Source organism: Hemitrygon akajei, chromosome 2 (assembly GCF_048418815.1).
Source record: "Hemitrygon akajei chromosome 2, sHemAka1.3, whole genome shotgun sequence".
Lineage (NCBI taxonomy): Eukaryota > Metazoa > Chordata > Chondrichthyes > Myliobatiformes > Dasyatidae > Hemitrygon > Hemitrygon akajei.
In genome coordinates, this window is record NC_133125.1 from 149,419,771 (window position 1) to 149,480,718 (window position 60,948).

General features: G+C 40.5%; 1 protein-coding gene across 1 annotated transcript; it reads left to right on the forward strand.

Annotated features, from left to right (window-relative positions):
- The first annotated feature begins 4,228 nt into the window (after positions 1-4,228).
- Positions 4,229-55,535, forward strand: LOC140721035 (E3 ubiquitin-protein ligase TRIM39-like). Its single transcript, XM_073035918.1, is given in 8 exon segments — positions 4,229-4,408; positions 9,508-9,678; positions 31,929-32,024; positions 42,254-42,484; positions 51,415-51,437; positions 52,123-52,241; positions 54,762-55,190; positions 55,193-55,535. Coding segments are annotated over 8 exon segments (1,341 nt in total). The 3' UTR covers positions 55,285-55,535.
- Positions 55,536-60,948: the final 5,413 nt, after the last annotated feature.

Consider the following 60,948-nt stretch of genomic DNA (forward strand, 5'->3'; position numbering starts at 1 on the left):
GGAGGATGCTAAGAGGATGCAGGGTGACTTGGATAGGTTAGGTGAGTGGGCAAATTCATGGCAGATGCAATTTAATGTGGATAAATTTGAGGTTATCCACTTTGGTTGCAAGAACAGGAAAACAGTTGAAAAAAAGTTGAATTTCCCCATGGGGATGAATAAAGTATCTATCTATCTATCTATCTATCTATCTATCTATCTATCTATCTATCTATCTATCTATCTATCTATCTATCTATCTGAACGGTGGCCGATTAGGAAAAAGGGAGGTGCAACGAGACCTGGGTATCATTGTACACCAGTCATTGAAGGTGGGCATGCAGGTACAGAAGGTGGTGAAAAAGGCAAATGGTATGTTGGCATTCATAGCAAAAGCATTCGAGTACAGGAGCAGGGAGGTTCTACTGCAGTTGTACAAGGCCTTGGTGAAACCCCACCTAGAGTATTGTGTGCAGTTTTGATCCCATAATCTGAGGAAAGACATTCTTGCCAGAGAGGGAGTACAAAGAAGGTTCACCAGATTGATTCCTGGGATGGCAGGACTTTCATATGAAGAAAGACTGGATCGACTAGGCTTATACTCACTGGAATTTAGAAGACTGAGTGAGGATCTTATTGAAACGTATAAAATTCTAAAGGGATTGGACAGGCTAGATGCAGGAAGATTGTTTCCGATGTTGGGGAAGTCCAGAACGAGGGGTCACAGTTTAAGGATAAAGGGGAAGCCTTTTAGGACCGAGATGAGGAAAAACTTCTTCACACGGACAGTGGTGAATCTTTGGAATTCTCTGCCACAGGAAACAGTTGAGGCCGGTTCATTGGCTATACTTGTGGAAGTTAGATATGGCCCTTGTGGCTAAAGGGATCAGGGGTTATGGAGAGAAAGCAGGTACGGGGTTCTGAGTTGGATGATCAGCCATGATCATACTGAATGGCGGTGCAGGATCGAAGGGCCGTATGGCCTACTCCCGCACCTATTTTTATGTTGCTATGTTGTATTCGTCCCTGGACCCTAGGCCCACTGCGAAGAATGATTCTGGCATTTACAAATAAACTGCGCTATATGTTTAAGTGTATTCTTCACTTCCTCTCTAAATCTGCCCTGGATCAATGCATAGATACACGTATTAACGCAGGAGTTGAGGAGCATGAGTAACACCCCCACCTCATTAGCGATGTAAGAGGGGCTTGTGAGATCCCCGCCTACGAAATTGACTGTGATCCGAGTGCAGATGAAAGCCACCGTTTCCGTTGTCCACAGTAGTATGTAAGTGCCCGACACAGTGAATAGTAAGACAATAGATTTGCGCCGATTCTCCCCCTCAATGTCTTTGACTTCAAGTCCCTTTAAGTGTCGCCGGACCCGGTTGGCTGCTACAATGTTTTTAACGGTTAGTCCGTTCAACACCAGGATAAGAACGAACGGCAGGAAGGAAACTGATATGGTACACATCCAAGAGAATATCACCCACCAGTCAGAGGTGAAGTAGGCGGCTTTTGGCTGACAACCCCAGTTCACGTTATCCAGGATGTAGCGAGGCTCGTACATGAAAAGAAAAGGAATGTACTTTAAGCAGCTCAGGGCGCACAAGGAAACAATAAGCACAACAGCCATCCTATCCGTACAACATCTGAGGCTCAGCCTCGGATAGCAAATGCTAAAAAAACGGTCAAATGTGAATGACACTGTTAACCAGACGGAATAATCCAAGGTGACGATCCGCAGGTAAATATTAAAAGGGCACACTGTGCTGAGGGACAGGAAGGAGGTAGGGTGATAGTAAATGTATATTTCTCGAAGCAACACATGCCAGAATATCACGAGCAGGGCGGAGATCGCCATCGCCATCATATAGCGAGTAATTCCTCTGGAAAGTCCGCACTTCTCCTGGTACAAGATCGCAGCCGTCAGAATGTTCGCTGGATGTATCGGAAAACACAGCAAGATTATATTTTAAACAGACACACCAACTGAGTAAAGTTCAAAGTTACTTCTCGAAAACTCTGCGACCAGGCCGAAACCCGTCTTCAGGACGAGGAAGAACGTGGGAAGATGCTTAAATTAAGAGATTGATTAATTTAATCTGGGGGAGGGAAACGGCGCTAGCTGGAAGGCTAGTCAGGTGAAGCCACATGAAAAGATTAAGGACTGGAGAAGAAATAATCATGCAGGAGATAAGAGTAGACAATAGGAGAAAAGGAACGAGGAAGGGACTCGGGGAAGTATTAGGCAGATCGGAAGTATTAGCTCAGAGTGGGGAATAGAGTAAAGAGGTGGGGGTGATTGTTTACAGAAAGGATAAATCTATATTCATACCACCAAATTTGAGGGTGCACAAGACGGAATATAATGTGTTGCTCCTCCACCCGAGGGTGGCCTCATCTTGGCACAAGAGGAGGCCTTAGATCGATACGTCAGAACGAGAATGGGAATCGTAATTAAAGTGTTTAGCCACCGGGAAATCCCACTCGTGGCGAATGCTGTGGCGGGGCTCAATGAAACGGTCACGAATTGACGACGGGTTTCACTGATGAAGAAAAGGTCACAACGGGATCCAAAGACACGATAGTTGACCGCAGCACTCCAAAATTTTGTGTAGCATCACCTGGAAGAACTCTTTGGGGACCAGAATGAAGGTGAGGGAGCTGAATAAGCAAGTGTAGCCTTTAGGTCGCTTACACGGATGCGAGCCTAGGGGAGATTAGTGGAGAAGGACGAATGGGCAAGGGCATCGCGTAGTGAGCAATCACTATAGAAAGTGCAGAGGGGTGAGGTGAAATATGTTTCGTGGTGGGGTCTCTTTGGTGATGGCCGATTTTGGGGAGGATAATGTGATGGATGCGGAGGCTGGTGTGGGGTGGTAGCGTGTAAATGGGGTGAGTAGATGTACAGGAAATGGAGGTTATGCCAGCGAAGGAAGCATCAATAGTAGAGGAAGGGAAAACATGAATTGTAAAGACGGATGACATCTCCGATGCCCTGGAATCGAAAGCCGCATCCTGGGAACAGATGTGGCATCATCGAAGAAACTGAGAAGAGGGAACAGCAGTTTTACAGGAGTTGGGGTAGAAAGAAGTATAACCATAGGAGCATGCAGGTTTATCAAAGAGTCGGCAGACAGTTTGTCTCCAGAAATGGAGACAGAGAGATCAAGAAAACGAAGGGAAGTATCAGAGTTAGCCGGAATTTAAGGGCAGGGTGGAAGTTAAAGTAATATTAATTAAATTGATTAGCATAGGTCCATGAAACAACACCAATGCAGTCGTTAATGTAGCAGAAGACGAGTTGGTAATATAACCGGCGAAGATTTCGAACAGACACTGTACTACATAACCACAAAGAGGCAGGGGTAGCCTGGACTCCTGCGATTGCTAACAGCTACCCCTCAGGTCTAGAAAAAGTGGAAGTATCCGAAGGAAAAATTATTCTGGGTGAGGATCAGTTCTGCCAGACGGAAGAGAGCTGTGGTGGAGAGGTATTAGTTGAATCTTTTGTCAAGAAAGGAGAATTTTGATGCTTTCCTGATGATGCAATTAGGGTATAGGGATTGAAGTTCCATGGTGAAGATGAGGTGGTCAGGGCCAAGGAATTGAAAGTTAGTGAGAAGTTCCAGACCATAAGATGTGTCGCCGATATATGTGGAAAGGACTGAACCAGGGGGATAAAATGGATTCGAGATATGAGGACATGAGTTCAGTAGGGCAGGAGCAGGCAGAAAGAATATACCTACCCGGACAGTCTAGTTTCCGGATCTGGGGTAGAAGTTAGAAGTGACCATGCGAGGTAAGGGAACTATGAGTTTGGTGGCAGTGATTAAGAGTTCTCTAGAGTGGTTGAGGTCAGTGATCATGTCGGAGGTGGTTTTCTGATGGTGCGGAGTGGGGTCCTCCTGGAGGAGTGGGCAGAAGGATGTGAATGAAAGTTGTTGCCTGGCCTCGGCAAGGGAGAATTCAGTGTTCCTCATTATAACAACACCCTTTTTGTCTCCGGGTTTGTTGGTAAGGCTGGGGTTGGTGCGGAGAGATTGGAGAACAGTGCATTCAGAAGGGGTCAAGTTGGAGGAACAGAGAGGTGTGCTGAAATGGAGACAGTTCATATCTCGTTGGCAATTCGAGATGAAAAGATCTAGATCAGGCACAGATCCAGTGCAGAGTATTGAAGAAGAGGAGGGCACTCTGACAGTTCAACGACCATCTGAACAGCATACATCCAAACATTCAATTTACGATGGAGATGGAGAAGAATGGTTGCCTCCTGTTCCTGGACATTCCAATACGACGGAAACCGGGCGACAGCTTCGGACATGGCATCTATCGGAAACCCACTCACACGGATTTATACTTCCATATTAACAACCACTATTACAGCTCCCAACGTAGAGTGGTTCATCTTACTTTGATTAACCGTGTAATAACTATTTTGGACCCGGAGAGTCTATACGAGGAAAAAAGACGAATACGCACGACGTTCCTATAGAATGGCTGCAAAGTGAAGGAAGTCAATTGCACTCTAAAAATAAACTGGAAATCTTGCAACTAGGGGGAACACGCCGCTATCGCCTGTCTTCCCTATATGTAGGTTAATACCGATATTTGCACCTCCGCTAGAAGCTCGAGCAGAGTTTATTCGTTATATATGCCAGGAAAGCACGAGATCCGTATTGTAATCCTTTGTAGATTAAGAGCAGTTATAGAATATTTTTCATATTGTTCGCCTTGGTGATTTACTTTTCGTTTGACAACAAATCAAAATGAGAAATAATAGGAAAGTACAAAATCGAGAAATATGGAATCTGAGCAATTAATGCTGGGAGACTCGATATCTGGGGCGCCAATAACCTAACGCTGGAGAGACGGATGAAATTAGAGAGAATAAAACTACATCTCATAGGGCAGGTAGCAAAAGACACTGAAACATTAAAGGTGATTGTGCCGGCTGACAGAGGATATGGTTTGTTATTGGCGAGTGATGGTGAGGGTGGAGATACATAGAAGGCGATGATGGCACTTTCTCTACAGGTCGGCTCAGATCGAGATTTTTATTCAACCAACACCACCACCACACCCCCGCCCCAAACGGCATCACACTTCTTATGTCTTGTATCACTCTTGGTCCGCAACTGCTCCCTGTAAACCTGCTCTGCAACGTACATCATTCCCGATTCCAAGGTAACGTTTTCGCTGTTGTTAATCATCCCTAATTAACCCTGTTTTTTGCTATTTTAATCTCATCTGCAGATCAACTCTCCGCTACATAGCCATTCACTTTCAATACTGATCTCTTCAGAAATTCACCAGCTTATTTATTCCATCATGCAATGATTTGGAACTTCAAATTCACACGCATCACCATTCTTCCCTCGTTTCAAGTCTGTTTTCAAACACTCTGTTGTCCACGCTCCGTAAATCACTTCGAATAAATTCTATGTTCCTTGTTCATTTGTTCACGTCCAGCGACGCTCCGTTCCCGGGTCTTCAGATAACATTTCATTGTTCAGTTCAGTACATATTGAAGTTCGCCGAAGTAACTGTCAGAACATTGAACATAGAAAAGCAAACCACAGTAATGTCTCTTCCACCAACTCTGTTGTGCCTACATCAAGATCAATCTTACCCTTCCCTCCCACATTTCCCTCCCTTTTTCTTTCATCAATATGCCTATGTCAGTCTCTTCAATGACCCCCATGTATCTGCTTCTATCACAAAGCCCGCCACTGTGTATCATGCAATTACTCTCGCGTGTCAATATAATCTACCTCGGATATCTCCCTATACTTTCCGTGAATCATCTTGAAAGCATGTTCTCTGGTATTAGCCATTGTCGCTAATAACAGAGGACATACAAAACATTCCATAGCGTCGTGACAGAGCAAAGCACATAGAAAGACAGTATCATGACATACCAGGGATGCCAAACGCCGCCATGATTGGATACATCACCTCATTGACGTAAAGGATTGGAGGACGTATCATTCTGGAAAATCCACAGCGCTGTCAGCAACCCAGAGTTCACAATGGAGTAAGTAACGTGACTCTCATCCTTATTAATACCAGCGTCAATCCTCCAGTGGGTTCGCGAGTAAAGGTTTAATGATGTTAGTCACAGCTTCTTTAACAAACACATTTCTTTCTGTACATGTTAAGTAATTTCACTGTTGTATCAGTGGGGGATGGCGCAAAGAAACATTAGATGTTGCAGTATGTTACCGACCGTTTCTCGATACACCGCTCAATGTCTGGTCTTATTCAAGGCCAGAAGTCATTTTATTCACACCCCAGCATATATGGTGGATGTTGGAGCATTTAAATTCAGAGGTCTGAAATACACTAAAGACGATTCTATGCTATCTATATACACATCGAATAGAAAGGGTGAGAAAGAACAGGTGGCTTCAATAGTGTTTCCATAAGACCATAGATCAGAATTATGCGTGTCCGCCCCTCCATTCCCTCTCAGCTAATTTATTTCCTCTTTTATCCCCATTTTCCTGCCTTCTCCTCTTACCATTTGTTGCTCTGACGAATGATAACCTGACTAATCAATAACCTATAAAGCCCTTTTTAACTATAACCAATAAATTGGCCTCTACCGGAACCGTGGGCAATGGTCTGTGACAATGAATTCCATAGAATCACCACATTTTTGGATTTTAAAAAAAGAAACCCAATGAAATAACGTCTCCACATCCACTCTATCTAGGCCTTTCGGTATTCAATAGGTTTTAGTGAGATACACCCTTATTCTTCTAATCTCCAGTGAGTAAATCCCCAAAGCCATCAAACGTGCTTCATGCTTATCTCTTTCATTCTTGGAATCATTCTCGGGAACCTCCTCTGGACTCTCCAATGACAGCACATCCTTTCTTAGATACATTGTCCAAAACTCATCTGAATACTCTAATACGATCTGACCAATGCTTTTCAAAACCCTAGCTTTAGCACCTTCCTTTGATATTCTAGTCTTCTCGAAATAACTGCTAGCATTGCATTTGCCTTCCTTGCCACTGACTCAACATGCAAGGAATCTGCAGTGAATTCTGCACAAGGACTCACCTGCTTCTCTGATTTTTGAAATTTCTCCCCATTTAGAAAATAGACTATGCCTTAATTCCAAAGTGCATGACCGTACAATTCCCTACACTATATTGCATCCTGTCCTCCTTTGTCCATTCTCCTAATCTATCTAAGTCGTCCTGTATCCCGGCCGGGTTCCTCAAGACATGTCCTTCAACTGTTTTGTGTATTGTCTGTAAACCTGGTCGCTAAGCTATCGATTTCATTATCCAAGATATTTGCATATAACGTAAAATGAAGTGATCCCAACACTTACCCAGCAGAACACCAATAGTCATTGACAGACAATCAGAAGAGGCCTCTCTTTATTTCACTCCTCATCTTCTGCAAGACAGCCTATCTTCTATCTGTGCATGTATGATAACCTACAAAGAACCTAAGGGTTCTTTGACCTTTAGCTCCCTAATGAATTGCAATTCATTGCACAACACCCAATCCGGAATAACTGATCCTCTAGTAGGCTCAACCACGAGCTGATCTCAACAAGCCATCTTGTAGGCATACTGTACCAACCTGATTTACCCATTCTACCTAAATATTGAAAATCCCCATGACTATTGTAACAATGTCCTTTTGGCATAAATTTTCTACCTCCCATTGTAACTTGTAGACCACATCCTTACTACTGTTTGCGGGTCTGTATATAACTCCCATCAGAGTTGGGTTTTTTTACTCTTACATTTCCTTAGCTCTATCCACAACGATTCAGCACCTTGCAAGCCTCTATCACCTCTTTCTAATGATTTAAGTTCATTTTTTTTTGCCAACAGAACCACTCCACGTCATCTGCCTTTCTGCCTATTCTTTCAATATTATATGCATCCTTGGACATTAAGCTCCCAGCTATGATCTTCTTTCAGCCATCATTCAGTGATGCCTACAACATCAAGACTGCCAAACTGTAACTGTGTTACATCCATCGACCTATTCCGTATACTGCACATTCAGATATAATACCTCCACTCCTGTATTCACCCTTTTTGATTTTTCCACCTCTTACATTTCAGTTCATCATGTTGACTGTATTTTTACCCTTTGATCAGCCTCTCCTTGCTGGGACTCCAACTACACATCGCCTCTGTGACTAAACCAGCTACCTCATCTTCGGCACTATCACCCGTTTTCCCATCTCCCTGTAAATCTCCTTTGTCTTCAAATGTTACCGAACATTAGAAATCACTTCTAGTTTTATATATTTCTGTGCACTCTTCTATTTCTGATATGCTGTCTATTTCTAATCTCCTGCACTCCACCATGCGCTGTCACGGTCCCGACCCTTAATTCCTCTTATACTCCTCTGCCCTTTTCACCATGTTCTCCTGGGCTTCTTGATTGCGGCACCTGATTCTCATCTAAACCTGCAGCATAAAAATCCCTGGATTTGCATCCAGTCGTGACTGGACCGTTGCTTCAGTCAGTGCGGTAATGCATATGCCTAGCAGCTTAGAATGGTGTATTCGAAGATATACCTGTGAAAGCATCACACACAAAATGCCGGTAGAACGCAGCAGGCCAGGCAGCATCTATAGGAAGGAGCACTGTCGACAATTGTCTCGGCCCGAAACCTCGACAGTGCTTCTTCCTATAGATACTGCCTGGCCTGCTGTGTTCAACCAGCATTTCGTGTGTGTTGCTTGAATTTCCAGCATCTACAGATTTCCTCGTGTTTACCTGTGAAACTCTGACTCTCCGCGTCAAGATAAGTATTCTAAGTTCTACTTCAATACCGAGGATTACCTGTGCCAGGAATAGTATTGTCAACCGCTTGTCTTTCTACGCTCTGTGTCAAGATAAGTTTTGCCTGTTTGCCATTATGCACCAGCCGCGCCCTGTGTCACGAAGAGTACTGTTTGCCCTCCCATTTAACGCTTCGTGTTAAAGTAAGTGTTTACTTTAAGACGGAGATTAGATAGCCTGCCGCCTATCTCCTGTTTGATGCTCAGCTCTTGGAACACCTTGTGTCAACAAAAAGTTTGCCTGCTCCTTCTTTCGCCCGCGCTGTTTGCCTGTATTAATACTGTCTCTCGATTGCTTAGGATTGTGCTTTCTAAGTTTTGCTTCAGTACGGACAAGAACCTATGAAACTCAGTCTCCCCGTGACAAGGAAGTATTGTAAGCTTTGTTTCAGCACCGAGATTTACCTGTGTAACTCCGACTCTCCGTGTTAAGACAAGTTTTGACTGCAGTTTGCCTTTCTATGCTCCACGTGAAGATAAATTCTGCTTGTCTTCTGCTTTTCTGTACACATTCCTGTTTGCCGTTCAACGCTCACCCCTTCGTCTGCATCCTAACTAAATCTCCGTGCCAGTGTCCTGCATTTGGGTTCGCCCCGTTCCTTGCAACATGAGCACTTATTACATCAGACGCTCCTGGCATTCAAATACTGAACAGTTTGTCTTTCAATGGATAAATGAGTGTTGTTTATTCCATCAGAAACAATCTGAGAAACTGCAGCAGAACATTACATCGAAGTTCGAGCAACTGCACGAGTTTCTGCATCAGGAAGAAAAGAGCTTAAAAGACAAAATTGGAGCAAACGACAAACACCAGATTGTAACAAAAAAAAACTTGAAGACAATCTGCGAACAGTGCAGTTTTGGACATGTAACGTAAACTGAGCCTGGAAGATGAAGAAATTTTGCTGTTAAATACTACTGTTAGATAGTAAACTGGCTGCTATTTCTGAAGTCCTTTATACAGTAAAACTATATTAGTCGAGCATGTTCAGAGCTTTTGCAGAGCCAGACTAGGAGATTTTCCAGACAGTTGGATATTACTCTGACACATTTTTAAAACCTAAGAACCATAGACCATAAGTCATAGGAGCAGAATTAGGCCATTTGGACCATCAAATCTGCTCTGCCATTACATCATGGCTGATCCATTTCCCTCTCAGATCCATCCTCCTGCTGCCTTCAACTTTTCACACCCTGACTAAGCAAGAACTCAACTTCAACCCTAAGTGCATCCGGTGACCAGGCCTCCACAGCCACCCATAGGAACAAATTCCACAGATTCACCACCCAGTGGCTAAATAAATTTCTCTTCTCTGATCTAAATGGACATCCCTCTATTCTGCTGCTGTGTCCTCTAACCACCATCAAGGAAACATCCTCTTCACATTCAATCTATTTAGGGCTTACAACATTCAATAAGTTTCAATGTAGTTCAACCCCATTCTTCTAAGTTCCAGAGAGTGCAGGCTGCAAGCCATCGATTGCTGCTCATATGATAACCCTTTCATTTCTGGGATTATTCTTATGAACCACTTCTGAATCCTCTCCAATAACAGTACATTCTTTCTTGGGTAAGGAGCCCAAAACTACTCACAATACACCAAGTGAGACCTCTCAAGTGCCTTATACAGCCTCAGTGTTACATCCTTGCTTTTATATTCTAATCCTCTTGAAATGAATACTAACATTACACTCATCTTCCTCACAAGTCATTCAAGTTGTGAATTAACCTGCATTATGACTCTGAAGTCCATTTGCACCTCTGAATTTTGAGTTTTTTCCACATCTAGAAAATAGTCAACCATTCTGCTTCCATTTTTCTTTTTTTGAAAATCTTTTTATTAAAACCATTCCACTTCCTAACCCACTATTCCATCTGCCACACTTTGCCTATTCTCCTAACTTGTCTAATTCCTTCTGCAGCCTCTCTGCTTTCTCAACACTACTTGGCCCTCTACCTATCTTTGAATCATCTGCTCTGGCCACAAAACCAATAATCCATCAACCAAATCATTGGCAAACAATGTAAAAAGAAGGGGGTCACAATACAGGTCCTTGGGGAACAACACTAGTAACAAGCAACCAATTTGAAAGGGATGCCTTTAGTCCCACTCTTTGCCTCCTGCCGATCAACCAAGGTTCTATCCATGCTAGTAACTTTCATGTAATACAGTGTACTGTGCTGTTATGAGTAATGAACAGACCTGATGGACAATGGGGTGAAGGGTTAACCATTCTCAACCCCCCCCCCCCCCCCGAGAACCATGAACTATTACTGTTGTTATGCTGCTTGTGAGAGAGAGATAAAGCCCAGGCAAGAACATTTGCTACAGATAAGAGAGAGGGGGAAATAGCTGATTAACTGTCTTGTGACTCCTTTTTGAAATTATTTACTATTTCGCTGCAAGGACAATAGTTTGCTCAATAACATTCCAGCAGGAGTGGCCTAATTTGATAGAAACAGTCATTCAGAATTGATGGATAGCTGACTCCCCATTGGTAGGGATAAAAGACAGCTCTGGAGAGACACCCTACAGACATGCCAGAGGACACTGATCGAGTTTTGGAACCCACAAGAAAGGTGGGGGCTTCGAGGACCGAAACAGGAGATAGGTCAGTAAACCTCAGTGTAAAAGCAGGGCCGGTGGGGACTTTTGTGTATGTCCACTCATGCCAGAATAACGAGTCCACCACAGAAGAACAGTCTAGCTGAAGGACGGAGGGGTCATAACTGAATGACCACAAAAATATGATGGATTAAGAAAACAAAGGGTTTGGCTGCTGTAGCTATTACAGCTCACTTGCTCTCTCTCTCTCTTCAATGATTACAATACAACAACCATAACTACATCAGCACGCATGAACCGAAGTGAACCTTATACTTCTCTATGACAATTCAATTACCCCGGACATCGATAGAGCTTGTTAATTATTGATTATTATTATTCCTACTCTTTTAGGTTTATTACTACTAACTTGTTTTATATGTATATTTGCATTATTGATATGGTTTTGCTTATTTTTATTAATAAACACCTTTAGTTTGGTACCACCAGACTCCAATGGATTCTTCTTTCTATGCTGGTTAGAAACCCAGTTATTGGGTACGTAACAGTGCTCTTATTTTGTTTAGCTGCCTCATGTGCAACACCTTCTGAAAATTCAAGTAAACAAAATCTGCAATTCTCTTATCTATCCTGCTTGTTTTTCCTGCAGAAATTGTAACAGGTTTGTCTGACAAAATTATCCTTCAAGGAAACCATGTAACTTCGATCTATTTTGTCATCTAGCTCGTCCTTAACATCTGATGCCAGCAGATTCCGATCATTGAAGTTACGTAAACTGACGTATAATTTCCTTTTTCCTGCCTCTTTTCCTCCGTGATGAGTGGAGTGACAGTTACAGTTTTCCAGTCCTCTGGAACCATGTTTGAATTAATTTACTCTTGCAAGTCATTACTAATGCGTCCACAATCTTTTCAGCATTAATTCATCGGGTCCAGATGATTTATCTACCCTCAGACCTTTCATTTTCCCAAGCACCAAATTGCTAAAAAATTGCTACTGCATTCACTTCTGTCCCTCAATAGACTCAAACGTACAGCATACATTAAGTGTCTTCACAATGAAGACAGATGCTAAGTAATAAGTGAATCCACCATTTCCTTGTCCCCCATAAGACATAGCAGAATTAAGCCATTCAGTCCATCCAATCTGCTCTGCCATTCCATTCATGGTTGATGCTGGATCCCACTCAACCTCATATACCTGCCTTCTCACCATATCTTTGGTGCCTGACATTTCAGGAAATGATCAACTTCCACCTTAAATATACCTACAGATTTGGCCTCCACCACAGTCTGTGCAGAGCAGTCCACAGGTTAACTATTTTTGGGCTAAAAAAAATCCTGTTATTAAAAGTTTCTAAAAGGTCACCTCTCAATTTTGAGGCTGTGCCCTCTAGTTCTGGATACTCCTGTCTCAGGAAATATCCTCTTGACATCTACCTTCTCTAGTTCTTTCAACATCTAGTAGCTTTCAAAGAAATTCCCTGCATTCTTCTAAATTCCAGTGCATACATGACTAAACCTTCCCAAAACTCTCATATGTTAACCCCTTATTCCCACAATCCTCCTTATGAGCTTCCTCTGGACTTTCTCCAATAACAACACATACTTTAAGATATGTGGCCCCAAACTATTGACAATACTCCAAGTGCGGCCTGACTACTGTCTTATATAGACTCAGCTTTATCTCTTTGCTTTTATATTCTATTTCCCTTGAAATAAATGCCAACATTGCACTTGCCTTCTTTACCACAGACTCAAACTGTAAATGAATCTTCTGGGAGTCTTGCATGAGAACTCTCAAGTCCCTCTGCACCTCTGGTGTTTGAAGCTTCTCACTATTTAGATAATCATCCACACTATTGTTCCTTTTACCAAAGTGCATTATTATACATTTCGCAACAGTATATACCAACTACCACTTTTTTGTCAGTTATTCCAATTTGTCCGAGTCCTGCCGCAATCACATTGCTTCCTCAGTACTATCTACCTCTCTGCCTATCTTCGTATTAGCCACAAACTTTACCATAAACCCATCAGTTCCATTATCCAAATCATTGACTAACAATGTGAAAAACAGCAGTCCTAATACTGAACCCTGAGGAACACCACTGGTCACTACCAGCCAACTAGAAAAGGCCCCTTTTATTCCCACCTGCTGCCTCCTGCCTGTCAGACATTTCCCTATCCATGCCAGTATCTTTCCTGTAACACCACAGTATTTTATCTCGTTAAGTGCCCCCCTCCATAACTATCTCTCCAGTGTCATGTTATAACAGTCCAATATCTACTCCTTCCTCTCCTTTTATATAATCTGACAAAACTTCTGGTATCATTTTTATATTACTGGCTAGCTTACCTTCACCTTTCATGTTTTCCTTCTTTATGACTTTATAGCTATCTTTTGTTTTTTTTTAAGAATTCCCTTTCTCAAACTTACCACTAATTTTTGCTTTTTTATATCACTCCCTTGTCTTTGTTGTCTGACTTTCCTTGTCAGTCATGGTTGTGTCATCCTGCCTTTAGAATAGTTTTTCTTTGTGATGTATCTATCCTGTGCCTTCCAAATTGCTCCCCAATGCTCTGTCATCATCTCTACTAATGTCACATTCCAATCACATTTGGCGAACTCCTCTCTCGTGCATTTGTAAATCCCCTTACACCACTGTAATACTGATACATTTGACTGTAGTTTCTCCTGAAGAGCCAGGGTGAATTCTGTCATATTATGATCAGTGTTTCCTAAGGGTGCCCTTACTTTGAGCTCCCTAATCATATGAAGTTCGTTTCACAGCACCTAATCCAGAATTGCCTATCCCCTAGTGGGCTCAGCTGCAACCTCTCCAAAAAACCATCCTGGAGGCATTCCACATATTCTCCTTTGGGATCCTATATCAACTTCATGTGCCCAATCTATCAACATATTGAAATCTCCCATGGCTAACTTAACATTGGCTTTATGATATGCTTTTTCAATTGCCCACTGTAAGTTGTAGACTACATCCTGGCTATTATTCAGAGCCCTGTAAATGACTCCCATAAGGGTTGTAATACTTTTGCAGTTTTCTTTAACTCTAACCTGAAGGATTCTACATCTTCCAATCCTGCTTCACCCCTTTCTAAAGATATGACTTCATTTTTTACCAGAGCGGCTACTCCTCCTCCTGTTTTCCTGCATGCCCTTTTGATGGATTGTGTATCCTTGGATATTAAGTCCCCAATTGCAGTTATGTTTCAGCCATGAGTCCATGATACTCACAATATTATACTTGCCAATCTCTAAATGTGATCAAGGTCATCAATCTTATTCTGTATACACTGTGCATTCAAATATAATGCCTTCACTCCTGTATTTATCACCCTTTTCAGTTTTGACCCCCTTTACACTGCAACCCATCCCACTGCAGTTTTGCCCATTCATCTGCCTGTCCTTCCTGGGTCTACCTATACACTACCTCTGCTTTTAAATCAATGGCTCTATCCACAACCCTATTACCCCATCCCCATGCCAAATTAGATTAAAGCCTACCAGCAGCTTCAGAAAATCTGCCAATAAGGATATTGATCACCCTTGGATTCAAGTGTAGCCCACTGCACAGGCAACAACTCAAAGGTTGTTTTAATTCACAGTGTATCATTATTACATAGAATAATCAGTTTTCTGGTGAAAAAGGCAAGTGTTAATGTGACACTAGAAAAAGAACCAGGTTAGTTTCAAGGGAATGTGGTAACTGGGATCATAAGACCAAAAGAAATAGGAGAGAACTTATGGCTCATTGGGTCTGCTGTACTGTTCCCTCATGGCTCATTTATTTTCCCTCTCACCCCATTCTCCTGCCTTCTCCCTGTATTCCTTGACACCCTTAGTAATCAAGAACCTATCAACCTTTATGTTAATTATATCCAATCACTTGGTATCCACAACCATCTGTGGCAATTAATTCATCAGATGCACATCTGTTCTAAAGGTATGTCCTTGCATTCTGAGCTGTACCCTGTTGTCCTAGATTCCTCCACTGTAAGCAACATTCTCTCTATGTCCACACTATGTAGGTCTTTCAAAAATAATAATAAACACTAGGGAATACTGGATGAACAAACAAGAACAAATTACTTCATAGATTCAGCCATTCCAAACAATAAAGTACAGAAATCACAAAGTGAAAAACACCAGGAATGTGCTGAATTAAAAGAGGAAATTGAAGACTATGGAACATGAACAGAACTTGTATTGTTGATGCACAATCAATAACTCTCGGAGACGGGAGGCAAAAGATAGGCTTATATTAGCTGCAAACTTGACCATGACATCTTGGAGGCTGAGGGGGGAGCAGTGCCTTCAATCGCCTTTATACTGAGGTCTGTGGGAGGAGCCACAGGAGCAGTCAGCAGAGGGGCATGCCCAGACAGGTATACACATAGTTTACCACAATGGTCCCAGCAGTGATATCTACAACTGAATCATGCAAAAGTCACTATACAATAACATTAAACAATTAGGTGTACACAGCAATATTTATGCTGTGAGCCAAGAGAGCCACCATACTAAATACCACTAGAATAGTCCAAAAGTTCCTAGCAATTGAGAAATAAGTGTGCTTGGCTATGCCTGTACTTCAGGTTTTTACCAGCTTGAATGAGTTAAAATAAAATTATATTAATGATACCTTATCTACAGAGCACTTTTCATATGGGCAATGTAGTTCAAAGTGCTGTGAATGAAAATAAAATAAAAAATAAATTAAAATAATAGACAAAAAGGTGTTAGTTAAAGTTAGGCTGAATAAATAGGTTTTGAGCTGGTGTTTAAAGGTATCAACTAAGTTTATATCCCTCATAGATTTAGGGATTGAATTCCATATTTTGAGAGTGCAGTTCAAAAAACAAAAGTTGATCTGTATTTCATCTTCAGATCAGCTGGTACCAAGATGAAGTTATCTACTTCCCATCATGCAGGCTGGTTAACTAAGTTCAACATCTAACAGCATAGCTGGAAGACTTTTATTCCAGATTTGTTCTCTTGCAACACACACAAGATGTTGCAGGAACTCAGCAGGCCAGGCAACATATATAGGGAAAACTACAGTCAGCATTTCAGACCAAGATCCTTCACAGAAATGGAGAAAAAATGCTGAAGATTAGATTTAAAGGGTGGGGAGAGGGGAGAGAGAAGCAGAAGGTGATAGGTGAACCTTGCACCCTCCCTCTTCTCCAGCCCTGTATCTCTTCCAGCAATCAACTTACCAACTCTTTATTCATCCCTCCCTCTTCAAGTTTCACCTCTCACCTGGTTTTTTTCCTCTCCCCTCCCCCACCTTTTTAACCTGCTCTGTGCTTTCTTTTTCTCTCCAGTCCTGCCAAAAGGGGTCTCAGATCAGAACATTGAGTAGTATGTGTGTGTGTGTGTGTGTGTGTGCGTGTGCGTGTGTGTGTGTGTGTGTGTGTGCATGTGTGTGTGATTCCATCATAACTGGTCTTTTCTGAATATCACTTTAGCCCAGATTTTCTAGTTACATTTGTGTAATGTGGCCAGTTGTATATCTCTCACAGCCTTACCATTTGTAGCTCTCCACAAACAGCATAATCCAATCCAAATGGATACATGATTGCACATGTTGATTTGTCTCACCCTGTCAGAGAGATTGATTTCCATCTTTACAACTCATCCCACCACTACTTACTCTGCAAAGTAGAACTAGCTTGTTTTCTATCCTTCTCAATTCTGAGGAAACGTTAACATTTTTCCCCACAGATGCTGCCCAATCTGCTCAGCATTTCAATTATTTTCCTTTTTTGATATTAGATTTTACAGCATCTTTAGGTTTTTTTCATTTTCCAACTTTCTTCAATGAGCTTTAATCTAATCCCACCCAGTCCGTAATCAAGCTCCCACTGAAATTTGTGTCTTTGCATTTACTTCATCAAAAGTCACCATGAAGTAGCCAAAAATATATCACCAAAAAAATTGGAAATATGATCCAGTTAGTTAAAATGTGTTGGGTAGTATAATAAAGGAATTCTCTATCAAAAAAGTGTTTACTGAACATAAAGAAAATGGAAGTAGGTGCACATCCTTCAATGTAATTATGGCTTATCTCTGCCAATCTTGTATCTTCTTTGCTACTTCTCCAGAGGTTACTCAATTTATCAAACATTTAACCACCTCCACTTTAAATACTTCTAATAACTGAGCTTCAATACTCACCAAGGTAAAGAATTCCAGAGAATCAGAATCAGGTTCATTATTACCAGTAAGTGATGTGAAATTTGTTAACTCAGCTGTGTCAGTTCAGTGCAATACATAATATAGAATAGGAAAAAAATAATATTAAATCATGGGTAATTAAGAAAAACAATTATGATATATGTATATTAAATAGATTAAAAATTGTGCAAAAACAGAAATTCTATATATTAAAAAAAGTGAGGTTGTGTTCATTTAAGAATAAGATGGCAGAGGGGAGGATACTGTTCCTGAATTACTGAGTGTGTGCCTTCAGGCTTCTGTATCCTACCTGATGGTAACAGTGAGAAAAGGGCATCACCTGGGTGCTGGAGGTCCTTAGTAATGGACACCACCTTTCTGAGACACCTCTCCTTGAAGATGGCCTGGGTATTTTGTAGGCTAGTACCCAAGATGGAACTGACTGGGTAAACAATCCTCTGCAGCTGCTTTTGGTCCTGTACAGTAGCCTATCCATACCAGATAGTGATGCAGCCTGTCAGAATGCTGTCTATAGTACATCTATAGAAGCTTTTGAGTGTATTTATTGACATGCCAAACCTCTTGAAACTCCTAATAAAGTATAGGCACTGTCTTGCCCTCTTTATAAATACATCAATATGTTGGGATCAGCTTACATCTTCAGAGATTTTGACACCCAATAACTTGAAACTGCTCTCTCTCCACTTCTGATTCTGATATGAGAATTGATATGTGTTCCTTCAAATTGCCTGTCCTGAAGTTCACAATCAGCACTATTGTCTTACTGACATTGAGTGCCAGGTTGTTGCTGCGGCACCATTCCATTAGTTGGCGTATCTCACTCCTGTACACACTCTTGTCATCACGTGAGATACTGCCAATAATAGTTGTATCGGATTTATAGGTTGTACTTGAGTTATGGCTAGCCACACATTCATGTGCATATAGAGTGTTTTGCAGTGGACTAAGCACACACCCCTGACATGCAACAGTATTCATTGTCAGTGAAGAGTAGATGGTATCACCAATCCACACAGATTGTCTTCTGGTTAGGAAATCGAGGGTCCAATTGCAGAGGGAAGTACAGAGGCCCAGGTTTTGTAACTTCTGAATCTGGATTGTGGAAATGATGGTATTAAATGCTGAATTATATTCCAAGAGCAGTATCCTGACATGGGTGCTTGTGTTGTCCAGGTGATCTAAAGCTGTGCAAACAGCCATTGAGATTGCATCTGCGTTTGATGTATTGTGGTGATAGGGAAACTGCAATGGGTCCAAGTGCTTGCTGAGCATTCAAACATATCTTGTGTCCAAACAGAAAGTTAAGTATCAGTTTCAGAGCAACTAAGTAGGTGACTAATTCTCATCACTATTTAATTATTTGATTTATCTTTGTTACGGCTTTTATTTTCTTTTTCAGGATCTTATATCCATTCTTCAGCAGAGAAGTGCTTGGTTTGACAGTATTTGGGTCAGAATTAGTTGTCCTTTACATCATTGTCTGTTGAGGACATAGAAAGAGAATGAATAACCTAAAGCAAACCAGAAACTGCTTGAAGAATTCAGCAGACCAAGCTGAAGGAAGTAGGTTCAACAAGTCAGGTCAATGGCCCTTCATAAAAACTGGAACAGATTAGAAACATTTATTTGTCTCTCCATGGATGTTGCCTGTCTTTTTGATGGGTTTCAGCATGCCTTGCATTTTAGTTACAGCACAGCGCAGAAGGAGGTTTATCACCTGCATTGTCTCTCTACCAGAGCAACTCACCAATTCCACCTACTGGCTCTGTAACGGTACTTCTGCAAAGTTTCTTCCAGCATATGTTTATCCAAGTGCCCCTCAAAGGCTGTGATAAAAGATGCCTTTATCACATCTGTTCCAGTTTCCAGCCACATGCCATCTATAACAGAAGATGAATAACTTCCTTCTGCCATCCTTAGTTCTTTTCCACTTTATTTTATATCCATGACTTTCCATCTTCAACCCCAGCACAAACGTATCTCCTACTTGGCATTAACTCTGTCCAGACACCTCATAAATTAATATAATGGGGTTGTATTATAGACCACCCAATAGTCATCAAGAATTGGAGGATCAACTCTGCAGAGAGGTCGCAGACAACTGCAGGAAACATAAAGTTATGATAGTAGGGGATTTTAATTTTCTGCATGTTGATTGGGACTCCCATACTGTTAAAAGTCTAGACAGGTTAGAGTTTTAAGTTTTCTAGGTCAATATATAGAGGGAATGACTAGAGAGGATGCAATATTAGATCTTCTATTAGGAAACAAGTTAGAACAGGTGATGGAAGTGTGTGGAGGGGAACACTTTGATTCCAGTGATCATAACTCCATTAGTTTCAACTTGATCATGGATAAAGATAGATCTGGTCCTTGTTTTGAGGTTCTAAACTGGGAAAAGCCCAAATTTGAAGAAATGAGAAAGGATCGAAAAAGTTTGGATTGGGGCAGGTTGTTGTCTGGCAAGGATGTCGTTGGGAAGTGGGCGGCCTTCAAAGGAGAAACTTTCAGAGTGCAGAGTTTGTATGTTCCTGTCAGGATTAAAGGCAAAGTGAATAAGAATAAGGAACCTTGGTTCTCTCAGGATATTGGAACTCTGATAAAGAAGAAAAAAGAAATGTATGACATGTATAGGAAATGGGGAGCAATTAAGGTACCTGAGGAATATAAAAAGTGCAAGAAAATACTTAAAAAAGAAATCAGAATGGCTAAAAGAAGACATGAGGTAGCTTTGGCAGTCAAGGTGAAGGATAATCCAAAGAGCTTCTACAGGTATATTAAGAGCAAAAGGATAGTAAAGGATAAAATTGGGGCTGTTGAAGATCAGCGTGGTTGACTATGTATGGAACCAAAAGACATGGGAGAGATCTTAAATGGATTTTTTGTGTCTCTATTTGCTAAGGAAACTGGCAATGGAAATAAGGCAAACAGGTAGTGAGGTCATGGAACATATACAGATTGAAGAGGAAGCGGTGCTTGCTAACTTGAGGCAAAGCAGAGTAGATAAATCACCAAGACCTGACAGGGTATTCCCTCGTACCTTGAAGGAGACTAGTGTTGAAATTGCAGGGGCCCTGGCAGATATATTTAAAATGTTACTATCTACAGTTGAGGTGCTGAAGGATTGAAGGACAGCTCATCTTGTTCCGTTGTTTAAAAAAGGCTCAAAAAATAATCTGGGAAATTATAGGCCAGTAAGTTTGATGTCGGTAGTAGGTAAATTATTGGAAGGAGTACCAAGGGATAGGATCTACAAGTATTTGGATGGACAGGGACTTGTTAGGGAGAGTCAACACGGCTTTGTGCATGGTAGGTCATGTTTAACATATCTATTAGAGTTTTTTGAGGAGGTTACCAGGAAAGTGAATGAAGGAAAGGCAGTGGATGTTGTCTATGTGGACTTCAGTAAAGATTTTCACAAGGTCCCACATGGGAGGTGAGTTAGGAAGATTCAGTCACTAGGCATACATGGTGAGGTAGTATATTGGATTAGACTTTGGCTCAATGGGAGAAGTCAGAGAGTGGTAGTGGAGGACCGATTCTCTGAGTGGAGGATTGTGACTAGTGGTGTGCCACAGGGATCAGTGTTAGTGCTATTGTTATTTGTCATCTATATCAATGATGATTTGGTAAATTAGATCAGCAAATTTGCTGATGATACAAAGATCGTAGGTGTAGTGGACAGTGAGGAATGTTTTCAAAACTTGCAGAGGGATCTGGACCAGCTGGAAAAATGGGCTGAAAAATGGCAGATGGAGGTTAATACAGACAAGTACGAGGTATTGCACTTCAGAAGGACAAACCAAGGTAGAACATACAAGATAAGTGGTAGCACACTAGGGAGTGCAGTAGAACAGAGGGATCTAGGAATACAGATACAAGATTCCCTAAAAGTGGTGTTGGAGGCAGATAGTGTAGTAAAGAGAGCTTCTGGTACATTGGCCTTTTTAAATCAAAGTATTGGGTATAAGAGTTGGAATGCTATGGTGAGGTTGTATAAGTGAGGCCAGATTTGGAGTATTGTGTACAGTTTTCGTCACCAAATTACAGGAAAGATACCAATATGGTTGAATGAGTGCAGAGAAGGTTTACAAGGATGTTGCCAGGACTTGAGAAACAGAGTTGCAGAGAAAGGTTCAAATGGTTAGGACTTTATTCCCTGGAGTGTAGAAGAATGAGGGGAGACTTGATAGAGGTATATAAAATTATGATGGGTATAGATAGAGTGAATGCAAGCAGGCTTTTTCCACTGAGGCCAGGCGAGTTAAAAACCAGAGGATGTGGGTTAAGGATGAAGGGGGAAAAGTTTAAAGGGAACATTAGTGGTGGCTTCTTCACACAGAGAGTGGTGGGAGTGTGGAATGAGCTGCCAAATGAAGTTGTAAATATGGGCTCACTTTTAACATTTAAGAAAAGCTTGGACAGGTACATAGATGAGAGGCATATGGAGGGATATGGTCCAGGTGCAGGTCATTGGGACTAGACAGATTAATGGTTTGGCACAGCCAAGTTGGGTCAAAATTCCTGTTTCTGTGCTGTAATGTTCTATGGCTCTATATTCAGGAGATATTTGTGTAGAGCTCTGTATAGGTACATTTCAATGAGACTGGGAAGTTATGGTAGGGTACAGAAACTGTGGTGTACAAAGGCTATAATAAATCTAGTCAAGAAGAAAAGAAAAGCTTACAAAAGTCTCAGAGAGCTAGGTAATGTTAGAGATCTGGATGATTATAACCTATCAAGAAGGAGCTTAAGAAGGAAATTAGGAGCCAGAAAGGTCATAAGAAGGCCTCGAAGGGCAGAATTAAAGGAAAACCCCAAGGCATTTTACAAATATGTGAAGAGAAAGAGGATAAGATGTGAAAGAATAGAACCTATCAAATGTGATAGTGGGAAAGTGTGTTTAGAGCTGGAGGAAATAGCAGAGATACTTAATGAATACTTTACTTCAGTATTCACTATGGAAAAGGAACTTGGTGATTGTAGTAATGACTTGCAGCAGACTGAAAAGCTTAACCATGTAGATATTAAGAAAGAGGATGTGCTGGAACTTTTGGAAACTATCAAGTCGGTTAAGTTGTCAGGACCTGACAAAATGTACCCCAGGCTACTGGGGGAGGTGAGCGATGAGATTGCTGAGCCTCTGGCAATGATCTTTGCATCATCAACAGGGACAGGGGAGGTTCCCAAGGTTTGGAGGATTGCGGATGTTGTTCCTTTATTCAACAAAGGGAATAGAGATAGCCCAGGAAATTATAGACTGGTGAGTCTTAACTTAGTGGTGAGTATGTTGATGGAGAAAATCCTGAGAGGCAGGATTCATGAACATTTGCAGAGGTACAATATGATTAGGAGTAGTCAGCATAGCTTTGTAAAGGACAGGTCATGCCTTTCGAGTCTAATTAAATTTTTTGAGGATGTGACTAAACAAAGATGAAGGAAGAGCAGTAGATGTAGTGTGTATTGATTTCAGCAAGGCATTTGATAAAGTACCCTGTGCAAGGCTTATTAAGGAGGCATGGGATCCAAGGGGATATTGCTTTGTGGATCCAGAAATGGCTTGCCCACAGAAGGCAAAGTGTGGTTGTAGAAGGGTCATATTCTGCATGGAGGTCGGTCACCAGTGGAGTGCCTCAGGGATCTATTCTGGGACAGCTTTTTGTGATTTTTATAAATGACCTGGATGAGGAAGTGGAGGAATGGGTTAGTAAGTATGCTGATGACACAAAGGTTGGAGGTGTTGTGGATACTGTGGAGGGCTGTCAGAGGTTACAGCGGGACATTGATAGGATGTAAAACTGGGCGGAGAAGTGGCAGGTGGAATTCAACCCAGATAAGTGTGAAGTGGTTCATTTTGGTAGGTCAAATATGATGGCAGAATACAGTATTAATGGTAAGACTCTTGGCAGTGTGGAGGATCAGGGGGATCTTGGGGTCCGAGTCCATAGGACGCACAAAGCAGCTGCGCAGGTTGCCTCTGTGGTTAAGAAGGCATATGGAGTATCGGCCTTCATCAATCGTGGAATTGAATTTAGGAGCCGAGAGGTAATATTGCAGCTATATAGGGCCCTGGTCAGACCCCACTTGGAGTACTGTGCTCAGTTCTGGTTGCCTCACTATAGGAAAGATGTGGACACCATAGAAAGGGTGCAGAGGAGATTTACAAGGATGTTGCCTGGATTGGGGAGCATGCCTTATGAGAATCGGTTGAGTGAACTCAGCCTTTTTATCCTTGGAGCAAAGGTGGATGAGAGGTGACCTGATAGATAGAGGTGAACAAAATGATGAGAGGCATTGATTGTGTGTATAGTCAGAGGCTTTTTCCCAGGGCTGAAATGGTTACCACAACAGGACACAGGTTTAAGGTGCTGGGGAGCAGGTACAGAGTAAAGTCAGGGGTAAGTTTTTTACTCAGAGAGTGGTGGTACATGGAATGGGCTGCCGGCAATGTTGGTGCAGGCGGATATGATAGGGTCTTTTAAGAGGCATTTAGATAGGTACATGGAGCTCAGTGAAATAGAGGGCTATAGGTAAGCCTAGTAATTTCTAAGATAGGGACGTGTTCAGCACAACTTTATGGGCCAAAGGGCCTATATTGTGCTGTAGGTTTTCTATGTTTCTATGACATGCCAAAGCACCTCAAATTCCTAATGAAATAGAGCCACATGTGCCCTTTTCATTATTGCATCAATGTTTTGGGCACAGAATAAATCCTCCGTGATGTTGATGACCAGGAAATTGAATCTGCTCACCCTTCCCTCTGCTGAACCCTTGGTGAGATCTGATGTGTGTTTTCCCAATCTCACCTTGCTGTAGTCCACAATCATTTCCTTGGCCTTCTAGATGCTAAGGGTGAGATTGTTGTTCCGACACTACTCTAATAATCAATCCTATCACACTTGTACACACTGTCTCATTGCCAACAACAGTACTGTCATCAGTGAACCTATCGTGCTTCAGCTGTTCTTAGCCATAGAGTCATGAATACAGAGAAAGTAGACTAGTGGGCTAAGCACTCAATGTGATGTTTGCCTATGTTGATTATCAGCGGGGATGAGATATTACTGATCAATGTTTATTATGATTTCCTGATGTGAACTCCCACAGCCCCAGTATTTTCAGTCTCTGAGGTAGTTTTGCATTCAATAAAATCATCTCCTCAGAACTAAACAATAAGCTCCAAGACTTTGGCCTTAATACCTCTTGTACAAATCGATCCTTGAATTCCTCACTTGCAGATCCCTATCAGTTCAGACTGGCAAAAGTACCTCCTTCACAATCACCATTTACTCAGGTCCACCACAAGGCTGTGTAGTTAGTCCCTGCTCTACTTGCTTTATATTTATGACTGTAAGGCTAAGCACAGCTCCAGTGCCATATTTAAGTTCACTGGTAACAGCACTGTGGCTGGCTGAATCAAAGGTGACAGATCAGCATATAGGAGGGAAATTGAAAACGTGGCCCTAATGGTGCCACAACAACCTCTCACTCATTGTCAGCAAGACCAAGGAGCTGATTATTGACTTCAGGAGGAGGAAACAAGAGATGCACCAGCCAGTTCTCATTCGGGGATCAAAGGTGAAGTTCCTCTTGTTATCTGTCCTGTGCTCAATGTGTATGTGTACTTAAAAAAGAAAGACTCTACTTCCTTATAAGTTTGCGAATATGAGGCATAACATCTAAAACTTTGACAAACTTCTATAGATGTAGGCTGGAGAGCATCATGATTGCATCATGGCATTGTATGGAAACGATAATACCATTGAATGGAAAATACTACAAATGTAGTACATACAGCCCAGTCTGTCACAGGTAAAGTCATCCACTTCACTGAGCACATTTACACAGAGTGTTGTTGCAAGAAGGCAGTATCCATCATCAAGGACCCCCACTACCTCAGCCATGCTCTCTTCTCGCTACTGCCATCAAGTAGAAAGTACAAGAGCCTCAGGACCTACATCACTAGGTTCTGGAACAGTTATTATCTTCAAACATCAGGCTCTGAACCAGTGGGGATAACTTCTCTTGCCACTTGCTTCATCACTGAATGGTTCCCATAACCTATGGACTCACTTTCAAGGATTCTTCATCTCTTGCTTTGATACATATTGCTTACTGTGGTTTTACCCACTTATGCAGAAGGCTTCAGAAATAAACCTCAAGGGGTAAATCCAGAGCTGGAGTCCCTAAAGCAGTCCTACATAGAGTTCAACATTGACTGACAACTTCTGTGATTAATCTGATACCAAACTGTATCAGACTCTGCTTTGAGTTCATCAGATGCGTGGAGAGGGGGAGCTTGCTACATGGGCTATGGCTTGCTCTCCAAGTCATCCTGCCCAGGCTTGCACATCTAGACAGCTGGCATGCAATATCCATGGACAACTCTGACTGATGAAGGCCTCAGAAGTCAAAAAGACTGATGACTATTATTTCCTTTTCTTGTATTTGCACAGTTTGTTGTCCTTTGCACAGTCGTCATGTATTAATCCTATTGGGTGTGGTCTTTCATTGATTCTATTATGTTTCTTAACTTTACTGATATGCCCTTGTGTTAACAATTTGCAGGTTTGTATGTTAACTTTGAAATTTGAGGAAGTCAAGGATCCATTTGCAGAGTAAGGTACAGAGCAAGGTTTTGAGGCTAGGTTAATAGTACTGTGAGGATGATGATATTGAACGCCAAAATAAAGAGTATATTGTTATAACTAAAGAGAGCTCAGAGCAGGCAGACAATAGAGGGAAGCATGGAACAAAACAGATTGAGGTCAAGAGTTCATTTTAGCATAAATCATAAGCTTAGATCGATTGTTATACTTCTAGACTTCAGTATCAGAGCTTCAATATTATGTATTTCCCCTTTAAGTAAAGCATTTGTATGGGATCATGTGATGTGTTGTAGCATTGCATGATTTGGGAACTGGTGAATGCCATTAGAGTTTCTGGTGATCTCATCTACAGCACAGAGAAAGGTGTTGAGGTGGGGAAAATCAATCAGCCATGGAGCAGACTCGTTCGGCCAAAAGGGCCTAATGCTGCTTGTATGTCTTGTGGTCTTATGCTCATGTTGGTTGCTCAAGGAACTCTGGCTCAAAGTTGGAGACCTGGAATCCGAGCTTCAAACACTGCCATGCATCAGAGAGGGACAGTGTTACAAGGGCACTGTGTTTCAAGAAGCTGTCGCACACATTAGAATAACTACTTCAAATTTGGTTTGTGGCCAGGGCAAGAGGGTGTCAATGTGAATGATGCAGCTCAGGGAATGTAGAGATACTGCAGGAGTAAACTAGACATTCAGCCTCAACAAACATTCTGAGATTATTGTTCCCTGTCAGAGTGAGAGTGGGAGCTGTAGGAACAATGAATGAATGAACAGTGGAAGAAAGCAATAGAATGATGTTGAAAGGGAAAATAAATCCACCAAGATAAAAAGTCAGAGAACCCAATGGGCCAAATGATTTAATTTTGGTCCTATGTTTACAAGTTTACAGATACTATTTTTCTTATTCACAAAGTTTCAGCAACCTGATTTAGCCAGCACCATCAATTTGTGTCGTTCAGTCATGCTGAGTCTCCACTCTAGAAGATAAATTCCCTTTGTTCATTTCCCTTGCATCACTGCATCTTAATCATTTTATCTATAAGTTTTTTAAACTGAGAAAAATCAAACTCATCCCTATCTTTAAGTTCTTTTCATTCTTCACAGGTATAGCTTGGGCTGCTAAATACTTCTTGCTTTCTCTGATTTTCCCTTGTATTCCCAGCATCTGCAGCATTTTTACTTTTGTATAACCTAACGCTTAAACAGAGCAGCATTATTAGAATATACCTTATTGTTACATAATTGAACCTCCTGATGTATTTTGGAGAATACTTCAAAATGGATCACAAGATTTTATTCTTTTTTGAACTGTATCTTTCAATTAGTTTGAATTCTGAGTTTTCTTTCTTTTTCAATCTTTTTATTATTGTTATTAATATCAACAAAATAAAATTGATACATAGATAATGGGATTACAAACATACACATTTCAACTGAACATGAAAGAATATATAAGTAATGATTACAGTATAAATGGGTATTCCCATATCATAGATTATACAATATACAAATAAACAAGGCAAACCTATGTATATCATAATATATGATGAAAAAACAGAAAAAAGAAAAAGAAAAGGAAAAAATTATGCAAAAAAACTAATCTAATAATATAGTAACTAATAAGGAAAAAAACAAAAAAAGAAAAAAGGAAAAAAAAATTAAAAGAGAAAAAAGGGCTGTTTATAATATCTCACAAAAATACAAAATCATCAGTGTCATCAACTCTGATCCTCTCAGCATATATAAAATCAAAACTGGAAAATCAAATAGACCTGGAACAGGGTCATATTACATCATATGAAAATATTGAATAAATGGTCTCCATATCTTTTCAAATTTAATAGAAGTATCAAATACACCACTTCTAATTTTTTCTAAATTTAGACATAACATAGTTTGTGAAAATCAATGAAATACAGTAGGGGGATTAATTTCTTTCCAATTCAACAAAATAGATCTTCTAGCCATTAGTGTAAGAAATGCAATCATTCAACAAGTGAAAGAGGATAAATAGAGTGAGTCCATCATTGGTAAACCAAAAATTGCAGTAATAGGATGAGGTTGTAAATCAATGTTCAATAGCGCAGAAATAATATCAAAAATATCTTTCCAATATTTTTCAAAAGCGGACATGACCAGAACATATGAGTTAAAGACGCTATCTCAGAATGACATCTGTCACAAATAAGATTTACATAGGAATAAAAACAAGCCAATTTATCCTTGGACCTACGAGCCCTGTGCACAACTTTAAACTGTATTAGTGAATGTTTAGCACATATAGATGATGTATTAACTAATTGAGGAATTCTATCCCAATTCACAATAGGGATAGTAAGGTTAGGTTCTCTTTCCCAATCATTTTTAGTCTTATAAAAGAGCTCTGAACGTATCTTCATAATTATATTGTAAAGTTTTGATATTAGCCCTTTCTGAAAAGGGCTTAATTCAAACAAATTCTCCAAAATACCTGAAGACACAGAATTTGGAAAAATAGGAAGTACAGTATTTAAGAAATCCCTAATCTGTAAATATCTAAAAAAAATGAAATCTAGGCAAATTATATTTATTAGATAATTGCTCAAAAGTCATAAAACAATTATCCAAAAATAAATCGGAAAATCGTAGTAATCCTTTAGTCTTCCAAGCTGAATAAGCTTGGTCTATAATAGAGGATAAAAAAAACAATTGGATACAATAGGAATATTTAAAACAAACTGAGTCAACCCAAAAAATTTCTGAAATTGAAACCATATACATAAGGTATGCTTAACTATTGGGTTGTCAATTCGTTTCGGCAATTTAGAAAGAGCAAAGGGAAGAGAAGTCCCTAAAATAGAACCCGGTGCAAATCCTTGTACCAATTTAATTTCCAGGTTCACCCAATGAGGGCTAAAATATATATCCCAATCCCTTAACCAACATATCAAATATCGGATATTAACTGCCCAATAATAAAATCTAAAATTATGCAGTGCCAAACCACCTTCCTTCCTTGCCTTCTGTAAATATATCTTACCTAACCTAGGATTTCTATTCTGCCATATGTATGAGGAAATTTTTGAATCAACATTAGCAAAAAAAGATTTCGGAATAAAAATTGGTACCGCTTGAAATACATATAAAAACTTGGGTAAAATAACCACCTTAATAGCATTAATCCGACCTAGCAGAGATAAAGATAGTGGTGACCACTTAGTAAACAAACATTTAATCTGATAAATTAAGGGTAAAAAATTAACCTTAAATAAGTCTTTATAGTTTTTTGTGATTTTAATCCCTAAGTAAATAAAAGAGTCATTAACTAATTTGAAAGGTAAATTTCCATAAATTGGAACCTGTCTATTTAAAGGAAACAATTCACTCTTACTAAGATTTAATTTATACCCGGAAAAATCACTACATGGAGCCAACAATGATAAAACTGCAGAAATGGATTTCTCCAGATTAGAAATAAATAATTATAAATCATCTGCATATAATGATAACTTATGTATACCTGTCCCACGATTAATGCCAAGAATATTCTGTGATTGTCTGATAGCAATTGCCAAGGGTTCTAAAGCAATATCAAATAATAATGGACTAAGAGGACAGCCTTGTCTAATGCGCCAGAATAAATGAAGAAAGGGAGATCTTTGAAATTCTGAGTTTTACCCCTGCAAATCTTGTACATGGAACATAGAAGATTACAGCATAGGGACATGCCCTTTGCCCATGATGTAATTAAATGTCTGACTAAATTAATCCTTTCTGCCTCAAGTTGTCTGTATTCCTCCATTTCCTGTACATTTATGTGCCTACCTGAGAGCTTCTTAAGTATCTCCATCTTAAGCACCTTCCAAACCATGTGTGGTGATGCTTCCACATTGCCACCCTCCCACACAACTTCCTTGAGTGTGTTGGTTGCTAATGCAAACAATGCATTTCAGTATATGTATCGATGCACATATGATAAGTAGATCAGAATTTAAATCTGAAACCTACATCAGAAGAGAACAACTCTTCTGGCAGCGCATGCCTGGCACTCACCACCGTATCATAAAACAAGCTTGCCCCATACATTTCCTTTGAACTTATCCTCTAACCTTAAAGACATATCCTGCAGTGTTAGATATTTCAAACCTCAGCTACCAACTGTCTACTCTAGCAGAATCATTCATTATACAGCCTTCACCAAAGAAAACAAGCTTGTCCAATGTCTCCTCATAGCACGTCTCCTTATCCATGCAGCATCCTTGTAAACCACTTTTTGCAACTCTCCAAAGCCTCCTGCTTCTTACTTTAATGGGCTGACCAGAATTAAATGTAAGACTCCAGATGTGACCTAATCAAATTTTTATAACTTCCTGACTCTTGAACTCACTGCTTCAGTGATAGGTGAATATGCCATGTGCCGCTTTGGTGGGGCATAGTGGTTAGAGCAGCACTTTATATGGCAGGGACTGTTGTGCCCATGATGGAACTGATTGAGACTACAACTGTCCACAGCCTCTTGTGATCTTGTGCATTGGAGCCTCAAATCAAGCTGTGATGCAACCAGTCAGAAAGTTCCTCCATACATATTAGAAATTTGTTTTGAAACTTATGTTAAAAGCAAAGGTCTGGTCTGTTTCATCAGAAGTTAACATAGAAACATAGAAAACCTACAGCACAATACAGGCCCTTTGGCCCAAAAAGCTGTGCCAAATATGTCCTTAGCATAGAAATTACCTAGGGTTCACCTTAACCCTCTATTTTTCTAAGCTCCATGTACCTATCCAGGAGTCTCTTAAACGAGCCCATCGTACCCGCCTCCACCACCTCTGCCAGCAGCCCATTGTACGCACTTACCACTCTCTGCATAAAAATCTTGCCCTGACATCTCCTCTGTACCTACTTGACTTCCTCTGAGAAGTAGCTAATAGGCACGTGAGCAAAATCTGATAGATGCAGAATAATACAAGGTAAAGTGAGAGCATTTAGTCAGAAAAATAGAAAAATAACAAACATTGTTTAAAAGGAGAGAGATTGTTATAGCGAAAGATCAGGGTGACCATGCACAAAATGCAAAGTTGCAAACCAGAAGCTAAGAGAGCAAATATAATATTAGTGCTTGTTTCAATAGCTTACTTTGAAATAAAAGGTTTCCATTTAAACCATTGTGTCTACAAAATTCCCAACTTAGCAATCCATTGGTCTAATTCATTCTCTCCTTATTTTCCTGTCGCCCTGAAACTTCATATCTCATGTGCCCATGATCTGTAGTAAGACCACACTGGGAGTACTCTGTACGATTGTTGTGGTCACATTTAAAGAGATAATATACTTACAGTGAAGGCAGTTCAAGTAATATATATATTTGTTAAATTACTGCATGAAAGCAGTTGTTGTATGAGTAATAGTTGAGTTGATTTGAATCTGTAGTACTTCGCAAGTGGGAGAGTGAGAGGTGACTTTACTAAAGCAGGTAAGGTTATGAGGTGAATTTGCAAAGCATTGCATCTGAATAAGTCATTGTCAATTCCAACTGGAAAGTTGGAGGAATTTCTGGAAGAAAGTTGGAGGAAATGCTGGAGGAACTCAGCAAGCCAGGAAGCACCTATAGAAAAGAGTAAATAGTCAACATTCAATCTCGGCTTGAAATGTCAACTGTTTACTCGTTTCCAAAGATGCTGTGTGTATTAAAATATTCAGTCTGTCCAAAGAGTTTGGTGATGTTTTTCCAAACATCTCTTCTACCAGGGAGTTCTGCGGAAGGAGATAGATTTACTCAATAAACAATTGCAGGAGATTTATAGAAGTCTGGATGAAGAAGAAACAGACATAAATAATCTGAAGGTAAGAAAAAATGAGAAGCCAAACTGTTAATATAAAACCAGTATTGTGTTGTCTAATGGTGTGTGTGAGAGATTGTTGACTCAGTCCAGAATCAGGTGAATGTTTATTTTTCTTGATCAATTTGATTTGCTTTGAAGCCCGTTTTACTTTTAATCCATTGTAGCCTATTTAAATTCTTTATTTTCATGTCCACGGTAACAATGGAAAGTCAATATGTAAACTGCATAGAGCTCAGCCATGACTCATTGTGTCAGTGCTGGTTTTTTATTCCCTATTCCATCTTTATTTATTTAAAGTGACTGAGAAGAAGGTCACTGATTGCTTCACCAAGCAGAAGAGCAATCTCATTAATCCTACTCTCTTATTTCCACTTCCTGTAGTTCAACAACTTCTCCTCTCTAATATTTGCATTACAATCTAATTACCCTCGTCAAACATCTACAAGTTTCTTTGTTCAGGACATGCATGAGATGCAGAACATGTCTTTACTCACCTTCTCACCTTTCCTAGACTAAGCAGTCTGTCTAAATACAGTCGGCCCTCCTTATCCACGTGGGATTGGTTCCGGGACCCCCCACGGATACCAAAATTCGCGGATGCTCAAGTCCGTTATTTAACATGTCTCAGTGTGTAGGTCGTTAGGACCGAGTGGAACCCTGGACTTTATTTAACATGTCGCTGTGCGGTGGACATTAGGACCTGGCGGCGCCGCTCTAAATTCGCAGCATTTCAGTTCGCAAAAGTGATCGCGATTGAAAATAAGGTGGAAGTAATAATGCGATCGGAAAAAGGTGAAATGCCATCGGTCATTGGAAAAGTGTTAGGCTACAGTCAGTCAATGATCGGAACAATTTTAATGGAGAATGTGAAAGACCCTGCTCTGAGGAAAGCTACAATTATTACTAAGCAACACAGTGGATGAATTATTGAAATACATATGTTTCTTAAGTGTTTTATATGCATAGAAGGGCAAAATATGTACTATGTACTAAGAAAAACATTTGACTAACTGACGCTAAATAATACCAGGTGTACCTGTTCCGACTTCAAATCCGACTTAAAGACAGACTCAGGAATGGAGCTCATTCATAACCCAGGGACTGTCTGTACTAAGTCATTTCTAGATTACTTATAATACCTAATACAATGTAAATGCTATGTAAATAGTTGTTGTACTGTATTGTTTAGGGAATAATGACAAGAAAAATAGTCTGTACATGCTCAAGAAATGAGTCCTGGAGAGAGAAATTCTAGGTTTTCTCGATCCGCAGTTGGTTGAATCCGCGCATACGGAATCCGCGGATAAGGAGGGCTGACTGTAAGGCTCACTTGTTTCCTTCTAATCTCATGCAGTACATTTTGTGTTCACACTAGGGCTCAATCTATGCTAGAGGCACAACCGTAGTTAAATGACCATGTTGTAAGAACCCATACTCAGTTCACAGGGCCAACTCTGAGTCTTTCACCTAATAAGTTAATTCCCCAACCATTTCCACTTTGACCAAAAGATCTGTGGTTTTCCAAACTGCTATATGAAGGATCAATGTAAGCTTCAGGAATAACACCTTCTGTTCCATTTGGAGATCTAGCTTCAGTATCAAACTCAGCAGCATCAGGCAGTGCTGTTCTGTCTATATAAAGACCGGTTTGAAAATCCTGCCCAAGGCTCCTATCTGGAATAATAATTCAGTTCATGTCTGTCCATTGACATGGCCTGACTTACTTATTACTTCCTATAATTTTGAATTTAAGGTTTTACATTCCCTGTTTTGTTTTATTATTTTCCCTCATCTCATAGATTTTGAGTGCCTTTGTTAATGCTGTATCTTTGTACAGTTGGCCCACCTTATCCATGGGTTCCGCATGCGCAGATTCAACCAACCGCAGATCGGGAAAACCCAGAAGTTGAGCATTGTCTCATTCGGTCGCTACTTGTGTTGTGAACGAGAGGAAGGAGTTTAAGGCTAGTATGGGATGGCTGGCTAGCTATGTAAAGCACTACAGCCTCAAGAACTTAAAGATCATGGGAGAATCGGGATTGGCTGATGACGAGGTGGCATCAGTGTTCCCACAAGATGGTTATGTCTGTACTGAACATGTACAGACTTCTTTTTCTTGTCATTATTCCCTAAATAATACAGTATAACAACTATTTACATAGCATTTACATTGTGTTAGGTATTATAAGTAATCTAGCGATGATTTAAAGTATACGGTTATATGCAAATACTACACGGTTTTATATAAGGGACTTGAGCAACCGCATTTTTTGGTATCCACAGTGGGTCCCAGAACCAATCCCCCGTGGATAAGGAGGGCCAACTGTAATGCCCACCATTAATTTAACAGTCATGTTACCTCATCACTCTCTGATCCCCACAAAAAAGCTGGTCTCACCCTATCAGGGATATTCCAGTTTTCTTATCTACCCTTCCCCACCATTTCTTCACTTTACCTCAACAGAATCATAGAAATCTACATCATAGAAACATACCCTGCAGCTCACTATTACCATGCTGTCGGTAGAACACCCATTTATACTATCGCACCATTCTTCCCCCACTCCCATCAACTCCCCTCCAGATTCTACCACACATCTACACACTGGAGGCAAGTTGCAGAGACCAATCAACCAATCAGCCTGCATATCATTGATATTGTGGGTGGAAACCGGAACACTGAGTGAAATCCCACTAGATCACGGGAAGAATGTGCAAACGGAGGTCAGAATTGATCATAGGTCTCTGGAGAATTGAGGCACCAATGCTATTTGCTGTGTTATAGCACTATCCACTTGTCTCCACTTTTGTAATTCTTTCACCATGCCTCCAGCTTGTTGATCTCTCTGCAGCTGCTGCCTGAGTGCCTCCAACATTTTCCATTTTTATTTCAGAATTCAATGGCCAGTTCTTGTTTTTTGATTTTCATAATGTCTCCACTTACAATTGATGTACTAATATATCTGTGGGATGTAGGAAGAAAATTTGCACCCAGCAGAAGTCCATACAATGACAAGGAGAATATGCAATCACATGCCGCACTGTACTAGTGTTTCTTGAGCTGTAAGGCAGTAGCACTATGCCTCCCCCCACTCCTTAGGATAGGCAAAGAACACTTTCCTTTTCGTATATTAATCACATACCTTATATTAATGAATCAACTGCTCCTCAATTTTGGGAAAACATTCTTGAACATAAGAACTCACTGTTAATTTAAATTTCTTAGAACTGTTGGCTGCTTTGCAAAATAATGTTAACCTGTTCATGCACATTAACCAAAAACATTTAAACATTTTCAAATCCTGTCTCAAATTTCACACCAGCACCATCTACTGTAAAGGAAATTGTTTGGTTCAATATTTATGCTAAGAAATGTAATACTTCATCAATGAGTTTACTGTCATTAATCTCCCCTGCTCCCTATCAATGACTTTTTAGTTACAGCCTTGTCAACATCTTCTGTTACTTAAAAATACCTACTTGCGTAATTTCTATTACATCATGGGGATAAGGGAGAGAAACAGGGCACCCAGGGGAACATAGAACAATACAGCACAGTACAGGCCCTTAAGCTCACAGTGCTGTGCTGACCCTTAAACCCTGCCTCCCATATACCCCTCCACCTTAAATTCCTCCATATACCTGTCTCTTAAACTTCACCAGTGAATCTGCCTCCACCACTGACTCAGGCAGTGCATTCTACGCACCAACCACTCTCAGAGTGAAAAACCCTCCTCTAATATTGCCCTTGAACTTTCCTCCCATTACCCTTAAAGCCATGTCCTCTTGTATTGAGCAGTGGTGACCTGGGGAGGGGCCAATCTGCTTAAGAATGACCCTAGGTAGCCATTGCTGATTGTTTCTCACATAGACATTGTCATCTGGTTTTAACTGACTATCACGCAGGTTGATCATCTGCTTTTCCTGCTTTCTCTCCACTTTTACCTTCATGTCTGGGCACAGTAGGTCCAATCTTGACTTATGCCTACGCCCCATCAGCATCTCTGCTGGAGTGCGTGCCATCATAGTCTGTGGCGTGAGATGGTATTTAAACAGGAAACATGAGAGCCGGGTACTAAGAGATTCCCCTGTCATCAGCTTCAGGCTTTCCTTCACCTTCTGAACAGCTCGCTCAGCCAAACCATTTGAGGCTGGGTGGAAAGGGGCTGTCTGAATGTGATGAATGCCATTCTGCTGCATGAACTCACTGGTGAACATCAAGCCATTATCAGTGACCAGAATGTCATGCAACCCTTGGACGGCAAACACTTGCCTGAGATTGTCTATGGTTGGGGGGGCGCTGCGATGTTGCTCATGATGTGAGCTTCGATCCATTTGGAATGCGCATCTACCATTGCAAAAAACATATGCCCCATAAAGGATACAGCAAAGTCCAAATGTAGCCGAGACCATGGGTAGACTGGCCACTCCCATGGGTGCAATGGAGTTGGTGGTGGTATGTTCTGATTGTTCTGACATTGCGTGCATGATTTTACTTTGTTTTCCAGATTCTGATCCATTCCAGGTCACCAGACATGGGATCTTGCAAGGTGTTTCATTCAATACACCCCTGGATGAGTCTCATGAATTTCCTCCCCAATCTGTGAATGGCCAGGGGGAGGCACGATGACCCTTACCCCGCCCCTAGAAAATGCAGTCATCATGCAGGCTCAATTCTGTCTTGCATTTGGCATATGGCCTCAGTTCCTCTCCTTCCACGACTCTGGACCAACTTTGTAAAAGAAAAGCCTTGACTTGAGATAGGACTGAGTCCCTCTCTGTTCATTGCTTGATCTGGGTTGCCTTTACAAGTGTCTCAGACAGTCTCTCCAACAAAAACACAGTCTCTGGAGGCACACATGTAGTAACAGACATCTCAGGTAAAGGTGGTCGACTTAGCGCATTGGCGTTTGTGTTATCCCCACTCGCTCTGTACTAGCCTGGCTGAGGCTAGCAGTGGGATGTATCTGGTCTCACTAAAAAGGCTCATCAGTGGTTTATCATCTGTATAAATTGTGAATACATGTCCATAGAAGTACTGATGAAAGCGTATGACCACAAAAACAATGGCCAGACCTTCTTTGTCTAGCTGTGAATATCCCTTCTTAGCAGCCATCAGGGTAAGTAAAGCAAAACCAGTAGGCTTCTCCAAATGGTCCTCCATTACATGTGAGAGAACTGCCCCAACTCCATAGGGTGAAGCGTCACATGAAAGGGTAATCTCCTTGTCTGGGTCATAGTGAACAAGCGGCTTTGCTAAGTAGAGTTCTTTCATTTACTTGAAAGCTTCCTCCTACTCTTTACCACACTCCCACTTAGTGTCATTGTGAATCAGCTTATACAGTGGGGCCAAAACCTCTGAGAGGTCAGGAAGAAACTTGCCATAATAATTCATCATACCCAAAAATGAAATGAGTTCAGTCACATGCTTGGGGCCTCCTTAATATCTCTCATGTTATCGTCCACTGAGCAAAGCCCTTCAGCTGTAATCTTGTGTCCGAGGTAGTTCACATTCGGAGCCAGGAACACACATTTTCCATGATCCCCTGCATTTGAGAGTCACTTCAGCACCTGTTCTAAGTTAGCCAGATGCTCCCCCTCCATGGCTCCCGTGATCAAAATATCATCAAGATACACTGCTATGTTTGGAATCCCCTGCAGCAAAGAGTCCATTATCCTTTGGACAATGGCAGGGATAGACACCACTCCAAACACCAGGCTATTGTATTTGAATAATCCTTTGTGACATTCTCCTTTGAATCCTCGTCGAGCAGCAGCTGTTGTTAGGCATGGCTCATGTACAGCTTTGTGAGCAGCTTACGCCCTGACAGGGTCGCAAACAGGTCATCTGCCCATGGCAATGGGTACTCCTCCATCTTAGAGACCTGATTCACTGTAAGCTTGTAGTCCCCACATATCCTCACCGTTTTATCTGCCTTCAAAACTGGAATAATGGGAGCCGCCCACCTTGAAAACTGGACAGGTTCAATGATGCCTAGCCCCTGTAAACGTTCCAGCTTCTCCTCAACTTTGCCTTTCATGGCATAGGGCACTGACCTGGGCTTAAAAAAATGTGGTGTGGTCTCAGGGTCAACATGGAATTTCAAGGTCACGCCCTTCAGTGGGTGCCCAGCTCATCTCTGAAAACATAACTATACCTCTGCAGAATGTCCTCCATCATGTGTGCATACTTAATTTCATGCCAGTTGAGCCGGATTTTGTGAAGCCAATCACGGCCCGAAAGACTGGGCCCACTGCCCTTAGCTATCACCAGCCTGGCTTCAGCCTTCTGAGCCCCAGCTGAAATATCCACATATAACACCCCTAAATGAGGTATGGGCTGCCCTGGATAGGTCCTGAGTTTTAGCTTGGATGGTCTGATGGGAGGCAGGTTGGACCCCAATGTCCTCTTGTATGTCTTCTCACTGATGACTGATGCAATAGCCACTGAATCAATCTCAAGCTTAATGTCCTTTCCCCTGACAGTAACTGTGGCATAATATGGTTCAGGTGGTTCCTCATCCATTTCCACTCCAAACATGTTGTAGGCACACACTGCCTCCTCGTCTGCTTCTCCTAGATGGTATGTGGATTCCTGAGCCTGTTGAGCTTTCTGCTCCGCAGGCTGAACCTTACCCTTTAAAAACTCCTGCACTTTTTAGCTAAATGTCCCTTTTTGCTACAAGGATGGCAGACAGTATCTTTGAATTTGCAGTCATTTGCATAGTGCGCCCCTCCACGCTGAAAACATTCCATCCACTTTGCCTCTTTACCAGACTCCCTCCTGACTTGGTGTACTGCCACCGACTGCGACCTCCCCATGACTTTCTGGATATCCTTAGCATTATTAGCAGTCATCTCCATGCCTTGGGCAATCTCTAGGGCTTTCTTGAAAGTCAACGGTTCGGTTTCCCCCAACAAGCGGCTTTGTGTAGCGTCATTATTAATGCTGCATACTATCTATCATGGAATATGTCATCCAACCCTGCTCCAAAATCACAATGCTCCGACATCTGCTGAAGCTTGGCCACAAACTGACCTGGCTTCCTGAAATGGCTGTGAAACTTACACCATTGGACTATCACAGAAGGTGTCGGATTGTGGTGGTTCCCTACGAGCTTGACCAGTTCGTCATTTGAAATCTCTCCCAGTTTCCGCAGTGTGGCTAAGTTCCTTATCAACTTGTATGACTTTGCCCCACACAAACTCAGGAGAATAGAGCATTTCTTAGCCTCCTAAGTAATTCCATTAGCACAGAAGAAGAGTCCCAACCTTTCATCATATTCCAGCCAGTCCTCGTTTCCCTCCACAAATTCACTGAACATAGCCATCTGAACACAAGGCTCCTCGTCCTCTCACAACCCCTGTTCAAAATGGGCCAACACGTCCACAAAACTAGTTCACTTCATTGCCAAAAATATGTGGTAACTTCTACCTTAAAAAGGGCCACTCGACAATTTCATGGCCAAAAGAACATCTTTATCTGAGATGGCAAATGATATTTTCAATACAGAGGCTTCCAGGTAACTCATGCGGCATGAGTGGTGGAACTATATATAATGCATACCGGGAGTGAAAAGAACAGAACTGAAACCCCGCTGACCCTGGAATCAGCCTCGTTTTAAAAACAGCTTCCCGGTTAATATTAACTTACTTTAAATAATGCTCACCTTACAACACTATGGCTAAAGGAATTCTGCTCATCTCCATTCTCAAAGGATGCCTCTCTATTCTGAGGCTGTGTCATCTGGTCTAAGACACTCCCACCATAGGAAACATCTTCTCCACATCCACTCTATAAAGGCCTTCACCAATCAATAGGTTTCAATTAGGTCGCCCCTCAATTTTTCTGAATTCCAGTGAATACATGCCCAGAGCCTTCAAATGCTCTTCATCTGACAAGCTGTTTAATCCTGGATTCACTTTCAGGAACCTCCTTTTAACCCTCTCCAGTTTCAGCACATCCTTTCTAAGATAAAGGGCCCAAAACTGTTAACAATGCACCGTAAAGCCTCAGCAGTGTTTTATAAAGTCTCAGCATTACATCCTTGTTTTTATATTCGAGTCCTCCAGAAATGAATGCTAACATCATATTTGCCTATCTCACCACAGACTCAACCTGAAAATTAACCTTTAGGGAATCCTGCACAAGAACACCTAAATCACTTTGCACCTCAGATTTTTGTATTTTCTCTCCATTTAGAAAATAGTCAACCTTTTAATTTCTTCTACCAAAGTGCATGACCATACACTTCCCGACACTGTATTCCATCTGCCACTTCTTTGCCCATTCTCCTAATCTGACTATCCTTTTGTAGCCTCTCTACTTTCTCAGTATTATCTGCCCCTCCAGTGATATTCAGGTCATTTACAAATTTGCAACAAAGCCATCAGTTCCATCATTCAAATCTTTGACATACAACATAAAAAGGACTGGTCCCAAGACAGTCTAATATGGAACACCACTAGTCACGGCCAGCCAGCCAGCAAGGGTTCCTTTTATTCCCATTCTTCTTCTGCCAATTAGCCAATGATTTATCCATGCTAAAATATTTCCTTTAATAGCACAGGCTTGTAGATTATTAAGCAACCTCATGTTTGGAACCTTGTCAAAGGTCTTCTGAAAATCATGTACACAACATTAACTGATTTTCCTTTGTCTATCCTTCTGGTTATTTCTTCAAAGTATTCCAACAAATTTGCCAAGTAAGAGTTAAAGAAACCATGCTGACTAGGGCTTATTTGAAGAAACTTTGAGTATTCTCTAAAGTATTATTGGCTAGCTTACTTTTGTAATCCAGCTTTACTTTGTTATTGTCTATTTAGTTGCCTTCTTTTGGTTTGTAAGCTTCCCAATTCTTTAACATCCCACTAATTTTTGCTCTATTATATGCCTTCTCTGGTTTTTAACTTTGGCTTTGACTTCCCTTATTAGCCAAGATTGTGTCATCTTGCTTTTAGAATACTTCTTCCTCTTTAAGATGTATATAAGCTGTGCCTTCTAAATTGCTTCCAGAAATTCCAGCCATTGCAGTGCTGCCATCAACCCTGCTCATGTTCTGTTCCAATCTGCTCTTTCATGCCGCTGTAATTTCCCTTACTCCACTGTAATACTGATACATCTAACTTTAAGTTCCTCTTCTCAAACTTTAAAGTGAATTCAATTACATAATATTATGATCACCTGCCCCTAAGGGTTCTTTTACATTAACCTCCTTAATCAATTCCAGTTCATTGCACAACACCCAATCCAGAATAGCTGATCCTCTCGTGCAGTGGTCCCCAACCACCGGATCACGGCCCGGTGGTTGGGGCCACTGCTCTACTGGGGCAAACAATGAGCTGCTCTTAACAAGCCATCTTATAGGCATTCTAGAACTTCCCCTTCTTGAAATCATGTACCAATCTGATTTTCCAGTTCTACCTACACATTGATATTCCCCATGACTATTGTAACAATGTCCTTTTGGAATGCATTTTCTACCTCCCATTGTAACTTGTTGACCACATCCTTATAACTGTTTGAGGGTTTGTATCTAAGTCCCATCATAGCCTTTTTACCCTTGCAGTTCCTTAGCTGTATCCACAATGATTCAACACCTTGCAACCCTATATCACGTCCTAATGATTTAAGTTCATATTTTTACCAACAGAACCACACCACCCCATCTGCCTTCCTGCCTATCCTTTCAATATAATGTTTATCCTTGGACTTTAAGCTCCCAGCTGTTATCTTCTTTCAGCCATGATTGAGTGATGGCCACAAAATCAAGATTGCCAATCTGTAACTGTGCTACAAGTCCATCGATCTTATTCCATATACTGCACATTCAGATACAACACTTTCACTCCTGTATTCACCCATTTTGAGTTTTCAACCTTTTACATTACAATTCATCCTGTTGACTGTATTTTTGCCCTAAGATCAGCCTCTTCTTGCTGGGACTCCAACTACACATTCCCTCTGTGAGTAAACCAACTACCTCATCTTCAGCACTATCATCCCTGTTCCCATCTGCCTGTAAATCCCTTTTGTGTTCAAATTTTACCAAACATTAGAAATCACCTCCAGTTTCAAATACTTCTGTGTACTCTTCCATATTTGACGTGTTGTGCATTTCCAGTTTCCTGCAGTCCACCATGCACATTTATTACATCAGTCACTCTTAGCATTCAGCCACTGAACAGTTTGTCTTTCAATGGATAAATGAGTGTTGTTTATTCCATCAGAAACAATCTCTGAAACTGCAGCAGAACATTACATCCAAGTTCAAGCAACTGCATGAGTTTCTGCATGAGGAGGAAAAGAGCTTAAAGACAAAATTGGAGGAAAAAGCAGACACCATATTGCAACAAAAGAATGGAAACTTGAAGACAATCTCTGAACAGCACAGTTCCTTTAAACAAGCAGTTTCGCACATGCAAGGAAAACTGAGTCTGGAAGATGTGGAATTTTTGGAGGTATATTCTACTGTTAGATAGTAAATTAGCTGCTATTTCTGTAGTCCTTCACACAGTAAAACTATTAGTCAAGCATGTTCAGAGCTTTTGCAGAGCTAGACTGGTAGATTTTCCAGACCGTTCGCTATTACTCCAACACATTTTAAAAACCAAAGGACCATAGGCCATAAGTCATATGAGCAGAATTAGGCCATTTGGCCCATTGAGTCTGCTCTGCCATTACATCATGGTTGATCCATTTCCCTCTCAGATCCATTCTCCAGCTGCCTTCTTAAACCTTTCACACCCTGCCTAAGCAAGAACTCATCAACATCAGCCCTAAATGCATCCGGTGACCAGGCCTCCACAGCCATCTGTAGGAACAAATTCCACAGATTCACCACCTAGAGGCTAAAGAAATTCCTCTTCACCTCTGATCTAAATGGACATCCCTTTATTTTACTGCTGTGTCCTCTAATCTTAGACACCACCACAAAGGCGACATCCTCTTTGCATTCACTCTATCTAGGGCTTACAACATTTGATAGATTTCAGTGTGATTCAACCTCATTCTTCTTAACTCCAGTGAGTACAGGCCACAAGCCATCAATCACTGCTCATATGATAACTCTTCCATTTGTGGGATTATTCTTATGAACCTTCTCTGAACCCTCTCCAATGACAGTACACGCTTTCTTAGATAAGGAGCCCAAAACTGCTCACAATACATCAAGTGAGGCCTCACAAGTGCCTTATACAGACTCAGCTTTACATCCTTGCTTTCATATTCTAGTCCTTTTGAAATGAATACTAACGTTACATTCACCTTCCTCACAAGTCATTCAAGCTGTGAATTAACCTGAATTATAACTCTCAAGTCCATTTGCACCTCTAATTCTTGAATTTTCTCCACATCTAGAAAATAGTCAACCATTCCACTTCCTAACACTATATTACATCTGCCACACTTTGCCTATTCTCCTAACTTGTATAATTCCTTCTGCAGCCCCTCTGCTTCCTCAACATGACCTGGCCCTCTACCTAGCTTTGAATCATCCCCTCTGGCCACAAAACCAATAATTCCATCAACCAAATCATTAGCATACAGTGTAACAAGAAGGTGTCACAATACAGGCCCTTGGGGAACACCACTAGTCACAAGCAGCCAATCCAAAAAGGATCCCTTTATTCCCACTCTTTGCCTCCTGCCTATCAGTCAATGTGCTATCCATGCTGGTATCTTTCATGTAATACACTGTGCTCTTATTTTGTTTAGCTGCCTCATGTGTGGCACCTTGTCAAAAGCCTTCTTGTAATCCGAGTAAACAAGATCCACAATTCTCTCAATTATCCTGCATGTTATTTCCACAAAATTTGTAACAGATTTGTCTGACAAAATTTTCCTTCATGGAAACCATGGAACTTTGATCTATTTTGCCATGTTCCTCCCCGTTAACATCCAATGCCAACAGCTTCCCAATCATTGAAGTTAGGCTAACTGATCTATAATTTTCTTTTTTCCACCTCTTTTCCTTCTTGATGAGTGGAGTCACATTTGAAATTTTCCAGTCCCCTGGAATCATGTTTGAATTAATTTACTCTTGAAAGTCATTACTAATGCCTCCACAATCTCTACAGCAATTAGTTTTAAAACTGTAGGTTGTAGTCCATCAGGTCCAGATGATTTATTTACCCACAGACCTTTCAGTTTCCCCAGCACCATCTTTCTAAAAATAGCAACTGCAGTCACTTCTGTCCCTTAACACTCTCAAACTTACAGCATTCATCAAGTGTCTTCACAATGAAGACTGATGCTAAATAATTATTAAGTTCATCCACCATTTTCTTCTCCCCCATAAAACCATAAGACATAACAGAATTAAGCCAGTCAGTCCATCCAGTCTGCTCCACCATTCCATTTATGGTTGATGCTGGATCCCACTGAAACTCATATACCTGCCTTCTTGCCATATATTTCATGCCTGACCATTCAGGAAATGATCAACTTCCGCCTTAAATATACCCACAGATTTGGCCTCCACCACAGTCTGTGAAGAGCAGTTCACAGGCTCACTATTCTCTGGCTAAAAAAAATAAATCCTGCTTCTAAAAGGCTCAAAAGGTCAACCCTGAATTTTGAGGCTGTGCCCTCTAGTTCTGGATACCCCCACCATAGGAAACATTCTCTCCACATCAATGTTCTCTAGTCCTTTCAACATCTAGTAGCTTTCAAAGAGATTCCCTGCATTCTTCAAAATTCCAGTGCATACTGGACTAAACCTTCCAAATGCACTCATAGTTTAACCCCTTAATTCCCAGGATCATCCTCATGAGCCTCCTCTGGATTCTCTGCAATGACAACACATCCTTTCTGAGATATGGGGCCCAAAACTGTTGACAATACTCCAAGTGCAGCCTGACAAGAGTCTTATAAAGGCTCAGCATTATCTCCTTGCTTGTATGTTCTATTTCCCTTGAAATAAATGCCAGCATTGCATTTGCCGCCTTTACCACAGACTCAACTTGTAAATTAACATGTTAGTCTTGCATGAGAACTTCTAAGTCCCTCTGCACCTCTGATGTTTGAACCTTCTGACTATTCAGATAATAGTACACACCATTTTTTCGTTCTTTTTACCAAAGCAAATTATCATACATTTCCCAACACTATATTCCATCTGCCACATTTTTGTCTGTTCTTCCAATTTATCTCAGCCCTGCTGCAGTCGCATTGCTTCCCCAGTACTATCTACCTCTTCACCTATCTTCATATTATCTGGAAACTTTACCACAAAGCCATCAGTTCTGTTATCAAAATCATTGACAAGCAATGTGAAAAGTGACATTCCCAATACTGACCCCTGAGGAACACTACTAGTCACTGCCAGCCAACTAGAAAAGGCCTCTTTTATTCCCACTTGCTACCTCCTGCCTGTCAGCCATTTCCCTATCCTTGCCACTATCTTTCCTGTAACACCACAGGATTTTATCTGATTAAGCGGTCCCCATTACTATCTCTCCAGTGTCATGTTCCAACAGTCCAATATATATTCCTGCCTCTCCTTTTATATAATCTGACAAACTTTCTGGTTTGATTTTTATACTATTGGCTAGCTTACCTTCATATTTCATGATTTCCTTCTTTACGACTTTGTAGTTATCTTCTGGGTTTTTCCCTTCCCTAAACTTACCACTAATTTTTGCTTAATTATATGCTCACACTTTTGTTTTTATGTTGTCTGACTTCCCTGGTCAGTCATGGTTGTGCCATCCTGCCCTTAGAATAGTTTATCTTTGCAATGTATATATCCTGTGCCTTCCAAATTGCTCCCCAATGCTCTGCCGTCGTCTCTGCTAATGTCATATTCCAATCAAATTTGGCCAGCTCCTCTCTCGTACCTTTGTAAATCCCTTTACACCACTGTAATACTGATACATTTGACTGTAGTTTCTCCTCAAATTGCAGGGTGAATTCTATCATATCATGATCACTATTTTCGAAGGGTGCCTTGACCTTAAAGTCCCTAATCGTATCCAGTTCATTTCACAGCACGCATTCCAGAATTGCCTATCCCCTAGTGGGTTCAACTGCAAGCTCTCCAAAAAGCCATCCTGGAGGCACTCCACATATTTTCATTTGGGATCCACATCCTTAATGTGTCCAATTTATTGACATATTGAAATCTCCCATGGCTAACTTAACATTAACTTTATGATATGCTTTTTCAATCACCAACTGTACTTTGCAGACTACATCCTGGCTATTATTCAGATGCCTGTAAATGACTCCCGTAAGGGTTGTCATACACTTGCAGTTTCTTAACTCTAACCACAATGATCCTACATTTTCCAGTCCTACTTCACTTCTGTCTATAGATTTGATTTCATCTTTTACCGGAAGGGCCACTCCTCATCCTCGTCCTCTGTTTTCCTGCCTGTCCTTTTTATGGATTGATTATCCTTGGATATTAAGTTCCCAACTACAATCATGTTTCAGCCATTACTCCGTGATACTCACAAAATCATATTTGCCAATCTCTAACTGCAATCAAGATCATCTATCTTATTCTGTATACTGTGCATTCAAATATGTCACCTTCAGTCCTGCATTTGTCACCTTTTTCAGTTTGACCCCCTTTACACTGCAACCCATCCCACTGACTGTAGTATTGTCCAGTCGTCTGCCTGTCCTTCCTGGGTCTACCTCATCCATGTCCCAAATCTTGCCCCCTGCACCAGTACCTCAGCCACGCATTCATCTACCAAATTATCCTATTTTTGCCCCCACCAGTGCACGGCAGAGGCAATAACCCAGAGGTTGTTTTAATTCACTGTGCATAGTTATTACATTGTAGAATAATCAGTTTTCTAGTGTCAAGGCAAGTGTTAATGGGACACTAGAAAAAGAACCAGGTTAATTTCTAGAGAATGTGGTAACTGGGACCATAGACTACAGAGAATTAAATCTTTTGGCCCATTGGGTCTGCTCTATTGTTCCATCATGGCTGATTTATACCCCATTCTCCTGCCTTCTCCCTGTATCCATTGACACCCTTATTAATCTAGAACCTATCAACCTTCACTGTAATATATCCAATCATTTGGCCTCCACAACCATCTGTGGCAATGAATTCCACAGATGCACCACCATCTGTCTGAAGAAATTACAACTCATCTCTGTTCTAAAGGGATGTCATTGTATTCTGAGCTGTGCCCTGTGGTCCTAGATTCCTCCACTATAAGCAACATTCTCTCTGTGTCCACTCTATGTAGGTCTTTCAATAATAATAATAATAATAATAATAATAATAAACACTAAGTAATACAGGATGAACAAACAAGAACAATTTCTTAATACATACAGCCATTCCAAACGCATGTAACATACAGAAATCACAAAGTGAAAAACACCAGAAATGTGCTGAATTAAAAGAGGAAATTGAAGACTGTGGAACATGAACAGAGCTTGTATTGTCTCAGCAGTAATATCTACAACTGGTATCATCCCAAAGTCACTATACTATAGTGTTAAAGAATTAGGCCTACACAGTAATATTTATGCTTTAAACCAAGAAAGCCACAATACTATATACCACTAGAATAGTCCAAAGGTTCCTAGCAATTGAGAAATAATTGTGCTTGGTTATGCAAGTACTTAAGGTTTTACCAGCTTGAGCTGAGATAAAATAAAATTACATTAATAATAATTTATTTACAGAGCACTTTTCATGTGGACAATGTAGTTCAAAGTGCTGTACACAAAAGTAAAATTAAAAATAAGTAAATGAAAATAAAAGACGAAAACTTGTTAGCTAAAAGCTAAGCTAAATAAATAGGTTTTCAGCTGGTGTTTAAAAGTATCAACTAAGTATATATCCCTCATAGTTTTGGGGATTGAATTCCACGTTTTGGGAGTGCAGTTCAAAAAAAGGTTGACCTTCCTGCTTTGCTTGTCAGTTCAGCTAGTAACCAAGCTGAAGTTATCTACTTCCATCATGCAGGCTGATTAATTAAGTTCAAAACCTAACAGCATAGCTGGAAGTCTTTTATTCCAAATTTGTTCTCTTGCAACACACACACAATGCAAGAGGAACTCAGCAGACCAGACAGAATATATAGAAAAAATGTACAGTTTTGGACCAAGACCCTTCATGGAATTGGAGAAGAAAAGCTGAGGAGTCGATTTAAAAGGTGGGTGGAGGGAAGAGAGAAGCACAAGCAATAGGTGAAACCTGAACACTCCCTCTTCTCCAATCCTGAATCTCTTCACCAATCAAATTTCCTACTCTTTATTCATCCCTTCCCCCTTCAGGTTTCACCTCTCACCTGGTGTTTCACTCTTCCCGTCCACCACCTTTTTAACCTACTCCTCAGCTTTTATTTTCCCCAGTCCTGCCAAAAGGTCTCAGCCCAAAACATTGAGTATACTTTTGTTCCATGTATGCTGCTGAGCCTGTGTGTTCCTCCAGCACTTTGTGTGTGATGCTTGGATGTCTAGCATCTGCAGATTTTCTCTTGTTTGTTCTCTTGCAGCTGCTATTTTTGGCACCATTTTCAGCAATTTGGCATCCTGTTCAGCACAGACACTGTGGGCTGAGGAGCCTGTCTATTGTTCTATTCTATTTTCTTTACCTGACTGTATGCTTCTTTCAGTCATGTATCTAATTCTGCTTTGAAAGTTTGCATTGAAACGGATCTTACCACACTTTTCAGACAGCATCTTAGAAATATCCATTTCTTCCCTGTGAAACTTTTGGTAAATCTCTTCTGTTCCCCAGTTACCACTTCCTGTTATGTTACACTTCCACTCTCTCAGCCCACATTCCTGCAACTGTATGAGGTTCAGATACTGCCTTCGCCCCCCACCCCCCGCCCTTTCCTTAGCAATATTTAGAATCCCAATCTTTTCCAGATGAAGCATTGGTTCACTTGCACTTCTAACATTCTAATGCAGTGCATTCAATGTTCAGAATATGATATCTTCTACACTGGAGTAATCAAATGAAGACTGAGTGATCACTTTGCAAAGTCCCCTCAGTTTGATCTGCAGGAATGACACTGAGCTCCTGGTTCCCTGTCACTTCAGTCTTAAGTATTCATGTCCCCTTTGACCTTTCTGTCTAGGAATATCTGCTATATTAGATCAGGCTTTAATGCTAGTTGAGGAATACCACCTTATCTTTCATCTAGGAATAATGCAGCCTTTCAGATTTAATATTGAATGTTCAATATTTACGCAAGACATTCTGCTGTTTTGTTTCTCATTCCATCATAACTGGTCATTTCTGAATCTCAGTTTTTTTTGTTATTTTGTGTAATGCTACACAAGTAAATGCTACACTTCTACCAGTTGTATATGTCTCACAGCCTTATCATTCATAGCTCTCTAGAAAAAGCATAATCCAATCCAAATGGATACTTGATTGCACATGTTGCTTTGTCTCACCCTGTCAGAGATTGATTTCCATTTTTTCTACTCATCCCACCACTACTTTCTCTGCAAAGTAGAACTAGCTTGTTTTCTATCCTTCTCAATTCTGATGAAACATTAACAGTTTTTCTCCACACAGATGCTGCCTGATCTGCTCAGCACTTCAATTATTTTCCATTTTTTCATATTAGATTTACAGCATCTATAGATTTTTTTCATTTTCAAACTTCTTTCAATGACCTTTAATCTGATCCTCCTCAGCCTCTAATCAATCTCCCACTGAAAATTGTGACTTTGCATTTACTTCATCAAAAGTCACCATGAGGAAGCCCAAAATATATCCCCAAGAAAAATGGAAATATGATCCATTTAGATAAAATGTGTTGGGTAGTATAATAAAGGAATTCTCTATCAAAACAGTGTTAATTAAACATAAAGAAAATAGAAGTAGGTGCACTTCCTTCAATATAATTATGGCTTACCTATGTCAATCTTGTATCTTTTTCCATGCTATTTCTCCAGAGATTACACAAATTTTCAAACATTTAACCTCCTCTGGTTTAAATACTTATAACAATCCAGCTTCAATACTCACCAAGGAAGAGAATCGGAATCAGAATCAGGTTTATTATCACCTGCATATGACATGAAATTTGTTAGCTCAGCTGTGACAGTTCGATGCAATACATAATACAGAAGAGAAAAAAAATTAAAACAATAATAAATAATAATACTCAAAAAAGTAAAACAATTACAATATACATATATTAGATAGATCAAAAATCACACAAAAAATAGAAATACTATATATTAAAAAAGTGAGATTGTGTTGAAGGTTTCAATGTCCATTTAGGAATCGGATGGCAGAGGGGAAGATGCTGTTCCTGAATTGCTGAGTGTGTGCCTTCAGGCTTCTGTATCCTATCTGATGGTAACAGTGAGAAAAGGGCATGCCCTGGGTTCTGGAGGTCCTTAATAATGGAAGCTGCCTTTCTGAGACACCAATCCTTGAAGATATCCTGGGTATTTTGTAGGCTAGTACCCAAAATGGAGCTGACTAGCTTTACAACACTCTGCAGCATCTTTTGGTCCTGTGTAGTAGCTCCTCCATACCAGGTAGTGATGCAGCCTGTCAAAATGCTCTCCACAGTGCATCTATAGAAGGTTTTGAGTGTATTTGTTGATATGCCAAATCTCTTGAAACTCCTAATAGGTGCTGCCTTGCCCTCTTTATAACGACCTCAATATGTTAGGATCAGGTTAGATCTTCAGAGACCTTCGACACCCGAGAACTTGAAACTTCTCACTCTCTCCACTTCTGATCCCTCTATGAGAATTGGTATGTGTTCGGTCGTCTAACACAATCAGCTCTTTTGTCTTATTGACATTGAGTGCTGGGTTGTTACTGCGGCACCAATCCACTAGTTGGCATATCTCACTCCTGTACACCCTCTCGTCACCACCTGAGATTCTACAAACAATGGTTGTATCAAATTTATAGATGGTATTTGAGTTATGCCTAGCCATACAGTCATGTGTATATAGAGGGTAGAAAAGTGATCTAAGCACGCACCACTGATGTGCACCAGTATTGATCATCAGCAAAGAGCAGATGTTATCACCAATCCACACAGATTGTGGTCTTCTAGTTAGGAGGGTGAGGATCCAATTGCAGAGGGAGATATAAAGGCCCAGGTTTGGTAACTTCTCAATCAGGATTGTGGGAATGATGGTATTAAATGCTGTGCTATCGTTGAAGAACAACATCCTGACATATGTGTTTGTGTTGTCCAGATGAACTAAAGATGTTCAGAGATCCATTGAGATTGCATCTGCCATTGACCTTTTGTGGCAATAGGCAAATTGCAATGGGTCCAGGTCCTTGCTGAGCATTTACGCATATCCTGAGTCCCAACTAAAAGTTCAATCTCAGTTTTAGAGCGACTTAATTGATGAATCATTCTCATCTCTGTTTAAATATTTGACAGATCTTTATAACAACTTTTATTTTCTCTTTCAGGATCTTAAATCCATTCTTGGCAAGTAAGTGCTTTGTTTGACCATATTTGGGTAAGAATTAGTTGTCCTTTTCATTATTGTATGTGGCTTTACATCCAAGCAGAAGGAAACAGATTCAATAATTCAGGTCAATGTTCCTTCATTAAAAACTGGAACACGTTAAGAAAATTCTTCTTTGTGTCTCCATGGATGTTGCCTGTCATTCTGATGGGTTTCAGCATGTCTTGAATTTTTTGTTACAGCACTGCACACAAGGAAGTTCATCATCTGCATTGTCTCTCTGCCAGAGCAACTCACTAGTTCCACCTATTGGCTATTTATCCATACTTTTGCAAAGTTGCTTCCAGCACATGGTTATCCACATGCCCCAGTAAAGCATTATGTACACATGACATCTGTCATGTATTTGCAACATTTCCTCTTTTTACTGTTCTCATTTCCAAATCCACATTTTCACCTCTGTGCAAAGATACTTTGTTGGACAGTGACAAGTGTTATTATTTTATGTCCATTTTTCCCAGTGTGAATATTTACTCCTTAGATTGTGCTGCTAAAATGTTGGAAAATTCTTTGTGGAGTGTGAGCATCCTAACCATGTTCTGAGGTGAAGGAATTAGAGATTTAACACTGATTTACTGATGCCCTGAGTAATATTTATAAGGCTTAATCATTTTTAGTATCTCAGTGATATTCTTTATTTCAAATGCAGGTGTTCTGATCTGCAGTTCAAACAGCCCCAGAGAGTTTATGTTGATCTCAGCCAAGGTGATATTAGTGGCCCTTTTCAGTACAGCACGTGGAAGCGGATGCTAAAGGTGATTAATCCAGGTAAAAATATTTTCTTGTATTGATAGGGGATTATTGATGTAATGGATGGGACTTTGGTGGAAAAAGTAAATAATAGACAAAGCTGTGACAATGCCAAAGTACCTACACGGGCCCTTTGACCAACATCTGTGCCAAGCACTATGCCATTCCAAATTAATCCCATCTGCCTGCACATGATCGGTCTCCCCACAAACCCTGCTGCGTCATACATCTGTCTGAATGCTTCTTAAATGTTGCTACTATAACTGCTTCTACAAGTTGCCCTGCCAGCACATTCCAGTCACCAGGTCCTGTCTGTGTGGAAAAACACTGGCTATGTAAATCTCATTTAAATTTTGCCCCGTACCTTAAAGCTATGCAGACAAATATTTGGAATTCCTCTCCAAGGAAATAGGCTCTGACTGTCTACCCTTTCTATGTCTCTAATAACTTCAAACAGGTCACTTCTCAGTTTCCAGCTCTCCAGAGAAAACAAACCAAGTTTGTCTTCTCTTTATAGCAAATTCTCTCTAATATAGGTGACTTTCTCATGGCACTAGAAGTGATCCAGAGATTACTATCCTTGTGGTCCTGCTTTTTAACCTCCTTCTTAACTTTCGTCGAATATTCCGCAACCACTTTCAGTTATCCTTGATCCTGGCACGAGAAAGGTAACACACAATCCTGGAACCCTTTCTGTGGTGGCCACAGAATCTTCTATCTGCCAGCATGTCCATCGAGTCTCCTTTCAATTACATCCAGTCTGCCTTCTCCTTTCTCCACTGAACCTCAGAGCTAGTCTTGGTGTCACAGATCTGGCTCTGATGTTGCTTTATCTTGAACAGTTATTCCTCATCCCCACTGCCCAACAGTATCCAAAATAGTATACTCGTGTTTGAGGAGAGTGGCCACAGGGGAATCTTGCACTACCTGCCTACCCTTTTTTCATCCCTGATTGGTCAGGGAGTTGTGGGTGAAGAACAAGTTGCCAGTGGAAGCATTGGATGTGGGTTCAATTGCAATATTTAGGATAAGTTTGGTTAAGTGCAGGGATGGGGGGAGGGAATAGAGGGCTATGATTCAGGTGCATAGATGGCACTAAGCAGAATAACAGCTGAACATGAACTAGATGATCTCAAAGGTCTGTTTCTGTGCTATAGTGTTCTCTCATCCAACTACCTGAAGCCAACACCTTAAACATAAAACATAGAACAGTACAGCACAGTGTGGGCCCTTCAGCCAACGATTTTGAATCAGCCTATTCGAAAATGCTCATTCTGAGTTATGTGGGAGGGAGGGGAACCATTCTAACCCTTCCCTCCTACATAGCCCATAACCCTCCATATGCCTATCTCCATATGTGTACCAACCACAACCATCATCACTGGCAGAGCATTCTGTGCAGTTCTCCATATATAAATACTATTTCTGACATTTTCTCTCAACTTTTTCTCCACTCACCTTAAAAGAATGTCATCAGATATTAGGCATGGCCATCCTGGGAGAAAGGTGTTGGTTGTCCACTCTATCTATACCTCTTATAACTCTCTACACTACATCTCTATCAAGTCCCTTCCTATCCTCCACTCTAAATTAAGAAAGCCCTAGCTTGCTCAAACTTTCCACATAAGACCTGTTCTCGAATGTAGGCATAATATAGGTAAATCTTCTCTTACACACCTTCCTATAATGAGGTGTCCAGAAATGAACACAATATTCTCAGTGTGGTCTAACCAGAGTTTCATAGAACTGCAGCATTTCCTTCTGGCTCTTGAACCCAATCTCTCATCTAATGAATGGTAGTACACAATGCACCTTTTGAATTTATGTGGCAACTTTAACGGATTCATGGAGTTGAACCCCAAAATCTTTCTGTACCGCCACACTGCTAATTTCTGCCATTAACAATGACAAGATTTGTACCCACCTCAATGAATCTCATTTTTTGATGCTGTCAGCATCCCATATAATGTTAAGTGTATCCAGCTTCAGTTTTTTAAATCAGTTTGTGAAGAGCTACAGCTGTATGCATTTCCCACGGACTTATTCCTCATGGACACTGGACATTTTCCTGATCTCCCACATCTTGAAGGAGAAGCATGCCACTGCCATCCTGGTGAAGAACTGGGGAGTACTTTTGAGACCAGGCAGGAAAAGGTGAACAGACAGACAACAAGTGTTTATGGTGGTTTGAATATTATTGAATTACACAAGGGGAAGCACTGCTAATATGTTATAAAACACCCATAGTGTAGTGAGAGGCATGCATTAGAAAGAGAAATTGCTGAAACACTCAGCATGTCAGGCAGCATCCTTAGAGAGAAAAGAAAACAGTCAACATTCCAGTTTGGAACTTAAATAGAGAGAAATTGATTCATCTAGCATTTTCTGTTTCTATTTCAGATTTCTAGCATCAGCAGTTTTTTTCAATTTAATTAACTATGCTGGTATTGTCTAAGCAGCCACCAAATGTTACCAAAATGTTTGATGTCAACTTGTATCAGTTGTCCTCACAAGAATGCCAACATTTGTTTTGTTTAGTTCCATTTGCTCTGAAGTTGGATCCCAATACAGCACATCCAAAGCTCATCCTTTCCAGTGACCAGACCACCATGAGTCTCGGTGATAAGCAGGAGGTCCCTGACAAAGCAGAGCGATTCACAAAGTGGCATAGTGTTTTGGCTCTGCAGAGCTTCAGAACAGGGAGACACTACTGGGAACTGGAAGTAGGAAAGAACAGCATGTGGAGCATGGGCGTGGTGAAGGAGTCTGTGCCAAGGAAAAAGGAATTCACACCTGAGCCTAAAGCTGGAGTCTGGGCCTTGTGGCGCCTGGGAGAGGAATACACCACTATGATTGCACCTCGTACTGCACTCCCTGTGAAAGTAAAACCCAGCAGGCTGGGAGTTTACCTGGACTATGAAGCAGGTCAGCTATCACTGTACAATGCTGATGACATGTCACATCTGTACACTTCAAGGACAAGTTCACTGAGAAACTCTACCCTTTCTTCTTAACAGGTTGTAACATTGATCCATTAGAAATATTCAACTTAAACATTTAGGTTCATTTAGGTTTTACAGGGAGCCACTTGAAACTGATCCACTTCCAAGGATAAGCAATCTTTAACTGTTGAACAGATTACGACATTGTGAGCTAGTGTAAGCAATGTTTAATTACTTTATTAGATGCCGAGACCCTGACCCTTGAAATCCATGTCTCAAATCTCTCTGTTATGATTTCCTACCATGTGTCAGATCAATTAACACTAAGTAATTGATCCATCTTCACTTACTTCTAATCTTCCAACTTAAATGTGTACTAAATTCTAGAGGTTCCCACACTGTTAGAGAGACTAATTTTCAAAGCTCTGTTCCTAAACACTCTGCAATTGGGAATGGACTGTGCAGCCATCCTTTAGCATTATGTAGTATGTGGAGCAATTCTGTAACCTATGAGTTCCTGGTTGTAAACCAGGACTGCAACATCCTTTCACACAGTCATTTCATAGACATTTTGGAATGCTAAACCAGTGGCGGGGTTGGGGGGGTGTCTCAGTATTTTCCACTTTTTTTCAGATTTCCAGCATCTGAAGAGTTTTTTCTGTAATTTTAGTTTACCCATGATTTTGTCATTTTAATTACTTTCTCAACCTGCTCTTGGTGAATTGTGTACACATATCCTTGTATCTTCTTTTTTATCTGCTCTGGTTAGAATTATTCTTGATTTCATATTGCCTCAATCTATTCATCCTGCAGAAATATAACAGATTACACTCTGTAAGCTATGTTCCATATATATTGAATAGTCCCGATGAAGCCCAAAATGTCCTTTGTACTCTTTTCCATAGATGCTGCCTGGCCTGCTGAGTTCCTCCAGCATTGTGTGTGTTGTGTGCATTTCCAGCATCTGCAAATTTTCTCTTGTTTGTAATCCTACTCTTCCTGTCTATCGGTGATCTTGATGGGTTACTATCCTCCTGAGATTTCACCACATTATCATCTTCAAATGTGGAAATTATATCGGGCACACCAAAATCAAAGTCACTAAATGAAATAAGAAGTCACTGATCCGAGTGTAGATTCTCTGGGTAACTTCAATGTAAAAAGTCTTGAATACTTGGTATTGTGTTTCCAAGTCAATTTTCTATCCACACTGCTACTGCCTCCTTAATTTCAGTGCTTTGAATCTTGATTGCAGACTTGTGTGCCTTATTTAATGGCTGTTGGAAGCCCAAAACTACCAAATCCAAAGCATTTCTTCATTGACTCTCTCTATCACATCACATTATTTCAAAGGTTTGGTAGGTAGGTGACCAGTTCTTCTGCAAAATTTACTCTAACTCAATTCAGGATACCATTCAGACCTGGTTACCTTGCTGCCTCCAGATCTGTTGAATGTACTTTGTTAGAGAAGTATGTTTTAGGAGAATGGTAACCCTGTGCACCAGCACCTAATACTATTCTTTGCAAATGAGGTTTGTTGATGATTTGATTGTGTAAACAGCCAGTTGTTTACGCTTCACTTTAATTTTGTATACTAAACATGCCTTGAATGTATCTTAATAAATGTTGGGATATACGATGAATTTTAGCAAATGTTAAATGTTTAACTGTTTGGGACATATAGTTGAAGATTGCAGTTGTTACATACTCGTGACGTGATAGTGGTACCCTTGTCACGTGACTGGGGTTGAAGCTATACTGGACTTGAGGTAATGGTCTTGTGATGGTGGAATGACGTCATTTTCCCGCCAGTAGAGATCATGTGACAGTTTTTTTTTACAGGTTATAAAAGGAAGACCCTCCCTGTCGGGAGGGGCAGTTCGTGGCTGGATTTGCCAAGTTGACTTCATGCCACTGCGTGATTTAATATGATGACGCAGTTTAGTTTAAAGATGAAGTTTTATCTAATGCCTAAAGTTTAAAAGGTCATTGCCAACAGTTCCTCTATAATGCTGTTAATTCGAAAGTCAGAGGTGAGTGAAGATTGGAGTTCGGAAGTTAAAGATTGAGGAGAGTCGGTTTTCTGCGGTGGAACAGGTTCGACCTTATTTGATCCTTATTTCGAAGGATTTCGTTGACTATTCTTATGATGATCTCTGGGGTTACCAGAAAAGATCGAGGATAGTGTGGAAGAAAGGTCAGTGCCTTTAAGCCATTTCGTTTCGTAAAATTCTTCGTGGGAGTTCGAAATCGGAGACTGAGGAAGAACAACGTGAAGGAGAATTTGAATCGTCTTATAAAGTCTCTCCGTTTTAAATGGACTGAGCATTTTGAACTTCTGGCAATGTTGCTTTAAGAACTGTTTAAGCAGTATCACTTTAAGAACCGTTTTAAGCTGCCGCACAGCAGCTGGTTTCGGGTTACGTTGGTGTTTTGTTTACTTTTGGGGTGTTTGTGTTCAGTGTTTAATAAAAGTGTTGTTTGTTATTTAAGGCCTTGCCGAACTCATCTATTCATTGTTGCCTGAATTCGTAACATTTAAATATGGGGGCTCGTCCGGGATTGGATCGTTTGAGTTTAAATGCTTGCTAACTTTTGCATCGGTGTTTTGGAAACGGGGAATACTCGATTCGTTTGTTTGATTGGTTTGTGTGTGGTGTTCGGCATCGATGAATATTGATGAGTTTCTGGGTTCGCCGGGGGCGGAGTTATTAGCGAAGGCGAAAAAAACTGAGGTATCTGAGATTGCTCGTAGATTGCAACTTAAAGGCATTTTGACGACTACATCAAAGGCTGTGATACAGAGGAAAATCGCGTCACACTATGTGAATTCGGGTGATTTTGATGAATCGATTTTAGAGTCGTTTCCAATAAGTAATCTGGAGATGCAGTTGCAAATCGAACAAGTGTTGTTGGAGAGGTGTAAATTGGAGGCAGAACAGAAGCAGAGAGATTTTGAATATGCAATGGAGAAATTAAGGTCTGGGAATCAGTCTTCTGGTTCTAGAAAACCGTTTGTTGCTAGTCAAGAAATTAAATTGGTCCCTCCATTTAGTGAAACAGAAGTGGAAAGATACTTCCAACATTTTGAAACTATTGCTCGGATGTCAGAGTGGCCGAGAGATAAATGGTCAGTGTTGTTACAGAGTGTAATTAAAGGCAAAGCACAACAGGTTTACACAGCTTTAACTGCTGCGCAAGCACTTGATTATGATATTGTGAAGATACATATGCTCAAAGCATATGAATTAGTCCCAGAAGCTTATAGGGAAAGATTCAGAAGTTTGAAAAAGTCTGTGGAAAAGACTTATGTGGAATTTGCCTATGATAAAGTTATGTGTTTTGAGAGATGGGTTCCTTCTAAAAATGTAAATGGGGACTATGATACATTGAGAGAGCTGATTTTGATTGAGGAATTTAAAAGAAGCATTCCTGTTGAAGTAAGGACCTACTTAAATGAGAGGGATACTGATAAATTGCAGGACTGTGCTAGATTAGCTGATGAGTATGTTTTAATCCATAAGAATAAATTTCCTCAGGGCAGAAATTTTAAGAGGAAAAATAACATGGAGACTCAAGGTAAATCAGAAATTAAATCAGAAGTTAATGAGAAAGGTAAAGAGGAAGTAAAGCCTGTGAAGGAAAAACAGTTTGGTCTTACTTGTAACTATTGTAAGAAACCTGGTCATGTACTAGCTAACTGTTTCAAATTGAAAAAGAAAGAGAAGGAAGCAGTTCCAGATGCTTGCGTGCAACATACTGAAGCACCTGTAAAGTTACAGGGTTTGATAAACACAAATGAGGCTTTGTTAGAGTCTGATCAAGTTAGAAAAGGATATGATCATTTTATAACTGAAGGGTTTGTATCCTTGAAAGAAGGATCTACTCTGGTGCCAATAAAAATCCTTAGGGATACTGGACCTTCTCAATCACTGATGTTAGACAATGTGTTGAAGTTTAATGAGGAGTCTGATACTGGTGAGGTAAATTACGTAGGAGGTGTTGGGAGTGATTTTATGCCTGTACATTTACATAAAGTAAAATTAAAGTCAGGGTTTGTTACAGGATTTGTTAAAGTAGGATTACAGCATAGTTTACCTGTGAAGGGTATTTCTTTATTGTTAGGTAATGCCTTGGCAGGTGGACAAGTTTTTCCTGAGGTGCATTTGACAATGGAGTCAGATGAACCAGAGATGAATTCTAACACAGATTCTTCCTGTGTTGTGATTAGAGCTATGGCTAAAAAGATTGATGTGCAGAATGAAGTTGTTACTCAGGACTGTTCAACTCAGGATTTGAGTTTTGAGGATGTGTCAGAGACTTTCTAACCTTCGTTGTTTGAACAAGATTCTTGGAGTAAGTCTGACTCTGAAGATTTATCTTTGTCTCGGAAGGAGATGATAGCAGAGCAGAATAGAGATCCTGAGATTGTAAAGTTAAGAGAGCAAGTTTTACTAGGTAGTGAAATTGAGAAGGTGGCAGTAGGGTGTTACTTGGAAAAAGGACTGTTGATGAAGTGGAGATCGCCTACAATTCCTGCAAATGAGGAATGGAATGTTATTTACCAAGTAGTTGTTCCTAAAGTTTATCGAAATGAGATTTTGACTTTAGCTCATAGTGTGCCTTTAGGTGGACATCTAGGGGTAAGGAAAACTGTGGACAAGATTTTAAAGCATTTTTACTGGCCTGGTCTAAGAAAAGATGTGGCGATGTTTTGTAAAACGTGCCATACTTGTCAAATTGTGGGTAAACCAAATCAGGTTACACCAGTAGCTCCATTACAACCTATTCCAGCATTTGGTGGACTGTTTTCTAAAGTTATTGTAGATTTTGTTGGTCCATTACCAAAGACAAAAACTGGTTATCAGTATTTGTTGACTATCATGTGTACTTCGTCTGGGTTTCCAGAGGCAGTACCACTTAGGAATATAAAAGCTAAAACTGTGACAAAGGCTCTTATAAAATTCTTTACTTATTTTGGATTACCTAAGGAAATACAAACTGATCAAGGCAGTAATTTTATGTCTGGATTGTTTCAACAGATAGTTTATAAATTGGGAGCTAAGCAAATCACTTCGTCTGCATATCATCCAGAATCGCAAGGTGCCTTGGAGAGGTTTCATTCTACCCTCAAGAATATGATTAGGACATATTGTGTGGAAAATGAAAGTGACTGGGATGAGGGTATAAATTTACTTTTATTTGCAGTAAGGGAATCGGTACAGGTATCTTTAGGTTTTAGTCCATTTGAACTTGTGCTTGGGCATAGAGTTAGAGGACCTTTAGCTTTATTGAAAGAACAGTGGATTAGTAAGGAAGTACACACGAATTTGTTGGACTATGTTTTGAAATTTAAGGACAGGTTACATAAAGCTTGTAGTTTAGCCAAGGAAAATTTAAGGTTGGCTCAGGAGAAAATGAAGACTTGGTATGATAAGGAAGCTAGGATGAGGATGTTTAAGGCTGGAGATAAGGTGTTGGTTCTTTTCCCGGTGCAAACGAATCCTTTACAAGCTAGATTTCATGGTCCTTATGAAATTGTGTCTAGAATCAATGATGTGGATTATGTGATAAAAACTCCAGATCGTAGAAGGTCAACACAACTTTGCCATATAAATATGATTAAACCATATTTTGAGAAACAATCTGATACTGTGACGGTTGTGGTTAGTGAGAATGAGTTTGATTTAACTAGGAACATGATAGATGATTCATCTGAATTTTATTCTAAATCCAACATTGTTTCTGTTATGTTACCAAATTCAACCATTCTGGAAAATATT